The sequence below is a fragment of the Halichoerus grypus genome, chromosome 11, assembly GCF_964656455.1.
Source record: "Halichoerus grypus chromosome 11, mHalGry1.hap1.1, whole genome shotgun sequence".
NCBI lineage: Eukaryota > Metazoa > Chordata > Mammalia > Carnivora > Phocidae > Halichoerus > Halichoerus grypus.
The window spans coordinates 12,643,213-12,710,457 of NC_135722.1; the positions used below are offsets into that span (position 1 = coordinate 12,643,213).

Genomic DNA, 67,245 nt, shown 5'->3' on the forward strand with positions numbered 1-67,245 from the left:
TGGAGGAGCTTGGCTTTGGGGCAAAGCAGAGAAGCCCCTAATGGTTTGACTTAACCTCTAGGAAACACCAAATCATTCATATCCTGGCTCAAACTCCAGCAGTTCCAGGCCATGGTTTGGCCTCCAGAAGGGCCTCCCACTCCTCCTCAGCCTCTCCTATCCTGTCTATTAGTCCATCAGAGCCCAGTTGAAGCAACACCTCTTCCAGGAAGCCCTCTCTGCCTGCCCTCTGGTAGCACTGAAAATTTGTATCTTCCAGTTTGTATAAGGTCTGTCCTTCTGTGTCCACTCAACACAGTGCCTTGTTTTACTGATGAATAGGTTCATTCTGTTTGTCTAGCTGTCTTAGCTACATTAAGCTAGAGACTACCTCTGAGTATTTGGTGAATGGATGAATGAATGAATGAGCAAGTGAGTGAATGAACCAATAAATACATGAATGCCGCAGAACACAGAGGCTGGCTCGGGGTTGTGCCCATGGCAGGTAGGGCTCAGAACATTAATGGGTTTATACTCGGAGCAAAACTCAGCTGGAGTTTCTCCAGGTGTGAAGTTCAAGTTGATTAATTAATGCAACATATAATTGGAAAACTCCTTCTATGATCTGGGTAGAGTTCTAGGCAGTAAATGAGAAAGACAAAGTCCTTGTTCTCGTGGAACTTACTTCTTCCTGGGGGAGACAGACCATTGTCAAGAAACCAATATATAAGCAAGATCGTGTGATTTTGGTAAATGCTCGGATGGAAATACATGGAATGATATGGAACGAAGTAACTTGATGTGAGAGTGGGATGGGGGATGGTTTCTTTAGAAAGAGTTCTCGAGAAAGCTTCTCTGACGAGGTGAGCTTTGAGCTGAGACCTGATAGACGGAAGGAGCCAGTATGAAGGCTCGGCTTGGCCCATGAAGTGGAAACCAGCGTGAGAAGGATCCTTACACCACTGAGGCGGGGCAAGTAGACAAGAGCCAGACTACCACTTGCAGGCAGTGGGCATGAGTTTGGATCAGTTGTTAGTGCAGAAGGAAGACACTGAACGGGGAGCATGGGGACGACGGGCTCTGATGTATGTCATCAAGCATGGCGGCCTGGGCTAGGGAGGCGGCAGCAGACATGGAGAAAAGTGGGTGGACTGGGAGATACTGAAGGGTGGCGAGTGGGGTGGGGGAGCCACGGACTGCAAAGACTTAATGTCGCCTGCCCCGTGGCGAGGACTCAGTCTGCGAGAGGAGGTGCCAGGAGGTGATAGAGGGTAGTCCGAGTGGTGAATCTGGGAATGGGGACATCTGAGTCCAGTCTGGGGCACTCTCCATGGCTGAGATGTGGAGACTGGACTGGGGCCCTTTGGGCTCCAGCAGTCTTGGTCAGTGTCCATCCCTGGGGCGTCCAAACAGGGAAGTGTCAAAGCAGCTGCTGTTGAGGCTGATTTCACAGAGCAATGGCCTGGGTCCTTATCTCCCTGCGGCTCAGCCCTGGGATGATGTTGGGCCTTTCACCACCTCTTATCTTATCTGCCCCACAGGGATGTTGGCCAAGCCCAGTTTCCAGGCGGTTGGTCAGCCCCAGAGGTCCAGCTCCCGGAGGACATCACCGCTGTGGGGGCAGAGCTTGGAACTAGAAGGGACTTTCCAGCCTGTTATGGTCTAAGGGGGAGGGGGTGGGGGGAACCTCTGGCCTGGATCGAACCTCTCTTTCTCTGCCCGTATTTCCTGACCTGCTGACCCTGGATTCTTTTCCAGGAACTCCTCAAGCCCATTCCTTTGGGAAGCCCTGTGCCAACCCCCTCCGCCAACTGCACTAACTATAACTTTCATCCTGGGAAGGCCCTGGTCTTGACGTGCCACACCATCTTATTACTCTTCTATGCTGTATGACAAATTGACACAAATTTAGCAACATTTGTAGCTTGTGAGGCAGGGAGGGAATGTGTGGGTCAGAAGGCCCTAAGTGGGCCCCATGTGGGTTCAAGTCAACCTAAATTTATGTCACTGGCACCAGATGTAGACATCAGTCTCTTGAGAGTTGGATTAATGTGGGTCAGTCCCAAAGACCTGGATCACTTCTAGACCTATGAACACGAGTAGCTGTCATTTACTGAGCAGTGACTACATGCTAGTTCTAGTGTTAAATGCTGCCTCAGTCAGGGCCCTGTGGCAGGCAGACGAACCTCTCCCTCAGCGATCTGAGCAGAAAAATGAAATTTATTAAATGGAAAGGAGATAGTTCAGTAAAATTGCAGGAAGAGAACCAGGGGCCAAAACCAGGCTGTAGGATGGGTGTGGGGAGGCCCCAGCTGCTGCTGTGATTCAGACCCTGTGGCTGGCAGCGTAGGGCCTGGACCCCGGACTCCCCTCTAGCACTGCGGTCACTGCCACCCAGGAACTGGGTCTACACCCTTGCACCAGAAGGGAGAGGTCTTCTTGGCCCCCACTTCTTGATCACGAGCTCCAGATGCCAAGTCTTGACTGGATGCTCCTATTCGATAGAGCCCTAGTCATATGCCAGCACTGCAAGGGAGGCTGGGAATCTATTTGGCACTTTCTTTTCAAGAACAAGAGGCCTACTCCCCACCAAGATTCGCAGGAAGTGGGATTCCAGAAACCAGAAGGCAGTGAGGGGGCTGGGTGGCTCATGTCCGCTACCCACACACTGTCTCGTTTGTTCCTTCTGATGACCCAGTGAGGTAGGGATAGTTGTCCCCACTTTATCAACAATGATAATGAGGTACAGAGAGGTTAAGGAACGTGTCCAGGGTCACACAGCTTTGAAGTGGTAGACCCTAGATTCAGACTTGGACTGTCTGTCGGGAGAGGGTCCCGAACCCACACTCTCAGCCGCTGCTCTCACCCCCCAGTGGATGTTGACCAAATGGAATTTCTAGGGCCACTAAGCTGTGGATTTCACACCCTGGACTGTGTGGCTTAAAGGAGAGACTTCCCTCAGGGTTGGGGAGGCTGAGCAGCAACTGACCTCTGAGCATTGGCCCTACCCGGTCATTGTCTGACTGTAATAGCTTTGTCCAACAGGCAAAGTGGCCCTGCAGGGGGGCCTGGGGACGGGGGTGAGGCTGAATGCAGCTCAAAGCTCCTTGTCTTTGCTGTTTTTGAGTCATGTCCTTGGTTCCTGCATTCTGTCTCCTTAAGTCAGTGGACATGAGGGGAAGGATATCTCCATTCTTTGACTCAAGATGGGATGTCCTCGGGGCGCCTGGGTGGCTCAGTTGTTTGAGTGACCAGCTCTTGATTTCGGCTCCAGTCGTGATCTCTGGGTCATGGGATCGAGCCCCATGGCGGGCTCCATGCTCAGCGGGGAGTCTGCTTCTTCCCTCTCTTTCCCTCTCCTTCTGCCCCCGCTCTGCTCACTCTCTCTCTCTCTAAAATAAATAAATCTTAAAAAAAAAAAAAAAAAGATGGGATGTACTCTGTTTTCCCCACCTCTTTCCAATGTGTACTCTGTTAACTTTAGTTACACAAGAAAGGACACTGTCCTTTGCTAATGCCAAGGTCATTCCATCCTCACTACACCTTTGCTCATGCCCGGATCGCCCTGTTTCCCTCCCCTTTGTTTACCACCTATATCCATCCAGGGGTGAGTCAGCTCCTTGTTTTCATGGAGACTTTTGTTTTTACAAATGGGAAAGCAATACGCAACTTTGTAAAAGTGTTCTTACTTATAGGTGCTTTTATTTCCAAAGGATAGTCTCTGAAGAGTGAAATTGAGCAAGTGACACGCACACCTTTAATCTTAATAGATATTGACAGATTTATTTCCCCAATCCCTGTGGCAGTTCACGTTCCCATTAGTGAAGCAGAGGAGCTGTGTATTCTGGAAAAGCTCCCTGGGAGATTCTGAAGTGCAGCCCAGGATAAGAACCACCGGTTCAAGGCAGGCCCAGAACGGCCCCCAGGCTCCTAAAAGGGGTGGCAGGAGAGAATCTGGAAGCAGATGAGTGGGCTCTCCAGGGAAGTGAGGAAACACTTCTTATCAGACCTCCCATTTCCTTCAGGTTGGGGAAACCCTCCTTTCTCTGGGGAACTTCCTCCAAGACCCCTCTATAAAATGTCACTGCGGGATGGAGAGAAGGAGAGTCTGAGCTTTGTGAACTCCTCAGGAGCCAGGAAGACCTCTGGGCAAGTAAGCGCTTTCCCTGTCGTGGTGGAGCTGATTTCGGGTATGTGTTCACCCTCTGGGGGGGCGCCCAGCCCAGGCTGAGAAGTTCTGCAGGGCTGGCTGGGACTGTGTGTAGCGGCTTTCAGGGGTCGGCAGGGGCAAGACTCCTCTTCTCATCCTTGCCTTTCATACTCCTTCTGAGGCACGTGACAGCTCTCCTTGTCCGGGGAGGGAAGAGCGTGGAGGACATGGGAGTGTGTGTGGCTTTCAGAGCTTTGAGGCGGGGAAGCACTATCTAAGCATTGCTGGGAAGGCCGACAATCACTGGTTCTCGGTTCTCTCTTATTTCATAGACTCTGAGGGGTCCGTTCAGTACAAACCAATAAAGGTAATATTCCCTTCTTCACATGCACACCCGCAGGAAGGCCAGGCTTGGCTGCCTGTCGTGGTCTGGCCTCACTCCATTCAGACAGGTTCCCAGCATCCCGGAGTTTCAGGGACTTCTAGTCATGCCTTTTCTTTTTCCACTCCACTCCCAAGGGTTGTGCGTGTGTGTGTGCATGTGTGAGTGTGTGTGTGACTAACTGCGTTCTTCATTGCAGAACAAAAGCCAAGATGAAAGTCCCCCTACTTCTGGCTCTTCTATTTGGGGCAGTTTCAACTCTCCATCTGAGTAAGTCTCCTTGGACTTTAGTCTCTCTTTCTTCACTTTGCTCCTTTCTAGAGTAGATGGGGTCAGAGCTACAGAGCCGCCTCCTTCGGCAGCCCTCCCCTACATCAGGATCTTTGCACACCCAGAGGAGCAGAGAGGCTCTAGAACCAGGAGTTGAAGGGACTCCCCAGGGCAACTGTGTCTGCACTCTCGGTTCCACCGTGACATTCTCGATTTTGTCCTTTCTGCATAATACCAATGATGAATATAATAATAGCTTCCTTCTATTTTGAGCTCACTGAGTGTGTCATGCTAAACATTTCCTATGCATTATCTCTTTTAAACATCATAGCATCCCCATGAGGTATGTACTATCGTGTACCCATATCACAAATGAAAAAATAAAGCTAATAGGTGATGGAACTAGTACCCAAACCCACAGCTGCCTGAATCTAAGTCCTTGCTCTTAACAACATGGGCTCTTATGGGAGGTTAGGGGGTCTCCTCCTGTTGGCTCCATTCCAGGTTCCTCTCTTTTGTTTTGTCATTAACAATCTTTATTTACCCAGTGTCTAAACAATATCTTTTTGCTTATATAGTTGCTTAGATAGAGCCCACATTTTTTTTACTATGTTATGTTAGTCACCATACAGTACATCACTAGTTTTTGAGGTAGTGATGCACGACTCATTGTTTGGTATAACACCCAGTGCTCCATGCAGTACGTGCCCTCCTTAATACCCATCACCGGGCTAACCCATCTCCCCCACCCCCTCCCCTCTGAAACCCTCAGTTTGTTTCCCCGAGTCCAAAGTCTCTCATGGTTCACCTCCCCCTCCGATTTCCCCCCCTTCATTTTTCCCTGCCTTCTCCTAATGTCCTCCACGCTATTCCTTATGTTCCGCAAGTAAGTGAAACCATATGATAATTGACTTTCTCTGCTTGACTTATTTCACTTAGCATAATCTCCTCCAGTCCCATCCATGTTGATGTAAAAGTTGGGTATTCATCCTTTCTGATGGCTGAATAATATTCCATTGTATATATGGACCACATGTTCCTTATCCATTCATCTGTTGAAGGGCATCTCGGCTCTTTCCACAGTTTGGCTACTGCGGACTTTTATTATTACTGACATGAACATTGGGGTGCATATGGCCCTTCTTTTCACTACATCTGTGTCTTTGGGGTAAATACCGAGTAGTGCAATAGTAGCTCTATTTTTAATTTTTTGAGGAACCTCTCGGTTGCCCAAGTCAAGGTGGACGCTGTCCATGGTTCTGGGGAGAAACAGGGGTAGATGTGAAGAAGGGACGCTTGGCCTTTCTCCCTGCCAGGGACTGTAACGTCTAACTCTGAGAGATTCTTAGCAGATGAGGCTGTGCCTCAGGATGGGGAGATGCCAGAAAATGAGGCAAAGGAGGCCCCTACGGGGGAGCTGACGCTGCTGGAGGAAGAGGAGGAGGGGTACTCGGGAAGTGAAGATGCCCCTGAGGAGGAGAGGGCTGTAGACTCTGCCTCAGCCCTGGGTGAGGAGGACGAGGACTTTCAGTGCCCTAAAGAAGAGGACACAGTGAAACTGGAGAACAGCCCTGGGTGCAAGAACTGTCGCCGCTTCCTCGTAGTGAGGAGCGCCAGGAGTTTTTCTCAAGCTCAGGTCAGTGGTCTGGGGCTGAGGCTGAGGCCTGGGGTGGGGGTGGGGACAGATGTCTCCAGCCTCTGCATCACTATTTGCCTCACTGGAGAGCCTGGGGGTGTCAGCAGGGGCTGGGGCGCACCCAGGTGTCAGGGTCAGAAGGGAGTGGCATGTGGAAACAGATCTCCAGCCTTCAAATGGCTGTGGAGGTGGGCATGGGGGTGGAGAAGATGAAGTTTGGAGATTTAGAGACCCAAGACTAAGGTCACATGAATTCCTTTGAGGGGGGCACTCCATTCTTCCTCTCTTACCCTGCCCTGCAGTTGATTTGCCAGAGGTGCTACCGGGGCAACCTCATCTCCATCCACAGCTTCTACTTCAATCGCCGGATCCAGTGCTCAGTCAGCGGGCTCAACCAGGGCCAAGTCTGGATCGGAGGCAGCATCAGAGGCTGGGTAAGAGGGGTCCCAGCTCTAAGTGGAAAGCTCTCCTGGACCCCAGGCAGGGCTCACCTTGCTGCAGCTCTGTCTGTGCTTCCCCTCTGATCCTCCGAAGAACTGGGGACAGACGGACAACTGGGGCGAGATACCCAGGAGGCTGCCTAGGCACTGGGAGGAGCCAAGGATTCAGAGTGAGGAGGTTTGGGGCCAAGTTTTGCTCAGCTTCTGACTGTCTGTCTGTATGACTTGGGTGGGACCATGAGCCTGTTTCTGCATCTCTAGGACGGGGTTGCAACTCCTGCTTACCTCTTGTTCGGGCCAGAAGGATGAGCGTGTCACTGCCATGCACAGAATGTGATGGTGATGATCACTGTGGATCAGCACTGCAGTTGACCAGGACAGTGTCCATCACGACCCAGTGGTCAAGGGCAAATGCCGGGTGGGACAGTTCCAGCTCTGCCTTTCTGCTCTCCCTTCGCCCCCGCCCACCTCTTCTCCTCCTGCCTCCTCTAGGGACCCTGGAAACGCTTTCGCTGGGTTGACCGCAGTTCCTGGAACTTTACATACTGGGCTGCTGGCCAGCCCCAGGCCAGGGGTGGCAGCTGTGTGGCCCTGTGTACCCGAGGTGAGGTGGGAGTGGGGACGAGGGACGGGAAGACCGAGGGCGGGGTGGGGGGCGGTGGGGGGGTAGGAGGGGCTCACAGAAGAGGTGCTGGGAGGGGCCGTTGCCTCCAGGGGAGGGGCCCGTGCCTCCAGGGGAGGGGCCTGCTGAGTCTTGAGACTCCCTCTCCGTGGAGGCAGGGGTGGGGTGGGGTGGTGGGGGAGGCCCTGTTGGGGTTAAGTCCGGGGAAACCAGAGGCTGAAGGTCCCTTCCTGTTCTGCTTTCACAGGAGGTCGCTGGCGTCGAACTCGCTGCCGCAGGCGCCTCCCCTTCATCTGTTCCTACTGAGCTGGACCCAGCCAGGAGTCCAGAGCCGCCCCTCTGGGGTAGCTGCCTCTCCTCCCCTGCCTGCTGCCCCTGCTTCCAGCCCCCAGCAATAAAACTGCTTTCCTGAAACTGACTTCTTTTTCCTCTGGTCATTGATTCTCTCTGCTTAGCCCCACCCATGAACTTTCTGCCCAGCAATGACCGCCCCCTCCCCACGCCGCGGTCTCTCATAACAAGGAGGCTGGAGCACAGGGTGGGGTCCGTGGGGCCTTCCTGAAGATGGAAGAATGGGCTCAGGTAGCTCTTTTCACACGACACCCAGTTCCTGGCACCTGATTAGCAGGAGCTCTCAGGACCCCACCTGTTTCTTCATTCTGGGTGGGCTCTCGAAGTCCGGGGCTTGCATCTCCACACCCAAGGGCCTTTTCTCCTTCCCACAGAGTGTGGCCGCCTTAACTGCCAGGAAATTAACATGTCCCTGGGAACAGTCCACAACGCGGACCAGGAGTCTGAGTGCCCCGGTCCCTTGCCCTGCAAGTGGACTAATTCTAAGGCACGTATTGGGTACTGTTTCCCAGGGCTTCCCAGGGGGCTCAACTTCCAGGTATCCCCTGAGGCAGCTGGCTTTGCACCACACATGTTATTGGCTGTCTTCCGTTATCCATCTGAATTCTCCTCTTCCTTACAAGTGTCCCTGCACCTCCCAAATAAGCTACTTGCCCTCAAATCCTTGTCTCAGGGCCTGTTTCTGGGGAAACCCAATAGAAGACAGCATGTTCAACTCTCTGTAAGACCTGGGAATACAAGACCCAGCTTCTGGCCATTCGGGAACATACTGTTGTTTAAAATAGAAGCACAACAACATCTACTAATTGTTACTGCTTATTGCACACCCACAAAGTACCCCCAGCTGAGGCAGGCACCTTGCAAAGGTGACCTTGTGTGATCGATAATTATGACCTCATTGTACAAAACCAGGCTCAGAGAAGTTATGGCCCTTGCAAAGACTGGCCCAAGGCAGAACCTCTAAATGCGGCCAATGTTGTGACTCGGCCATCTGTTCCAGAGCGTCTTCTTTCAACCATTAGGGTCCTGTGGCTGGTAGCACTGACTGCTTCCAGGACAGGGTCACCTAGGGATGGAGCACTGTGGAGAGGCAGGACACATTCCTGACCCTTGGGTTCATCTTGGGACGTAGGACTCCAACCCAGTGGGACAGGAGGGAGTCCCAGTCAGAGGTGGGGAAGGAAGGCATTCCGAATCCTCACTCCACCAAGGAGGTGAGCAGAAAATAAGGTGTCAATGCCCTAAAGCGCCTTTTCCTCCTGGACTCCTCAAATACATAGGGCTCTAGAATCCCAGAGGAAAATTAAGAACCTGAATTTTTTGAGCATTGCCCAGACTGGGGAAGCCGCTTACTCAAAGCTGCACAGTTCAGATTGAAGCCCATTATAACTGCTGTTCTATGACAATCTGCTGACTTCAAAGACAGTGGAATTCTGGAACGTTCTTCCAGGTTCAGCCTTGGGCTGCGTGCTGGGGAGGATGCCGCTTAAGTAGAACTTTCACTCCTTGTCCTCATAGACTATATTCTGCTGTGGGAAGGCATGGCTTCCCTTTATTCCAATATACATAATAAAGAGTAACACTATTACCCATTGATTAAGCATTTACTAGGTGCCAGGCTTTATGCTAAGTGGTAAGTGGACTTGGTCTTGGTCCTCATTGATCTCTTCTGTTGGGGCTGTGTGTTGTGACAGAAGTGGGCCTTCCAGTCCATGGAGATCCCCTGTGGGGGATTCATGTCAAGGAGCCATGAAAGAGGCATTTGGGTGCCTGGAAACATTCTGGGTCTTAATCTGGGCATGGCTCCAAGGGTACATTCACTCTGTGAAAATTCCCTGAGCAGCCCACCCTCCAGTACACTTTATAGGATGCATGTTATATGTCCACAAGAAAAGTCATACAAAAGTAAAAAATGAAATAAGAGGACTGGCCTTGCATCCCCAAGTGTGTGGGTTTGTGTGTCATTTTTTCATCTCCAACAAAATGCTAACTAAGCTCTGTGAAGCTAACGTGCATTTTTGGGACAGAATCCCTGGAGTTCGTTACACTCTGCAAAGCACAGAGCAGGAGCTCAATCAACACACAGTGCTCATTTGTTGATTGGGGTCACAGTTCCAGGCCTGGCTTCCTGACAAGGGCCACCTCCCCACCCCATGAGTCAGGCACTGTTCTGGGAGTTTGGCGCATTATATGGAGGTCCCGCTATGAGCCTCTGCTTTTGGATGAGAAAACAGAGTGACAGACGGGCTGCTTTTGGACTCTTGATTCCAGGACATGTCACACTACACTGCCCCTCAAGACAGAGAGACCCACCCTCTGCACAGTGTGGGGCAGGGCTGAATCTTGAGATAAGAGGCAGTGTTTGAAACCCCTATGAATACAAATGCTAACAGTAAGCCAGAGGATGGGAGTCTCATGGATGCTGGACACGTTGGACAGAATGTCTGGGACTAACACAGTTGGGCCTATCAAAGAAAGCGAGGATGTGGGAGTCCGACAGATGAGGGTCACACGTGCCGCTTCTTAATAGTTGTGTCTACTTGGGCAAGTCATTTAACCTCTCTGAGCTCGAGCAGTAGATATGGAGGCTAGAGATGACAATACCTAATTTGCAGGATGATTGTAAAAATTAAGTACATAGGATCATGGAGATAAAAGCCTTAATGAGACATAGTGTTTGGTCTGTGGTGGACCTTCAAAAATATTATTTTGGAATCAGACAAGCTTCACTGTGGTCAGTGAGGAGGTCACTAAACTCAATGCACTGTCTTTACCCAGGGTTTGTGTGTAAAGAAAGTGGGGTGAATGCAGAGAGGGGCAAGTTGTAGAGAAGGGAAGTCCGTGAGAGGAGGCAGAGGGAAGGGAGGCGTGGGGTGGCTAAGAGGCTGGAAGGCCTGGGTTTAGGCCTGTCTCTGACTTGCTGTGTCTAAAGCTCTCTGAGATGCCATTCCCTCACCTATGAAATGGACTTTCCAATGAAAAGACACATGTAAAACTTATCATGGTGCTAGCTCACTTTACTGGTCACCCCAAACACTGATGAAATGATACCCCTGGCTGGGCCCCAGGATGGGTTAGAAAAATGGGGAAGCGGTCTAGCCTTCCCACTAGGGAGATCTCAAGTTCAAAATCTGGAGACTGGGTTTTAGGGGCCTGGAATTGGCCCAGCCCCCAGTCCCTGAATCAGGAAGAGAAGCTGAGAGTCAAGTCCGTTGGGCTGGGGAGATAAGGGGCAAGACTGTTACTCTGCAATCGGGCACAGAAATGAGCTCTCAGATACTTCTCCATTTGTAGATCCCCTGAGAGAGCAGAGGAGGGGAGGACCCAGGCCTTTTCACCTTCTGGGCTACCTGTCTGGTGCTCTGGGTACTGGAGGTCTGGACTGGAATCCAATAATCAAATATGCATTGCCCAGCTAGGAAGGCACAGAGTTGAGACACCCACCCCAACAAGTCCTCTAGCTCTTGGCGGGGATATCCAGCAAACTCAGGGCTCAGCACTTGCCAGCCTCTTCTTGGATTGCAGTGAATTTGGCCCGAGCTTGATTGATTAAAAGTTTGCTATTTTGTTCATCGTGGATTTTTTGCATGAATCTTGATTTTTAAGAAAGATCACATTAAGGGGCGCCTGGGTGGCTCAGTCGTTAAGCGTCTGCCTTCGGCTCAGGTCATGATCCCAGGGTCCTGGGATCGAGCCCCGCGTCGGGCTCCCTGCTCTGTGGGAAGCCTGCTTCTCCCTCTCCCACTCCCCCTGCTTGTGTTCCCTCTCTCACTGTGTCTCTCTCTGTCAAATAAATAAAATCTTTAAAAAAAAAAAAAAGAAAGATCACATTAAAATATTGTTTCTCTTGACTACTGAATTCTTTAGTGCCCTCTTAAATTTTGCAACGGAGGCAAGTGCCTTGCTCATGTCCCTCTAGTCCCGACCTTGGTGGCGATAGAGAGCTGGTGGGAGATGGGGAGTGGGGGTGGGGAGAAAGGTGGCCCAGAGTGTCTGAATGACTCTGTATGAAGTTTTCCATTGCAGCTGCTGCCTCCTGGCCAGAAGATATGGCTTGAGATTGGACAAAATGGCATGTTCTACATGTTCTAGATCAGTGATCCACAGCCAGGGCAATTTAGCTCCCCAGAGGACATTTGGGACTGTGGGGAGACATTTTTGATCATCATGACTGGGGGAGGTGCTACTGACATCTGGTGGGTAGAGGCCAGGGATGCTGCTAAACTTATTACAATGCACAGGACAGCCCCCACCCCCCAACAAGGAATGATTTCACCCCAAGGAGCAATAGCACGAAGGTTGAGAACCTTGATCTAGAGCCACATCATAAAAGAATGAGCATAAAAGTTTTCACATATTAAAGATGAGAAAGAGAGGGAGAAGGAGAGGAGAGGGAGAGAAAGGAGGAAAGTGAAGGAGAGAGAGGGACAGAGTCAGACAGAGACAAAGACAGAGACAAACACAGAGAGTCAGAGAGAGACAGAAGGGTTTCAAGCCAAAAAGACGTAGAAATCACAGTTCTCCTACTTCCTATGCAACCTTGGCAAGTTGCCTTCCCTCTCTGAATCTCATTTTTCACAACTGTGAAGTAAGGATAAGCAAACCTTCTCATGGGATGAGGTGAAGGTGAGGGTTCAGGGATGTGAAGCATGTAAAGGACCTGGTCTAGATAAGCGCTCAGGAAGGCTGAGGCTCCCGGGGCCTCCTACCTCCCCCCAGCATGGTCTCCCAGCTCCCTGGGATTCCCCACTTCATTAGCTGGGATACTGGCCAGAGGAAGGCTTCTCCTGGGGTTAAGGAGTGTTGTTCAGACTGGGGCACTTTAGGGCCAGTAATAATGCCTGGACAATAGTCAGCTGGGGTCTTCTTGAGCACACCAGGGCGTCTGGGTACCCACATGTGAAGGGGGCCCCGGGAGGTAGGCCTCTGCAGTCCCAGCAGACAGCAGGGCTCAAGGGTGAGAGGACTGAGCAAAACTCTTATCAGCTCCTCTGCTCTCCACCCCAGCTGGGGGCAATCATCCTGACCTCTTCCCACTTCCCCAGAAGCCCAGTATGAGAGCTGCCTCTGGGGCCCAACAGCCAGAAGCACTGAGAGTGGCAGCCTCAGACTCCCAGAGGCGAGTGCTTGACCCAACATGGCATGCACCTCTGAAGCCCGTCCTCAGGACTATTATGGCCACCATCCTTTCCCCTCATTCCCCAGGGTGAATGAACGTGGCCCTGACTCAGAGCAGGCCTGTTCCTGCAGGGGCAAGGGTCTGAGCTCAGGGCCGTCCCAGGGAGCAGGGATGGGGCTTTCAGGAAAAAGGGACTTTTGTACCTGAGCTGACATCCCACATCCTTTTCCTAATTCTCCAGTTCAGGGTCTGTTCACTGGGGAGGAAGGAGTGCTCTAACCAACACTTTGCCCCTTAATCAACTGGTTAAACAAGCATTTCGTCCCCTACGTGCCAGGGGTTGTGCAGGCACACAGGACACCCACATGGAGGGAAGGGGGAGCTGTGTCCCTGTCCCAAGCCTGAGTGGACATGAAAGGCCCCCTGCTCCTGTCGCTTCTGCTGGGGACAGTCGCTGCTCTCCATCTGGGTAAGCCTCGCCTTCCTGTCTCACCAAACTTTCTCTTTTCTCCTCTTTCCTGCAGCTTTTTTGCCTCATGGGGCCAGGGCCCCAGCTGCCCCCCTTCAGTTGACCCAGCCCATCTCTGTTTCGATTTCTCCTGGACTCGGAACTGTGACCCAAACTTTCTGTCAGGGCTACTTCACAGGAAAACCCACCCACCTGTGAAGATGAAGGGCTTCTCACAGGTGCTTCCTCCCACCTCCACAATACACACCTGCGGTGTCAGCCAGAAGTCAGGATCTCATCCATTTGTGCTTATAACCCAAGCGTTCTCACCTCACCCAATGCTAAGGAGATCCAGTATTGGCTCCAGACGGTGGCTCTAAGAAGGCCTGCACGGGCCTTCAGAGCTGTCTGTGGTCCTGGAACAAGTGAGACCCCCCCCCCCGACCTGATAGCAGGTTACCCCTTCTTCCCAGAGAATAATGGCCCCAGTCTGGACAGCCGAGAGACATGGGCAGACCTAAGTCAGAATCTGGAATGTTCAGGGGGGCAGGAGGGAGACTCGGCCCTGACCCAGGAGGTGATTTCAGTCTGAGGGAGAGGAGACCAAGCCTTCCGGATATCAGGACACATTTGAGGATGAGGAGGCCATGGATTCCGACCCAGCTGCCCTAGACAAGGACTTGCAGTGCCCCAAAGAAGAGGACACAGTTTAAATTCCGGGCAGTCCTGGGTGCAAGACTTGCCACTTCCTGTTGGTGCGGAACCTCGAGAAATTTGTAAACGCTCAGGTAAGTGGCAGGGAGGCTACTGTCGAGGACTGGAGGCGGGGAGGAGAAGAGACTGGACTCAACCTTCTCTTCCCTTTTATCTCCAAGCCTAGTGTGTGTCAGGATCTCCTAGAGGTCTTGTTAAAATACATTTCTGGCTTTGCAAATCTGGGGCGGGGCTTGAGAGTTTGCATTTATAACAATTCCCAGGTAATGATGGTGTTGTTGGTCTGGGGACTGCACTTTGAGAAACACTGTCTGGACGAAAGGCTTTGGTATTAGATATGCCCGTGTTCAATCTGGCTCTGCCTGTCATTGGCTGTGTTACTGGGCAAGTCAGCTCACCTTTTGAGATTTCAGAGTCTTCGCTTGTCAAATGGAGACATACAGTACCAACCTGTTAGGGCTGTGGTTGAGGATTAAATGAGACAACACATGGAAGTATTTGGAACAGTCCCTGGGTCACTAAAACTCTCAGCAAATGGTATGATTATTCCGAGTATTAGTTTTTGCAAAAAGTTCTGACCACAGAGAAGGGACACAAGATGGGATTGAGAGGGGCAAGTAGGTCACTGATTTCTGACCTGCAAAGGGATGAGAAGCTCTCTCCTGGAGGCTCAGAGACTTGAGAAAAACCAGCGAGTTCTCTACCCTACATTTTCTTCTTTCTGCCGGATGTCTGCAGAAGGTGCTGCAGGGGCCACCTTGTCTCCATATACAACTACAACTTAGATTATCGCATCCTGTGCATGGTCAGAGGGGTCGACGAAGGCCGGGTCTGGATCGGAGGCTTGCTCAAGGGCTGGGTAAGTGAGGCACCAACCTCCGCAGGGACAGGAAGTTCTCTCTGACTGCCTCCAGGGAGCCCCTGCTGGCCGTCTAGCCGCATCTCAGCAGCAGAGGAGGCCAGTCTCAAGCAGCAGGCAGGGCTGTGCTGGAGCTGGCTTGGACGGGGTCAGGAGGACCGATGATTCCGGGCATCTCATTCCAGCTCCATGCTCATGGACTTCATGCCTGTAGCTTGAAATCTGCCCCCCGTGGACATACGCACACCAAGGAAATGGGCAATTGTTGTAAATCAGGGTTCCTTCTGCCCTCTGTGTTCTCACCGTCCCCCAGAGCTGGCTGTCGAACATTTCCCGGAGCATCACTGGAGTCAGGAGATAGGCTCCATGGCCAGCTTAGTGACCTATGAGCTGGATGACTTCCTTGGAGTCTCAGTTTCTTCATCTCTAAAATGGACCACTTCTCTCAAGGCAGCTCTGGGATTGTGGATGAATAGGTGCCATTATATTTGCCTCTCAAGCGTGGTCCCTGGGCCAGCAGTATCGGCAAACCGGGTAGCTTGTTAGGAATGCCCCATCTTGGGCCCCACCCTCGAGCTCCTGAATCAGAACCTGCATTTTAACAAGGTCCTCAGGAGATCTGTGTGCACAGTAAAGATGGAGAAGCCTGCTCTGTGTGATGGCTGGGGGTACTGGAATTGCCTGCAAGCCCTCAGGCATGGGTCTCTAGTGACTCTGGCTCCTGGCTGGGTGGGCAGTGAGAGGGGAAAGGAACACTCAGTGAGTCTTCTCTGGGGCTCCTGGATCTGTCTCCCTGGACCTCAGCCCTCTGACCCAGCCTATCACTTCTTTAGTTCCTGTGCCGGAGATTTCAATAGACTGATGGGAGCTGCGGGAATTTTGGATACTGGGCCCCAGGGCAGCTTGCGAAATGGGGAAGGCAACTGTGTGGCCCTATGCACCAGAGGTGAGGGGGACTGGGACCAGGGCAAGGGGGGGGGCAAGGTAGACTCTTACACACTGTACCTTTGAGGTCCCTGAACACACCTCCCTAAACTCACACCTTCCCGCAACTGGAGAAGCCACGTCCTCTGTGAGGAGGGCTGAAATGTAGGGATTCCTCAAAGCAAAACCAGGCGATGGGGTGCCCTGTATGGGAGCTAGATGGGGGCTCTCCATCCTCACCGGCAGCGCTAGGCTCGGGGCCTGGGGGCTGCTTTCCTTCCTCTGATATGAGGGCCACGAGGAGTGACTGACGCGACAGATGAGAGGAGCAGATGTGAATGCAAGGTATGGACAAGCGACGAAGGCAAGATGTGGGAATCAGGGCTGGCTGACGGATAATTCACCAGTTTGAACAGCATGGAAGCCAGATGTGAGGGAGCTAGCACCGTGGCTAAGACCGTACGTGCTGGAGGAAGCCTGCCGCCATCCACATCCGGCTCTGCCTCTTGCAGGCTGAGACCCAGGCAGGTTATTACCCCCACTAAGCCTCACTTTCCCCATCTGTGAAATGGGGATGACGATAACATCTACCTGTTGGGGTCACTGTGAGGATCAAGTGCAATAGCCCACGGGCAGCACTTAGCACACTGCCTCCCTCCTCCCTCGGGAAGAGCCGGATGCACCTTAGCTGGAAGGGACACGTGGGGAACACAACTGGCAGTCCCGACCACGGCCAGCCGGAGGAGGGAAGGAGGGCCACACGCCACACAGGCGGCAGCTGACATCACCGTGCTCTCCACTGCTGGCGAGGCACTGACAGTGGACTTCATGCGAAAGGAGTCTGCCCTTCGTCTGCTCCTTCTAAGCCCAAGGCTCGAGGCGCGGAGCCCCTGCCTCGGAGCCCCCTCCCTTCACCACCCCCGGCAGCCCCCAGAACCCCCAGGCTGTCCCCCAGACTTTCCTGACTCTGTCTCATTATCGTGCACACTGGAGGACTGCCGGTGGAGCTGTGGATGGCTCCCTGCCGTGGGGCGGGCCGGGAAGCACAGCTGGAGCACCTGGGGCCCCGGGGGGCTGGTGGGCTCCCCATGGCTCTTCTCTGCCTGACCTGCTCCCCCAGGCACCGGGGGACCGCCTCATTTGTGCACCAGGCGAGACTGGCCCTCTTGCTTTTTTGGCCCCTGTAAGGGGTGCGGGGAGGGGGTGGGGAGTGGGACAGCTTTCCAATGTGGAGGGGATGTCACTCATTCAAGAATTGGGGTGCACATGGGGTGTAGTGAGATCCCACCTGGGGAACCACATGGGAGGGAGGAAGTCTCCTCTAGGGCAGCCGGCTCCTCTAGCCCTGGGTCTTCCTGGCCTCTCAGACACTGGCCCCTGTTTTCTATTCTCCCAGCCACCTGTGGCTGAGTTCCAAGTCCCCAGATCCTGAGATGTGTCCTCCACTCCTTTCCCAGGTGTGTCCCCCACCCCAATCCCTTCTCCCTCTCCCCCATCCCCAGCTGACCTCCCTAGAGAGAAGACATTCTCAGACGGGAGCTGCCTCCCACCCGGAGGGCCTTGGGGCAAAAGTTACAGCATCAGGTAGCAGTGTGGCTCCTGTCCCTATTCTAGAGCCCCAGGCCCCCCGCCGCTTTCCCTCAGCTCACTGTCTCAGACCCCGGGGACCCGGACAGACAGACGGAGGGAGAACACTGCTGCAGTTCTTTGTTCCAGGCAGGATGCTGGGGTTGATAGGCAGGAAGCTCGGACCTGAGACTGGGTATTAAGAGGGCAGAGAGCCCTAGGTTGTTGGGGTGGGGGGGGGATGCAGAGAGAGAGACTTTAAGGCACAGAGCTAGCTAGCTAGCTAGATGATATACTTACTTCTTGAGCGCGTAGTTCTACATGGGGTGCAGGGAGAGCTGTGAGTGCACACACACGTGTGTATATGTATCTTGGTGTGTACAAGAGTCAATCCTTGTATACCTGTGTCCATCTGTGTCCATGTGAATCTATATTTATAAACATGCACAAATCTGTATGAGCCAGTGTGTGTCTGTGTGTTGAGTGTGTGCGCATCTTCAACGCCTCTGTGTATTTATGGATACATCTGGATGTTGTGCACGTCTGTATAGCTCTGCCCCCTCACGTGCCTGGATCTGGGTGTGCTTGTATATGTGTGTACCAGCAGGTTTGTGAGTGCGCGTGTATGTGCGTGTGTGGCGTACGTATGTACGGGCCCACGTCTGTGTGTACATCTATCTGTCCAGGCACGCGATGGGATGCAGAGTTTCAGGAACAAGAAGAACAGTATTCTCAGATGGGCTTTGCTGCTAAAGCGGCGGGAGTTAATGGAACAGGTCAGGGATGGAGACCCCCAGGGGAAGGAGGTGGTGAAAAAGCAGGAGACGAGTCCCTTGAACATGAGCAGGCCCCTGGCAGCAGGACGACGGGCCTGGGCATTGCAATGAACGTCACCAATGCTGGGCCCAGGGACTGCCTCTAGTGGAGGCCTCTCCTCAGGAGAGGGGTCTGTCCATCTGCCCTGGATGGACACTGAGCCGGGAAGCTTCTAATCACAGCATGTTGGTCTTCCCAGGGGCAGAGAAAGGGGGCTCCCTGGGGGTCAGACCCTCCTCCCCCAGGTCCCTCCCTTGCATACTTTAACAAGCTGATTCTTGATGCTCTGCTTCTAAAAGGACAGTGGAATCCTGCTGGGGGTGGTGGGAGGATGCTCGGTAAGGGAAGATCTGCATAGGGAGCTCCGGGACTGGTATTTTCGCTTTTATCAGCCTCCACTTATCTCCTGGTTGGGGAATGAGCTGTAGCCAACACCAGTGGCCCAGTATCTTGCCAGCCAACACAAGAGATAGAGGCAGGGAGGGGAAGGGAGCGGGGCTCAGACCCCTCCAGACTGAGGCTCGCTTGAGGCAGGACAGGGAAGATAAGATATCTCTCAGATGTCCAGCACTGTCAGTTACTGGGCTTCAACTTCAACCATTATGCATTTATATCTTTGGCTGTTTAAGGCCTTTCAGTCTTGGATAGCCCTTGATTAAAAGGCGAATACTCTTGGGAGAAGAAACTCCTGAGGGTGTTATCTATTAAAACCTCTGAGAGGTTGATGGGTAACTTGTGGAGAACAAGGTTTTGCGAGAAGGAACAGAGGAGGGAAGGGTGTGTGTAACCGTCAGTGGCCGTGGGCTGGGGGGTTGTGGAGAAGAGGGGGATAATGCGGCGGAGGGTGCTGTGTGCACCGTTTCCTCCTCCTGAGGACCCAGGAGGACTGTTTCCCAGTCTTCCTTGTGGTGAAGTTGGGCTCTGCGGCCTGCCGCTGAGCCTGGCCTGTGCGGTGGGTTTGGAGGTGCTGTAAGCGTCTCTGGGGCCTGGCCTTTCCGGGGTCCGTGAGCCTCCTGTCCCCCCTTCCTGCCCCCGTGACTCGGCCTCCGTGTGTCTAGGATGGCACAGCCACCAGGCGGGGGAGGGGGCTGTCTGACCCACTGTGTGATATGGAAATTTGAGGTTCTGCTATTTCCTTGGTCCTGCAGCCTAGACACCTCGTTTAGCCCAGCACATACCGAAAGGAAGGGGCGCACGGATGTCCTGGTTTTTCTCAGACAGCTGTGGCACAGAAGTCAAGATCGCAGACTCCGGAGCCATAAAGCTCGGGGCTGGAGGCCCAGCTCTGCCGGCTCAGTCCCTTCCCCTTACTAAGCCTCAGTCCCCCTTCTGTAAAAGGAGGGTCACAGTTCACGACCCGCGTCGCGCACCCCGCCCATTGCTCAGCAGGGGTGAGTGATCTCTAAATGTTAGCTTTTATGCGGGGTAACTTCAGACACAACGGACTGCTAGGAGTGAGTATGGGCTCCAGTTCAAACTTCCACGGATTCCAGATTTCTTTTTCCATCCGGTGGGATGAGTGACAAGCCCCGGCAACCCCAGCAGGGTTGGCGCCTTGGGGACTGTGCCGAGTCCGCCACGATGCGGCAGGGCCCAGCCAGCCGCTGTCGCTACTACAGACAACAGCCGTCCATCCAGCGCCCAGAAGCCGTGGCTCAGCTCCGTGTGGCGCACACGGCAGGCTCGCCGCCCCGAGGTCACACACTTGCTGGCAGGCCCAGGAGCGGCTGCTGTGCCCGCGGGACGACCACCCCAGTCCGGAGGAAAGGGAGGACATGGTTGCTGCAGTCTCCTCTGCAGGGAACATCCCTGTGACCCCTGCCAGGGCTGCCTGTGGGTCTCCCGGATGCAGAACGCGGCCTCCGCTGATGTCTCTGCTCGTCAGATCTCTGGACACGGCCTGATGCCCGAGGCCACCCCTGGGGAGGTGTGATCCCACCAGCCTGAGGATGAGGTGGGGGTGAAGGCCGAGCAGGGGAAGGGGTGATGCGCCTCCTGCGACGGAATCTGACCCATTTTCCCCCAGAGCGGGGCATCACTGGGGTCAGGCCTTTGCAAGTGCCCACTGCTCCTAAACTAGTCCCTTCCAAATGACTCCCAAAGCTGCCCCCCCACACCCCACCATCTCCCTGCACCTGCTGTAGAGGGGCCAGCCCTCCATCTGCAGGCAAGCTCCTTGCAGCTCAGACCACATGGCCATGCCTACACTCCAACTTTTCCAGACACCTCCAGACAGTGGGGCTAATGAAACTCGTCCTTCAGGGCCACCCTCATGCATGAGCCCCTTCTAATACCTAATTTCGTATTATTTTGAAAAGATGCCCTAAATTGTACATGCTTTAGTCTTCTGAAGACCTGGGTCTGCTCCTGAGCTCTGCCCTGGGAGACTCCCGGGCCTCTCACCGGAAGAGAGTCCAGAAAGGGGAGGGGACGCCAGGCTGACAGAGGTGTGGGGGGACTAGATGCTCCCACAGCAGGCTTTCTGGCTCCTTGCTTTTGCCAGGACACCTGGGTTCTCGTTTGGCCACTAACTGTGTGACCCAAGTCATTTCCCCTCTCTGGCCTCAGTCTGCTCCTCTGTAAACAGGAGAGTGGGACAAGAGGGATTCTAGCACTTGAACACTGACCACCGATTAGGACCCCGTGGGGGGTGGCCTGGCTGACCACCTGCTCACAGTGCATCGGGCCTCACTGCAGCCTGTTCACCAGCGTCATAAAAGAGCATGGCCCGCTGAGAAAAGGGCCTGGGTCTGGGAATCACGCCCACCCTAGGGGTGGCCTAATTCCACTGCTGGAGTGGGGGGCCCAGAGAGAGAACAGAATGGCCCTTCCCTGGTTGGGGACAGAGCTAAGTCATGCCTCCTCTTTACTTCTGAATTGGGGATCCACCCAAGTCAGAGAGAGAGACCTGCATCACTATCTAACTGGTCTCCCCTAAAATGGGGCCTGAGTTCCTGTTGAAAGCCCGGGGCTTACTCTTTATTCAGCAGAACCTAATCCCGGTCCCTGTGGGGAAGGCTGAAGCTGCAGGGGCGGATGCCCCCTGGGAGTTCACTCTTCTCTTGTGGGTGTGGGTGATGGAGTTAGATCTGGGTTCAAATCGCAGCCCTCTTGCTTCTTGGCTGTGTGGCCTTGGGCAAACGACTTAGTCTCTCTGAGCCGCAGTTTATCTTCAAAACAGGGAAACTATTACCTACCTCATCGGATTATTCTAAGGGTTAAATGAGATAATGTGTGTGATGGCGCCTGGCACTCGGTAGTGCCTTGTGACCACTTGTTACTACTATTACGCTCTCTACTCTTCAGAAGGGGGAAAACTCAGGTGCTGCTGCCCTGGGGCTCCTGGGAAGCTGACAGGGGCAAGGCAAGGGGTGAAGGGGAGATGGAGGTCTTAGCAGGGGGAACTACCTGTCTGCCAGGGCACTGGGAGGCCCAGACACCTGGGTCTGGCGTGGCTTCGTGGGGTGAGCAGCGGAAATGAGAGCCCCGCCCCTTTCCATCCTCCCTCGCCCGGGTGGGATGCCCTATTGGGAGGCCTGGAGCCCAAGGGTGAGCCTGGGGCCCTGGAAGAGGCCTTAGTGGCCGATGGAGTAGGCCCCCGAATCCGTGGACTGCTTCTCCTCGGTGGTCTGGTCGCTGGGGCACACTGGGTGGGCCGAGGCAGTGACCTTCAACATTGTCTCGTCCACCTGCAAGCAGAAGGGCAGGCATTATCATCCTCTGAGCGTCATCGTGCTCATTATCAGGGAGCTCCAGCAAGTCTGTGTGACCCCAGCAGTCCTTCCATGAACCTCATGGGCCAACAGAAACCTGAGCTAACCCATAGCTGTCCCGCCCCAGAAATGAAGAGGGGACAGTGAGTGGATGGGGGTGTCGGCAGTGATGAGCCACAGAGCCCCCACAGAGCCCATTCTTGGCCGAATCCCTCTCTTCTGGACCCCCAATTTGCATTGAGGTCCCATGAACTCCCCTTAAGAAGCCCCGAAAAGGGGGAGCCACTGAGAGCCCCCTGGGGTCTAGTGTCCCTCCCTGCCCTATCCCTTTACCTCTTGTGCCCCACCCCAACCCTCCCCTCCAGCTCACCTCCTCAAACTTTTTGGCTTTGTACTGGTCGGCCCCCTTGAGGAAGTTGAGCAGGATGATGTCACAGAGGACAGTCCCCTGGAGGAGAAGAGGCAGAGCGGGCTCAGTGTGGCAGGAAGCAGCAGGCTCAGGTGGCTGTGGAGTGGCCCTGGCAGTGGGCAGGACCGCCCTCAGGCAGACAGCAGGCCAGGGGTTGGGGTGAGTCCTCCAAAGACACCTGACTGATGTTTCCACTTGGAAAAACATCCAGGGGCTTTGCAGAATGTCTTCATCACCCACCTCTCCAGCTCTTGGCAGTGACCGCAGACCAAAATGCAGAGAGAGGACTTAGTGGGAGAAGCACAGGGTGAGGGGGTAAAAGTCCCTGGGAGCAGGGCTCTGTTCCTTTGGTCTGTGGAACCCTGGAGTCTCCTCCCTCACTTTCATGGTGGGGGGCAGGAACTTTATACCAGGTGGAGCCTCCTGCAAATGGGGAGGCTGCTGTGGGAGGGCTTTGCAGAATGTCTTCATCACCCACCTCTCCAATGAGCTCTCCGTGACTAGAGACGTTCACTCAAGGACTGACCCAGCAGGGAGGCAGCGAGGGAGACTGAGGCACCTGGCCAGAGGTCAGGCTTTCCATTCTAGGCAGAAGCAGAGCTTACCTGGGCCACTCCCCATGCCCCCCCCAGCTGGGGCCCCACCTTGATTGGTCTCCTGTCTGAGCCTGGAGGGGCTGAACTCACCACTCCCACGGACGTGAAGGCTGCCACAGAGCTGATGATGGTGGGGATGATGTTGAACTTGCCAGCCTGCAAGCAGAAAGACCAAGGCAGGTGGGCAGAGGGTCCAGCACGAGGTCCTGAGGCTTGAGGCTGAATGTGGACTCCCAGCCCGAGAGACCGTGGAGTGGAGGGTTCTTGGTAGACCAGGAGGCCCCAGCCCTTGACCGCAGCGGTGAAGAGACTAGAGATGTGACTCACTAAGGCTCTCAGAGCTGGTCAGTGGCAGGAACTTGCCCCCCGGGAGGAGGCTCTTGAGGGCCCAAGACTGGTCTGGGTTTCCTCCCCTGTCCTCCCCCTGATCTGCCCGGCCCAAGGACTCACGTTCCCGTACACCAGCACGTCAAAGCGGATGCCAAAAGCCTTCAGGAGTGTGCGGTACTCACTGCCATTCTCCATCTTGTAGTACTTGGCAAACCTGGAAGCCAGAGGTGGAAGGTGGGTCCCACCGTGGGCTCCTACCTGAAGCTTCAAGGTCCTCTAGAGCCTACAACCCTCACTTACTGAGCAACTCTTACTGACGGTTTGCTGGACACCTGCCACAGTCCTCCCTGTGCGGTTAGCTGACCCTCTGTGCAGACATCATCCTGGGGGCTTGTTACCAAGGCAGATTCCCAGCCCCACCCTGAACCTGTGGAACCCGCATCTCTGTGGGTAGGGCCCAGGACTCTGCCTTTTAAGTAATTTCCCTAGATGATTCTGATGTGTGCAAAATCTGAGTCTTGCTGGACTCCAAGCTTCCTCGGTTTTATTTGTCTGGGTATCCCTGGGCCTGGCTCACTGCAGACGCTCCCCTCCCCTTGGCTTCTCAGCCTGCTTGGGTTCAAAGCCTGGCTCTGTCACTTACTAGCTGTGCAACCTTGGCCCAGTTACGTAACCTCTCTGAGATCCAATTGCCGCTTTTATTATTGGGAATAATATAGAAGTCCTGCTTCACAGTGGTGTTGTGAGCATTGAGTGAAAGCACACACACCAGTGATCTAGAGCAGTGCCTGGAACACAGTAAGCACCCAGGGAATGCGTGCTGGTATTGGCTGTTATTATTGCTGAAGAAATACATTCACATTTATAGAGCAGTTTTAAAAAGCCCTGCGGGATAGGGATGTGACTGCTCTGTTTTTCAAGTGAGGCTCTGAGGAGGTTAAGAGACTTGTCCAGGGTCGCCCAGCTGGCTGAGACTCAATGCTAGAGTTGCCCAAGACTGTATCTAAAGCCAGTGCATCACCCCTACGGCCCTGCCCATCGTAGGCAAAACTCTAGTATCAGCAAAGTGTAATTTCTTGGGGCTACCATGGACCCGCAGGGGTGACAGGATCCCAGGAGCATGCAAGGGTTAAGTGAGATGATGCGGAAAAGGGGCTCAGAAAGCTCCGTAACTCTGTGGGGTTGCCATGGATCTTATTTGGTGCTGGCTGTCTCCCCTTCAGTGTTTCCGATGATCCCCAGATCCCCAGGCCTCTCCCACAGAGATGGGAGTCTGGGGAACGCCTTCCCGGAAGGTGTCCAAGTGTTCTGTGACTGTGACGCCCCTCCCAGGGCTATTTGCATTTGAGCGCGCTCGGCAGGGAGAGGGCAATGCTCAGCCCAAGGGCACAGATAGCAGAGGGGAAGAGTCATCGAAACTCAGACGGTCAGCCATTGTCTGCTCTGGCTGTGTGAACGCTGGAGGCAGGCAGAAACGAGTCTAAATCCTGGCTCCACCCCTTGCTGGCAGTGGGGCCTTCTCTGTGACTCAGAACAGCCTCACGGCTCACGTCTCTGACCTGGGGGTGCTCATGCCTCCCCCCTGCTCCCCCGCCGCCGCGGGTCTGTTGGTGAGAGGGGTAAACACTGAGACCCACCCTTTGAGACGGGCCCTGTCGAGATCCCGGGGTTGGACCTTCTGCCTGTCCCTCCGCACCGGTTCTCTGCCCGCCCTTCTCCGCAGGGCCTGGGAGCCTGGTCTGCAGACCCTGCCTCCACCAAGCTCCCTGCCCTCTGGCTCCCTGTGGGCTCAGCAGTGGGAGGCATCCACGGGCCATCAGAGGGCGGGAATGGAAGAAGAGTTTAACTGGGTCAGGAAAGAGTCTGGGCTGCACGTTTTCATGCCTGCCCGTGGCCTTTGCAGCCAAAGGGGGAGGCAGGGGAGGCAGGATGATCTTGAGACTGAGACCCAGAGTAAAAATGGGAGTGGCCCCAGGAAGAAGACTGAAAGGAACCCAACTACCTATGCCAAAGAAGCAAAGACCTGGAGGACAAGGAGAGAGGGGAGGGGCTGGACCAGCTTTAAAGATGTAAGTTATGGTCTGGGTGGCGGCGGCAGAGGGTTTCACAGACCAAGGCAGAATGGAATGCGCCGGGCTGCACCAGCAGGGGGACCCATTTTACAGATGGGGAGACGGAGAAGAGGGTAACTTGCCCGAGCCGGGATTCCAGTCTCTGCTCTTAACCGTGAACCTGCTGTCTCTGGGCTCCAGGTGGCCGGTAAGGAGCCAGATCTCAAAGCCCTTCTGTATTCTGTGTTCTGTTCGCATCACTGGAGAACTCAGGTTCCCTGTCTGGGAGATGTGGTACCTGATGTCCTCGGGGACCGGGCAGGGGCGGGAAGGGGGGTCACAGATGTTTGGGGCAGGGCAGAGGCCAGGACTGTGCTCCTGAAGTCTGCATTCCGGCCCGAGGCTGCAGCCACGAAAAACGTTCTCACCTCGCCTCGGAGAACAAAAAGTCAGCATCCTGGGCACTGCGTTCAAAGCGAAAGCTGGCTAAATTTATCTCGGGAAGGAATGTGAAGGAACAGGGAGAAAAACCAAAGCGGACTTGGTTTTTCTCCAGCACCTGCCTTCCAAGAGGCAATAAGTATGATAAGATCATTATCTCACCAACCACCCACCCTCGGAGGAGGGTTGGCAGGGACTGGTTCTCTTCCTGGGAGGGAGGGAGGAGGCAGAACGGCGCCCGGGGAGGGAGGGCCCTGGCTGCAGGAGGGAAGGTCCTGGGAGTCCTGACTGCTGCGTTCAAGGGTGGCCCGTGAGGGTCACGGAGTCCGGGCCAACCCTGTGGCACTGGGGTTTGGGTTATCTTTTCTCTTGGCACACGGCTGGACTGTGCTGCCCACCCCCTTGCAGTGAGCTAGGTGGGGCCCTTGACTAGTAACGTGAATGGAAGTGAGGTCTGGCACCTGTAGGCTGAGGTGTCAGAGCTGTGTGCCTCGTTCACCCTCCCCGTCCTCATGGCCACTTGCTCAGGAGCTAGGGGTGAACTCAGGCCCTGGGGGAGCCTGATTCAATAGGTGACAGGAGCCCCTGAGCCGAGGGGGTTGTTTGTTATAGCAGCTAGCGATATTTACCCTGTTACAAACACCCCTGATTTTCTAGCTGAGGGAACCTGGGGTTCAGGGAGAAGTTCTCTACCAAAGGATGAAGAGAGTTAAAATTGGGGAGTTTTTCAAGATTAGCCCGCAAGAGGGCAATTCCCAATGATGACACATTCCTAGGCTTATTCCCTCTAAGAGTCTTGGAGGTCTGGGTGTGGTTCTGTTATCTTTAATTAGCTTTTCCACCCTGCACCAGTGAGGCCTCTCTGAGCTTTCTGCCTCAACTGAGCAGTGAGAATAGAAAGAGCCATGGGGAGGACGGATGAGACAATGTTAACATACAAGAAGTCCCTAAAGCTTGTCCCTTTTCTTTCTTTTCCTAGGATCACGATAAATGAAAGAATATCTACGTTCCCCTGGGCCACTAGTCTCCTGCATCCTCGAGAGAAGCCCATCAGCGGTAAGAAGAGCCAGCACACACCGACTGCTTACTCCGTGCCCAGCACTGCGCCACGTGCTTTACACTTTCTTTTAAGACCCAGCCCCATGGAATTGAGTTCTATTGTCCTTCCCATTCTACAGATGAGGAGCCAGGATCACACAGATTAAGCAATTTGTCTAAGGTCCCCAAACCCAGCAGTCAGTAACCGAGCCTGGGATTCAAACTCAGGCAGTTCCCGTGCCAGAGTTCACACTCTGAGCCAGTATTCTTTCTAGACTGTTCTTTTTGTTGCCTGATTTCTAGTAGGTCGCGGCTGATTTCTTTCAGTTCTCCAGCTGGGGGCCCTCTTGCATTGGCAAGGCAGGTCTCGACACCCAGCGTCATCGGCTGGAGTAGAACAGAAGAGCCATGGAGTGTGGGAAGAAGGATTCCCCAGCCTCCTCCACTGAAAAGGAGATGGACAGAGCGACACCCTGGCCATCCCTGATTTCTCCCAAATCCCCTGATTCCTACCTCTCCAGCTTTGGTTTTCTTGGCTGGCAAATGCAGTCGGCGAGAACACCACCACCAAGACCCTCCCGGCCCAGCACCTTCCTGACCTGTTGGAAGAAGCCCCTCCGTGCCATGCAGTTCCAGTGCCAGCCACACCACTCCGCCCACTTTCTTGTTTCCTGGACACATCCCACAGACGCAGACTTCTTGCCTGTGCCCATGCTGTTCCTCTCTCCTCCCCTTCCCACCTTGCAAACTCCTATTCAGCCACCAGGGCCCAGCAGGTATTTAGAGCACACCCACCCTATGCCAGGCACTGTGCTAGGCCCCGCTGACACCTTGGCAACAAGCTCTGCTCTCATCAGAGGGAGAGAAATATGAATAACCACACACTCCCATAAATAGCTAAAATCTGACGTAAGGGCTGGAGAAGAGAGAGCACCATTCGAAGAGCACATTTAGTGAAGACAATCTGACCTAGGCTGCGAGTCAAGGAAGGCTTCGTGTAAAGTGACGTTAGAGCTGAGGCCTGAGGGATGGAGGGTTGACAGGTGCGAAGGCCAGAGGTGGGGGCCGCGTTCCCGGCTGCGGGAGCCACGAGCCCTCTCCTGAGAAAGGACATAGTGTCTCTGAAGAAGCTTCAGGAGCGTGGTGGGCTGGAGACTGGGATGGGCGGAAACGGCTGGGTCCACGTGGTCCTGCCACTGTCCACATCTCTTCCCAGTTCCACATTCAGGGACTTCACACACAGCTTGAAATTGACAGGAGGGGTATATTTACACCAGGGAAATTGGCGACCACCATGAATCAGGTGTTTCCTTTGTCTGTTTCCTTTTTCTCCAGAGCCGGTTTATCAGTGTGCGGGGAAGCTGTTGTCAGGGCTGCTGGAGGAGGAGCTTTGGAATGAGACAGTCCTGGGCTTGAACCCTGGCTCCAGATTAGCTTACATAAGCCGAGGGAAAGTCCTTCGCCTCCCGGAGCCTCTGTCTCCCCAGATGTGAAATGGGGGTACTAGCAAGAGCAGCGGGCTTGTGCCGGAGGATTCCGTGAGCTGCTGGCTGTGAGGCTCCGAGCTTTCGGTGCATGCCGCCCGGTGCTCATCGGGCTGGAGAGAAGCCTGGCCGGTGGCTATAAAAGTTCCTGGGCCTGCCAGGGGCACAGCTGGGATCTGAACTCCAATGCCCATCCCCGCTGCTCCCCTGAGAGACGAGCCAGAAAGGGGACTTCGGGGCGGCCTCGGTGAGCAGGGACGTATGAAGCTGGTGCCTCCTGCGGAGAGGCCGCATGGCCCGGACGGTGGGGATGCACCGAGGAGGAGAGAAGGGCGCCCGCCGCCTGCAGCCACTGAGCCCAGGAGGGGCAGGGACCCCCCGGGGGGGGGGGTCGCAGGGCAGGCGCAGAGCTTCTCTGATAAGGCCAGCTGTGGGCAGCGGTGGAAGGAGGGCGGAGAGCCCCTGGCGTGCCCACCACTCTCCACTGCTGACCTCCACGGGCCGCCTGCCTGCCTCCCTTCCTCTCTGGTTAACGCGGGGCTTTGGGGAACGGGGACACTGGAGGGGCCAGAGGGTAGGCAGACGGCCGGTATATGGCCCACTGCTTTCCTGCGTGGCTGGGGCTCTCTCCGTGGTTGTGCTGCTCTATATGACTGTCGCTCGTGTCAGGGACCCCAGCTCTCGGCCGGGCTCCCGTTCCTCCCCGGGGCTGGGGCCTGGCGGTGGGAATGGCTTCCCACGCTGTTAGGCTCTGAGTGTCTGCGCTCCCGCGCTGGGTGAGTTTCTTCACAAACGCCGGCTGAGAGGGCTTTCCCACGAGGACCCTCCCGGGGACACCTGTGCTGTGACCGGACAGGACAAGCCCAACGCGGCACCGAATCCAACAAGCCGAGACCTGACAGGGCTGAGACACTTGTGTGTGTGTGTGTGTGTGTGTACACGTGATCCCTCGTGCCACGGGCAGCAGCAGATAAAGAATGAGTAAGTACAAACATCAGTTACCATAATAAATCATTTGTCAGATGTGCTTCAGCAGGGCAGCGTGGAAGCTACGTTCCAGTGTGACAGGTCTATAAATAATAGTGCACGCTTCAGCGGCCCGTTTCCAAAGCCTTCCCCAGACACCCACATGCACTCCTTCAGACTTTCAGAGCTTGAAGGGACCTGAGCACCTTGAAACAGCCCATTTCACAGAGGAGGAAACTGAGGCCCACGGAGGGGCCGAGACTTGCTGAAAATCACACTGAGCATTCATGGCGAGGCCTGTGGGCCTCCTGACGTGCAGCCTGGGCTCTCTCTGCTTCACCTTTGCTTCATCTTAAGATGAATAATTAATTATTCTCCGCTTGCTCCAGCACAAAATATTTTTCGTATAAATATTTTGTTACTTGGGTGCAGGTTTATCATTTCCACGTGATCATAGGAACTGGTCTCGTTCGTGTTTGTGCCTGCCAGAATCTGGCATAGGAGGAGATCTCCAGAGCCCTCCCCTCGTTAGCCGCGGAGGTGTGCTGCCGCTGCCTGGACCCCCCCAGAGAGAGGAAACTCGGAGCAGCCCAGTTGCAGCCTTGGGAGGCTCCGGCCTGCAGGAACGCTTCTCCACGCCAGGCTGACATTTGCCGTAGTCGGCAGTCCATAAACATCTGTTGAATGGAGAAGGGTTTGATCACAATGTACGAATCCCTTGGAAGCTCTCAGACATCTGTTTAGCAACGATCCCATAGAGTGATGGAAATTCCTTCCTAAAGCAGGGACACGTAACTGTTACAGGAAAAATAGCAACAAACTCGCGGGATCCAGGTTGGACTTGTGAGGGAAAACTTGGGCCTGGGATTTGAGTGTCTGAGTGAAGGAAGTGGTGTTCTCTGCGACGCTTTTGCCTGGTGAGAAGTGATTTTGCCAGCTGAAATACACTTTTACAGTTGATTTTATACTGACAGGAAAATATCTCCTGGCAGACTCATTGCGTGGGGGCGGGGCAACGTCCTTGGAGCAGGCTGGGACTCCTTCCCTTAGAGAAGACCCGGAGCCATGTTTACTTACGAATATTGTGGGAACCTAATCAGCTTCAGGGGCCGATTTAAGCAGTGGTTGGTTGTTGACCTTTTTAAACAGATTTCTGTTAGTTCATCTTGAATGAGGCAGGAAAAGATCAGTGGACATGGAGCTGGATGTACCTGACAGCCAGGTGGCTAGCTGTTTGTTCCTGGGAGTAGCCTTTTTGGCCTCAGTTTCCTTGTCTGTAAAGTGGGGGGTAACTATACCGGTCCTATAGGATACTCGTGGTCACCAGCATAGGTTCTAGAGGCTGCTGGAATTTGAAATCCAGGCCAGCACTATTTGCTGTGCGGCCTTGGGCAGATAACGAAACCTCTGAGTGTTAGGTTTCCAGCTATAAAATTCTCTCTTCAGAGTTGACAAGATAATCCACAAAGAGCACCTGCTAAGTCCCTGGCTCACTGGTAAGCGCTCGATGAGGGTTAGCCGCTGTTTTCTGCCAATAAAGTTGGTTGCTGTGAGGACAGGCTAGACATTAAAATTATAGAAGGCTGCATAAATTCAGGATCTCTCTAATGGTCTCTCCTTCCACTTGAACCTAAACAAAGGGGAAAATGGATCATGGCGAAGGCAAGCAAAATACACTCCCGTCAGCCGGGCCTTCAGGCGTCTCTGTGGAGATGATGGAAAATGGCTGCTTTTTAAACACATATTCTATGGTTTTTGGAAAGAGAAAAATCCAGATTGCAGAAAGAATGATCAAAGCCAAGGGCGCACTTTCGATTCCGTCTCTGTCAATTGGCCTAAGATCTTGCTGATCTGCACGTTTCTGCATGGGAAGCAGAGCAGGCGCCAAATTTCCGAGCTCCAGGAAAGCTGTTGTGGGTACATTTCCAACACGAAACCATCACTAGAAACACCTCCGGCATGAGGAACATCTAGCAGCTGAACAAGTGTTTTCTGTCCCAGACACCAAGACAGGAAATCCAAAACTGCCTTGCCTTTTCATAGCAAAGCTGCCTCGGGAGCGCTCAGAGGAGAAATACGAATCCGACGTTGCAAGACACACCGTTTTTGCTTCTGTCGCATCGTTCCCGCCTTCACTGCTGGGCCTGTCTCTCCCACTCGCTTCTTTGTGGCAAACGCTCTGACGATGTGATGGTGGAAGGTGTGCTAGAAGCAGCGGCTACAGATGGACCGGGTCCCCGGGTTTGAGTCCCGACGTCCTTCTTACTTAAGCTGTATAATCTTGGGCAAGTCTCGGTCTTTCCGAGCCTACTATGGGGGTGTGGGCGTGAGCCGTGAATCCTGTCAAAATAGGCGCGAAAAGGCTTTGCAAACTTAACCCTCGGGGCTCTCAATCTGAGGTCTGGGGATGGGCTTTTAAAGATCTTCAGAGTCCCAGAATTTTATGCCTCATAAACGCAGAGAAAAAGCACTAGAGGGAAGCCCGCCAAACTGTCCAAGATGTTAACTTCCTATAAGGGGAGAAAGGCTGGAGGAAGGAAAGGGAGTCTCCACATCATCACGCCTATGTATCAGGATCGCTTGGATTTATTACTCTGAGGATGTATTTATATCGTTTTTTGTAGAAATAAGATATATATATATATTTTTTTTTTACAAAGAAAATGCATGCAGAACTGCTCATGTGTATGAATATGTGCACTTACTGGGCATTTGGTCCATGAGTTCATCCGGGGGATATAAGGGTTAGAGACCTCCAAGAGTGCATGAAGGAAACCCCTGGTCCGCGCTCCTGCCTTCCCCACCGGGCCCTGGGCTGCCTCCCCTGGCGGCTCCTGTCCCCACAGTGGTATCTCCGGGTCCCACTAACTGCTTCCTGCCCTCGCCCCTTCAGACCAATGTCCCGTTGCTGGTCCCAGGCCCTGCGCTATCCTTCGTGGTTTCCCTACACCCTGCCCACACCTTTGAAACAGTCCCTTTATTAAACTCTCCTCACATCACCCAGTCTGCGTGTGCTGTTTCCTGCTGGGACCCTGACTGCTACGGTATTTTCAATCGGTCTTTGTACCATCTCTGCCCACATACTCACATGCACTCGCATACATTCACGCACATGCTCACACGCACACGCACACACACACACACAGGCCCCGCTCAGGCACAGTCACCCACGGATTCATGCTCATCCCCTAACAAACACACCCGCTCACTCAAAGACACAGTACTCACATCCCCCAGCACCTTGGGGGGTGTAGCTCCCTGGTTAAAATCCTGCGCCGGCGAACTGAGGGTCCCCCCCGCAATGCGAGAACTCGGCCCTTGTCTACACCCCCCTGCTGCTGGGGTCCCTGGTGACTCTTGCCAGTTCTTACTTTTTAGAAATGCTGTCCTTTGCCCACTACTAATCCGGATGGACCCACCAATGCCACATCTCAATGTACTTGGAAAGAGGCTTCATAAAAGTACCAAATTAAAGTGGCTTCTGGAGAGGTCAGCCATACAGAATAGATATAGGAGTGAAAACAAAATCTTTCCACCAAGTTTCAGGTAGGGACAGATGGCAACTTCAGGAGATCACACAAATAAAGATTAATTTAGGTGGACGGCACCAGGTAATTTGGATGGAAGTTGAAGGGAGACACATTCTGGCTCAATACAAGGTCACCTTTCCAATAATTGGAGCTGTCAATGAGGGACAGGCCATTTTGTGAAGCAGACCCATGTTTGGGGCCATGTCACAGCAAGACTGATGTAGCTAGAGCCGGGACAAATGACCTCGAAGGCTCCTTAGGATGTCTCTGTAACCTTGGACAAGTCACTTCCCCTCTGAAATTTCTGCTTCCTCATCGGTGAAATGGCCACCTCAGCCTAGGGGTATCCCAGGAGTCCTCGGTGGCTACAAATTCTCTAAATCTCTGATCCTACAGGCAAAGAGCTGCAAGAAGCGGGGTGTGGGGGGGCATTTGGAAAGGAGCTGCAGAAGTAATTAGTGATGGAAATGAGAATCTCTAGCTGCCTCTTGCCTGAGTGTGCAGATTAAAACAAGGCTGACTCTTGGCTGAATGTTTGCATTTCCTCCAGAGCAAATGGCAACAGTAGGACATTTAAAAAACTCTGGCCTCTGTTAGAGAAGGAGTAGCAGACAAATTTGTTTGGGACACAGAAGGCCAGACCCTGAATTGTGCCTCCAGCAGCCGCTGGTCCTTTAGCCTCTGTGGACCTCAGGTTCTTCGTTTTTAAGTGACGGAAGTATCAACCACATGGGCATGTTTTTTTGAGGATTCACAAATATGAATGTCCCCAGCCTTCCTGGCTGCGTGGAAATCATCCAAGAAAATGTGTTTGCGTCCAGGCTCCCACGCCTACTGGCTGTGTGACCTGGGGAAACTCGCTTCATTCCGCCAAGTCTTTGTTTTCTCATCTGTGAAGTGGGGGGATTGTGGCATCTACTTCACAGAGCGGGTAAGGAACAATGGGCCAAAGCACATGAAACACTCAGCACCCACGGTGGTGAGTATGGTGCCCACAGATCAGGAGGCTTGTGGGATCCGAAGGACTACCATTATCAGGAACAGCAGTGCCGACCCTGGCTGTGATCTTTATTCTCTGTGGCCTCTCCAACGTGGGCGCTTAGCTCAGCCTTGGGGGTCCATGTGGTGCCCAGTAGCTTGAAGGCAATATGAGGTGGTGGGTGGGCACCCAGGGGAGGGAACTGAGGGGGCTTGGGCGGAGCCCTCTGCTCGTCATGGCTGCCAGATGCCCCCCCATGCCATCGCTCTGGAAGTTCTTTTAAACTACAGGGGGGTCAAAATGAGCAGCTTTGTCCCTTCCTACTCTGGCCTGGGGGTCTTTGGTGAGGGGGTTAGTTATCTGGGTCCACACCTCTCATAGGTCCCTGGGGGTTAGGCTCAGGGATCCTCAGATCTGTCTGCCCAAATACAACCTAAGCTGATTTAGGACCAGGTCCACCTCACATTCTGCCGTGTGGGGTGGGGGTGAGGGGGGCCCGGGAAGGGGAGTCGGGGTGGAGGGGCAGCTGAAGCACAATGCACTGGAGATCGAGAACTCCACACCATTGCTTCTTTAGATCAAAGAGCTTGCTCTAAAACTGTGTGGCACCCATAGTAGGGGTCTTCATCATAGTTCACATTCTTCATAAGCTCTCCTGCCAAGTAAGTTATTTGGGAAATTGAAGAATTCCCACTGGCCACAGGGAAGTTATGAAGATGAAAACTTTGCATTTTAGATCCTGAGAATTTTATTAATATGTTGCTATTTTAAGCCACCATACAAATATCCTTTGTATTGATTTCTGTGTGATGTACCCACTGAATAAATATGCCAATTTCTGCCAGGGAGCCGAACAGTATTTTTAACCTACTTTAAAATATGTGTTGTTTCCTATGGTTTTTTAAAGTTTGGAGTTGATTATGAAAGCACTTTCAATTTTAAAAAATTCTTCTCTCCAGAGAATATACATATATATTTTAAACTATTAAATATAAAGTGTAATGGGACGTAGTTTCAGATGTAGTTTTAAAACTACAAATAAAGGTAAGAAAAAGGTGAAATGATTATTGTTTTGCTTATGTCTGCTATTATACTGGAAAACACCACCACCACAAAGAAAGTTCGAGTAACAATTCTTTGGATATATAACTGAAGTATATTCTTATGTGTACTTCTTTTTTTTTCCTGATCACTGCCTATTTAGCCAATGTTTCCTGTTTAGTGTATAGCACTGTTGTATGTAACCAGGGCCCCACCAGAAACTTCCGGGTCTTCAAAAATTAGGGGCAAAACAAAACAGAGAGCTGAAGCTTTTCACACCTTGGCCAATAGGATCCTCAAGATAATGGTACTATGGCCATTTCATAGACGGGGAAATTAGGATGGGAGAAGACCAAGGGCTTGCTCAGTTTCAGCTGGTTCCAGATAGTTAACCCCAGGTTCTTCTTTTTCCTTTTCTTCAAGATGGGGCTGATGGGAGGGGGCATCAGGGAGAGATTCCTTATGGCTCAAGGCCATTGGGGATATAAACTAGATGATATTTAGAGACTGGTTTGAGCTCTTGGTTGGAATAGCAAGGGATCACTAATGATCATTGTGGTTGTTATTTGTGACTCAGATGAAACTTCCTGGTTATGAACAGAAAGACAAACTTCCCATCTTGTAAACTGGCTTTGTGGATCGAGAAACCTTAGAAAATGCAGGCCCCGGAGAAGGGCTGCCTGGGCGTCCCTTAGGCTCAGGACAGCTCCAGAGCCAGAGCTAAGAAGGGCTCAGAATCACAGCACACGCATTCTGGGAGACCTTGGTCTCGTGCTCGCACCGCTGACATGCCTGTCCATCTCCTGGGGACGGCGACAGTTAGCCCTTCCTGGCTTTGAGCCAACACCTGATGGGGGTGCATGGGGTCTTTTCTTCCCGACATGCATGGCTGCTGGAGGTGTGACTCTTTAGAACAGCCCCTGCTTCCTCCTCCCGAAGTCCCAGGAGACCGGGGATTACCTGAAGTTGTAGCCTGGGGAGACGCTGCTCTTCTCCGAGACGCTGTCGAGCCGGGTGAAGGAGTATTTGGGGATGCACTGGTCCCAGGCCCTGTCCAGGTCACACACCCAGCCGATCTTAATGCCTAGGACTCCACCCTGTGCAAAGGGGCCACATATGAGGAGGAAGGGCTGTCTCCGCCGCCTGCCAGGGTGGGGGCTGGGGGTCGTGACACACAGACACGTGATTCTTCCTATTGGCACACGTCGCTTAGTAAACAAAGTACTGCAGTCAGGGGCATGGACCTTTGGGTCTCTAGATCCTGCTTTTGTCTTGCGTCTCTTAGCAGCAATCCAGGATCCACTTTCCCGTTGTGTGGGCTTTTTCAGAGCTCTAAGGTCAAGTGTGAAGGCGGGAATGGGAGACCGAGGCTTGGCGGGAAGGGTGAGGGAGGCACGGCCCCTCAGGACGCGGGAGGGAGCCCGCGGTGAGGCACAGAGCCCGTTGCAGGCCTGGCGTGCTTCCACTAGGTGGCGCTGCTGCCTCGCCGCTGCTCCGCCTTCCCGGTATTTCCACCCTGCGCCTGCCAAGGGGCCCCGGGTGTTTCGTTAGGTCCTCACCGTGCTGGCCAGCTTGGCAAAATCCTGCCCTGCAAACTTGACCACATCCCCCACCCGCAAGATGGGGCAGAAGGGGGCCTTGTCAGGGTGGAAGCGGCACGTCTTCATGTCGGCGGCTGTCAGGCTGGGAAGGAGGTTTCCCCTGCGGAGGAGGAGAGGAGAGAAGCAAGGCCCAGGGCTGGTGTGAAGACAGGCATGCTCAAACGTCTCCGGCCTTCTCCAGCCCAGGCAGGAGGATCCGGGACCTGATGTCTTGGATACTCGCGGGCTCCGTGTCCTCCGTTCCTGCATCTTCCCTGCAACTCCTATCCCCCTCTCTCTCTATCAGGGTTGAGTGTGTTCGTGTCCAATATCCCCCAGCTCCCAGGCTGGGGGTCCCAGGGGGTAGGAGTCAGGCCTGAGTTCTCTCAGCACCTCCGTGGTGCTTGGCATTGTGCTTTGTACATGCCTGATGCCCACTGAGGACCTGCCGAGTGAAGGAGTCAATGAACTCCTAACTAACTAGTCAAAAAGTAGTTGACTTGGGCTTGACGTGGGAGGAAAGAAGTGGGATGGGCCCCTTGGGCCCTGACCTTTGGAGGTATCTGGATTCCAGGCTCAGGCTGAACTTATCCCTCATCTGCCTCAAGCAGAACTCCCATCTGGGTTCCGAGCCCTAAGGCGGGAGGCTGGCAAAGAGATTGGCTCCAGAGCCCACCTAATGCTTGCTGGTCAAGGCCAGCTGGGAGATTGGGGCTAGGAGTCCCAGGGAGATGGGCAGAGGATGAGAAAGTGTGGAGAACCATGTGGATGGGATTCTCCACCCCCCTGAAAATGAGCTGGCAGGGTGGGGTGGGTGCCCTGCTTTCTGTTTTAGGGAGGGAGCTGGGACTCACTTCTCAAAGTTGAAGAGGGGGAAACGGATGCTGTTCTTGATGAAAATAGTAAAGTTCTCGGCTTCCATCATGACAGGCCTGTGGGTGAGAACAAGGGGGCCTTAGCTTCTTGGGAAGAGGAAGAGGAAACACGGGGCTTTTGCCCCAGGGACCACTTTTCTCGGTGGATGTTTCCCACGGGGCACCTGGTCATGGCCTCTCTGGGGCTCTAGGGACAGAGGGAGGGGGGTGGCAGGTGAGGCGGGGGAAAGGTGCCATCCTGAGGCCACTTCCCCCCCAGAAGTGGATACTACTAGGGGAACCCAGGAGACCCTCTGCAGGCTCGGAGATGCAGAGCTCCCGCTATTGGCAAAGGAGAGCTGGGGCGGGGTCCTCACATTTCCACTGTGTCCACCTCCGTGGGGCACCAGCCCTGGATCTCACAGGTCCGGAGCACAGAGCTGTAGTTCACGCAGCGGCCGGTGAGGATCCCTGCCAGGGGGAGCCACACATGCTGGGTGCCTGCCTGGCACCCCCACCCCACCTCTCATCAGGGACCACCCCCCATTCAGGGACGCGCAGGGGAGGGGACGAACAGGCAGGGCAGGGGAGGTGGAGCCGGGGTATAGGAGCCCTGCCGAGCTCTCGCCCTCGGCTCCTCCTGAGCCCTAGATCAAGCTAAGGGAAGGTGACAGCCTTCCTCTGACACGTTCTGGGCCTAGCCACCCTGAGGGCCCTGTTCTCTTTGTTCCCAGGGCACACCGTGCTCTTCCTTGCCTCTGAGTCTTTGCTGTAGCTGTTCCTTCGGCCTAGAATGTTCTTTTAAACCCCTTCTATCCTGCCAACTCCTTCCCATCTTTCAGGGCCCATCTAAAATGTCCCTGCCTCTAGGAAGCCATGGGGGGCCCCCTACCTGGAACAGATCCCTCTCCCTTCCCCAGCGCCCACTGCCCCCCCTTGACAGCACTTGCTGCCTCATGCAGGCCTGCTCCCTGGGCTGCAAGCTCCTCCGGGGGCGGCCCCCACCGGGTCTGACACCAGCCAGCATCTTAAGTGCTGGCAGAATGGCGAGGAACAGGCCAATTCCCACTCTCTCCGCCATGGGGGCTATGCTGTCTTCCAGGGTCCCACGAACACCCTGGGGTTGTAAGGGGGTGGGGAAGGGCTGCACTCACCCCCACCCGGGAAGCGCTGAGGCCCGCACTGGCTGTCTGATACACAGCGGTACTTCTCCTCGCTCTGTGGGGAGACACGTCTGCAGGTGGGTGTAGGACCCTGCGCTGGCCCTGGATGAGCCCTTTGGCTCCCAATGCTTCCCCCTAACCAGGGGCCTTGGGAAGGCGGAGGTCTTGAGACATAGCTCCAAGGCTGGAGCTCGACCTCTGCATATACCCACGCCCCTCCCTGCCACCGCTCCCCACCCCCCAACGTTTTCTTCCTTGACCTGCTTCATCCAACCTCCCTCCCTCCCCTCACCTCTGGGCAGAATCCTTGCATCTGGTTTTCAGTGACTATCATCTTGGTGATGATGACAAAGACAGAGGTGCCCTTGGTAGGAGAAGGGAGAGAAAAAAAAATGCACCAGTACCAATCCCCATTCTACAGGTGGGGAAACTAAGGTGTGGGCTAAGAGATCTGGCCGAGGTCACAGGGCTAATAAAGGGCAGAGGTGGGTCCAAGTCAAGTCCAACCACCCACCTAGCTTCTCTTGCTCCCTCTGTGTGTTGTGTTGATCACAGGATGAGTGTGGCAGAGCCTACCCTACTGTCCTGATGCCTAGTGCTGCACTCTGGAGGGCACCCCACCCCCCTCCCTGGCACCTCCCAACTGCTGGGGAGGGGTTTCTCTGATCACTAATGCCACACATGCTGGTTTGGGGATCAGATCCCATCGGCACCCTCCTTGCCTTGCCCAGCATCTGGGCATCTACACGTGGCCCTGGGGTAGGGGAACCATACCTGGGGTGGGGTCACATAATCAGACACGTCCATGACTCTGTTGGCATAGCGTCCAAAGCCCTTCACCTTGGTGACGACCGAGGACTCAATGGCTGTGTCCCGCACCTGGTAAGCCTTCTCGTGCAAGAAAACCCACCTGGGCAGGAGAGCAGGGATGGAGAGCAAGAGAGGAGGGTCTAGGCCCATCAGAGAGAGGCCGGGAGAAGTTTCCTTCCCCAACACTAGACCGCATGGAGTGTCCGGTCAGGGGAAGGCCTGTGCTGGAGGGGAGGGACCTTGCCCTGGGTTGGCTTAGAGTGGTTTTTTTCCACCTTTCCCATTTCCCGCTTCAGAACCATTTGTAGACTTTTCCCCCTAACCGCCCCCCCCAATCATGAAATTTTAAAAGTATAGATATTAACTTATGTGCTGTATGTATATTTGTGTTTTACACATAAGAGTGAGATTTTTTTTTAATCCCTCAAGAACAAATTTTCACCCCCTTGAGGGTGACATCGCCCCTTTGCCAGTGCGAAGTCATTCCCGCTGACCAGGAGGCCACCTCTTTGACAGGCAACTGGAAAGAGGAGGGACAAAGCATCCTAAGCCTCTGACCCTGAGCATCCCAGGCTTTGCTCATGGGTGTATTCTAAGTGCCGGCACATAGTAGGTGTTCAGTAAACAAGTCAGTGAAGACATTTGGGAGCTGGGTGCTTGGAGCAGTCTCCATCTGTGCAGGCGCCAGATGAGAAGGGCAGAGGAGGAAGGTTGGGGCAGCAGCTGAGCCCTTCCCTGGCAGGTAGGAGTTGGATTAAGCAGGGAGAGGCCGCAAATCTTATTCCTTGGATTGTGCTGCCACCCAGTGGACATTTACCTGTACTGCCTTCTTCCCGCGGCCAGGATCAGGGAGGGCCCCCTTCTCCTTCCACCCCGACGTCCCTCCCCGGACTCTGGCAGCTTTTCCCAGCAGCAAGAAGAGGCTGCAGGCAACTCTTCTCTCTGCAGTTCTGTGAGGTGCCCGCCTTTCTCATCACAGCCCTCAAGGCTCGACCCACTCTCCGCCTCGATAGCAGGCTTCCAGCCTGCGGCCCGTCCGATCTGTGCCCGACAGCACACTGGCAGGCAGATGCTGTCACTGTCCCCATTGCACGGATGAGAAAAGGTCATCAAATGCATTTGGAAAATGCCACACACACTCTTATTTTTGGAGAAACGCTGGTGACATCTTGTAGAATGGGGAGTGCGCTTTTGGAAATGCTGGATTAGGGTCATTTTCTGCCGGCTAACCAGGGAGGCACAAGGTTGAGGATGAGCGGGAGGAAGGGACTGGAGACGGTGTAGTGCAGAGAACACAAAGCTGGGGGCGCGCTAGGCTGGGAAGCTGACCTGACGACTTTATAAGGCGGGAGTTGGGACTTCAAGCCTGGGAGCTTTCCAACCCCAGAAAGTTGTCCAAGAGCGGACTGCTGTGGGAGGTGGTGAGTTCCACATGCCTGGGAAGACTTAAGGAGATGCGTTCAGGTGGGGGGTGGTTGGATTGGATGACCTCTGGGGTCCCCATGGAGGGGAACAGCTCCCGGGGCATGCTGGGGGGTCACAGTCACCTGTGGGATGGGCACCTGCCCGTCAGGTTTGTGCTCACACAGGCTGACATTTGCAAGAGACTCTTTGCTCAGTTTTCAGGGAGGGGGCTGGGAGTTATCCCCATCGTGGGGCTTCCCTCATGCGCTTGAATTCCGAATGTGAATGCTCTCTCGAGTGGGACGGGAAGGGTGGAGCGCTGGTGGACGGCTCCTAACCTGTCCCCGGTTTTATTGTTGCTGCTGGATAGCCCGCGGTGTCCTGAGGAATGCACCATTAGGAGGGGTCACAGGTTTGTAGAAGGCTCTTACGAACACCTGGCCTGTGTGGACGTTTGTGGTGCTATGTGCTTTCCTTTCCTAGCACCTCTCTTCTTCTTTTTTTTTTTTTGGAAGGGGAGGGGTTTCATCAAGTCTCATAAGGAAGTATGGGTCTCACAGAAATGTCATCCACCACCTTATGTCCAAATGAGTATTATCAGCTCACGGGTGGGGGCCCCGCGCAGTGGAGGGAGTGAGGCCGAGGGCCCAGATCTCCCTGCTCCCAACTGAGTGCACCTCTGTCCCGAGTAGAAGCCACAGTTGCAATACGCCCTCTAGAGCCTCAGTGTGCCCGGCCACGGAATGGACACATCTCTGAGTGGTGATCTAATGACATGGTTTCCTAAGGCCCCCTACCCTGTTCTTAAAGTCCAGGAACATTTGCAGATGAGAAGCGGGGTTCAGATTATTATTATCTAACCAACACAGCACGCTGAGTGCTCTATGTGGTAAGGGTGCATGGAGTCCTTACCACGACCCTGTGAGAACCCTTTATCGCTCTCCTTATGTTACAGATAAGGAAACAGAGGCACAGAGTGCTGTGCTAACTCGCCAAGCCAGTAGGTGCGTTCCAACCCGGGCAGACTGCTCAGAACCAATTTACACCCTGAACGGGATCCTGGTCCCGGTGCTGCTGGTCCTGCCGGTCACTAGGGGAACATCTGCAGCCTTGGGAAAGTCTCAGGGGGAAGGGCCCTAGGGCTTGGAAGAACAATTAACCTATCTCTCTCCTCACCTTTCTCCTCCTTCAAGGCTCCTTCTTGTGCCCAGTGGGTAGGAGAGGCCACATCAGAATTCTCTCTCTGAGTTAAATAATAAGCGGAAGAATTTCAGTGGCCCCTTGGGGCCCAAGGACGTCATCAGGGCAGCTCAAAATAAGGGGATGCTTCATTTCCAGAACAGAGGGGCTGAGTCTGTCTCTAGAGGCCAGGGCTGAGGAGATGGGGCAGGACTAAGCCTTCAATTCTTGGCATTTACTCTGCTGCTCTGACTTATTTTTTTCCTCGTGTTCCTGGTTTATTATTTATAGAGTGGAAGGCGGGCGGCAGCTCCTTGGCAGGTGGGATGTACAGGAAGGAGGCCAGAGCAGGGTCCCGGCACCCTTCTGTCCACCCCCAAGGAGTCAGGGAGGAGGCTGGGGAGTGGGCGTGGGGAGTGTGTGCTCTGTGCGCCAGGAGGAGAGGGGTCTCTGAGGAAGGTGTGAACTGGATGGCGGGGAAGGGGGAGGTGTGTTGGGGGATCTAGGAAGTGACAATTGTTGCCCCCTATTAGTGGGTCTCCCGTTTCAGGCAAGGCACTTGACATGATAGTTCTCCTTGCTGTAACTCCCTGGGGTAGGCATTCCTAAACTCATTTCCCAGATACAAGGACTGAGACTTAGAGACGTAAGGTGACCTGTCCAAGCCCCACTCCTAGTTGGTGTCACAGTGAGGCTTCTAACAAGGGGGTCCTCGTTCCACGGTCTCCCCATCATGGAGCTGCAGACAGGGGTGGGGGAGACAAGAGTGATCTGTAAGGTGGGTTCCAACAGGTCTTCCACCATACTTGTCACCTAGTGTCCCACAGGATGCCTCAGGGGGGATGCCTCAGGGTGCTATCCTAGGCTGAAATGATGGGGTGGTGGGTCAAGAAGGTGGAATTCCAGGCCCTTCTCTTTAAACTAAAACAGCTCCCCTGTTTAACCACTTTATGTATTGAGCTTCTTCATGAGATTCAAAGTGAGGCTTGGGGCACCTGGGTGGCTCAGTTGGTTGGGCATCCGACTGTAGATTTTGGCTCAAGTCGTGATCTCAGGGTCGTGGGATCGAGCCCCACATCAGGCTCCATGCTCAGTGTGGAATCTGCTTGTCCCTCTCCCTCTGCTGCTCCCCCTGCTCTCTCTCTCCCTCTCCCTCTCAAGTAAATAAGTAAGTAAATAAATAAATAAGATCTTTTAAAAAAAGATTCAAAACGAGGCTGAATATTATGAACCAAATGGGACACCTGTGCAAATAGTGAGTCTGTGGATCAGGCTTTGCAGGGGGAGGAAGGGATGGGGAGAGCAGGGCTGTGAGGGGTCCAAGGCACCACCAGCCACCACAGGTCCTTCTGATGATGGAGCATCAGATGGCCGGGAGTGCCCCTCTTCTGGTTTGCAGGGAGGTAGCTGCCTTCCAGGAGGCTCTGCAAATTAGCTGAGGCTGTGGAACAGCCAGCACTTCTGGAAACTCAGTCCCCAGGGATCTCCTGTGTCTTCCGCAGCCATAGGATTCCAAAAAGAGATTGGCTCTTAGGAAGTCCCACCCCGCAGAGGAGACTGGGGATTGTCACCTGGGCCCTGGGAAAGCCATGTGAGAAACATCACAGGTGTCTCTATGCACCTGGGTGGGTAACGGACACCAGGGATGAAGTGGTGTCAACTCCAGACAAGCAGCTGAGGCTGGAGCAGGGGTGAGAGCACATGTGGAGACAATTAGCTGGCATGCTGCAGTAAATGCATAAGAGAAACGGTTGGCTCATGTTACACGTGTCCTAGTAAGACCGTGCATCTGGTCTACCTCGCAGGGATACTATGGAAGAGATTCAAGTGCTAGTTAGATGTTAATATTAAAGTGTTAAAAATCCTTTCAAATTCTACTGAGTCTAGGCCACCATCATCTCTCTCAATATACTGCACTGCCCTCTCCAATCACTGCATCCACTCCTACCCACTCCAATCCCTTGGTGAATTAGCCAGAGTGATCTTCCCAGCTCAGATCTCATTGTCTGTCTCCCCCCGCCCCTGCCCCCAGACACACACACAGACACACACACACACATACATAGAATTCCCATCCATTGCCCCTGTGTAAAAAACGAAAGCTCTGAGGGTGTCTGAGGTCTGGCTGGGTGTGATCCCACCCCCATCTTACAACCACCCTCACCTTTGCTCCCTCTGCTCTAGCCATAGAGACCTTCTTTTCTTCTCCTCATTTGCCTGGCTCTTTCCCTTCGCAGAGCTGGGTTTCTCTGCCTTGAACCCTCTTTCTTCCCTTTTTTCTCCTGGATTGTTCTTACTCATCCTTCAGATCTTGGCTTGGGCATCACATCTCCAGAAAACCTTCTCCTAGCTCCCCGACCAGGTCAAATGCCTCCATACTAGCAGCTCTCCTAGCACTGTACACCTCTTATTCAAATCTTGAGCCGCAGTTGCAATTTTACATTTGTTTGTGGAGATTGTTTGATTAATGTGCATCTCTTGTATCGTAACCTCCATGAGGGTGAGGGCCCTGTCTGCTTTTGCCCATGTTCTATGCTTGGTGCACAATGCCTGGCATGAAGAAATGCTTGATAAATTTCTGCTAAATTAAAGACAATGGATTCATGAAGTCCTGATGGTGCCTGGGCTCATGTGCACAGAGATGGGGCTCAGGCCAGGGGGCTGGGCTACCGACTAGACAGATGTAACTGGAAGGAGCAGCTCCGTGGGGAGCTGTCAGGCTGGGAGATGGATGGGGTTGGATATCAAGACGCCAAAGAGCCTCTCATGCTTGTTTCTGCAGGCCGGGCTCCAGCACTGAGGATCAGAGCATCAGATCATATCACAATGAAGGAGAGACAGGGGCAGCGGGAGAGCAGAGCAGGCTGGTCCGGGAGCCGCTGTCTGCCCTCCATCAACCTTCCGCCTGGAGCCAACAGAGCCAGGGATGTGCTGAGGCAGCTTTTGGACTCACCTGGACCGCCATACCGTTTCGTGGGTATAAACAGTGAGAGCATTGCATGTACATGTGAACATGGAACATTTACGAACCAACTTTGAGCCAGCCTCTGGAGGTGCAGACACGGAACATTTGCAAACACCATACCTCACAAAACCTCGAAGTTGGAAGTAAGCTTCGAGGCCATTTTCCTACCCCAAAGCTTGAATCCCTTCTCTGATATCCCTGAGAGGAGTACTGGAAGTATAGCCTTGCCTACAGCAGCCACAGAAATGAGTCCTACTGGCTCCCACAAAGCATGCAAAGCAAAAAAAAAATCCCTTAATCCACGCCTGCCCAATTTTCCATGCACACGCTCACACACTATCCCGACCTTTCAGGCAAGGAGGCCCACGCACATGCAGCTCCAGCCCACACGCACACTGGATGTCTCTTTGACTGACTTGAATTAACTCATGACAGTTGTCCGTGGCTTGTCGTTTCTCATACACGGAGCTATTGTCTCAGGCAACAGTGTGAGACTAGAGACCCGCACACCAGGAAAGAAAACTCTAGAGGTTTCTGCCTGTCATTTCTGGTGCCCACCAGTGGGTGCAAATGACCACAACAAGGACGGAACCATTGTCTGCTCCATGGCCCTTGGTGCATATGTGTGTGTGTGTGGTGGGGGGGGTGGATGCTTCTAAAGGTGGGAGCCGAGAGGCGGTGTTCGGATCACTGGCTCTTAATCAACTCCTGGGATGGGTTATATGGTACAAAGTCAGTAGCAGTAGAGAATTTATGCTTTCTGGCAAAGCGGTGTGTTTCTGGATTCACGAGGAGGGCCCCTGGATCATGTGCAGAAAAGCCACCTTTCCCCTGAGCAACTCTTCCATTGAGTTATTTGTGCCCGTGTCTCTCCCCCTCCCCAAGGCGCAGACACCCTGCTTTGTCCTACCCTCCAAGAACAAGGGCTTCTCCCCTTGCCCTGTTCTTTCACCGTCTCCTCAAGCCAGGAGGGGAATCCCTCCTTCCAAAGCGGTCCAGTTCTCTCCTTCCCACCCCACCATCGACCTGATCGACCCATCACTGTCTCCCTCATGTCAGTGCCGTCCCTTCCCGTTTCCTGTGCTCCCTCATCTTTGTGAGACCCCAAAGCACTGGCTGAGGAGAATGGGAAGATGTGAGGGTGGTCTGTTCTCTGGTGGGAGCAGGAAAGAAGGGAGAGGGGAGATGGTCACTTGGGACCTCTCCTGGTGGAGGGTGGCACCAGGGCAAGAACTCCACTTCTTGGGGTGTGTGCGTAGAAAGCACTCTCTGACTACAGAGCATTTACTGGGGAAAAGAACTAATCTGGGGACCAGATCCCTGATGGGGGTGGCAGAGTCCAGTCCTTGGACTCCAGAGTAGAGACTGTTTCCTCCAAGAGAGGAGCAGGTCAGGCAGCTGGACAGCAACACTGAGGGGACACCAGGCAGCCCTCCCCTGCTATGACCCGAAGGGCCACAGGACTCACCCCACGAAGTAGGAGATGATCAGAAGCTGGACTGCCCGGTTGATGACCCCAATGGTCCAGCTCTTCACAACCACCGACTTGGTGGTCTCGTAGGTGAAGAAATCTGACACGCAGTTCATGCTGAGAGAGCATTCAGGGGCCACTCAGAAGGGACCCAGTGGTGGCCTCAGGGGGGAGAGGTCCTTGGGACAGGGAGAAAGAGATCAAAGCCTGGAGGGGACAGCTTGGAGGGGCTTGAGGAATGGGGAGCCTGTTCCTTTAAGTCAGGCAACCCTAGCTCAGTGCCCAGGCTCCCTCTGCCCTTGACACTCTGGGCTGCCAAGAGTCCAAGGCCAGGGCGGGGGACCCCCTTTTTGTTCGTCTCCACCCCACTCCCCTGTGATGTCACGGCAGGGGTGGGGTCTCCAATCCCCGGCTCCTGATTGCCTGGGATGCAGCTGGCTAGGGCCCTCTGGGACTAATGTTTTATCTGCACTCTGTCTACCCTTTCTGTTCCGTTCTCTTGTGCTGCATCTTCTTCCCTGCTCACCAGCTGCTTCATGCTCTCCTTAAAGCCCCTTGCAACGCCCCAGCCCCAGCCACCTAATAGCCTTCCCAGGACTGGGTGCCCCCTTCATTCGTGAATGCCTTCCCAAAGCCACTCAGTTCGGCTACCGTCCGCTCCCTTCCTGAGTTGCCTCCAATAGCATATGGGTCACGGGGAAGGGTCTCTTGAATATTTCTCTTGATCTCCCGGGGGGGCGGGGGCACATACAGGGTCATATAGTTCACGTCCCTAACTCAAGTCAGCAGTGGCCGAAGCTCGACCTGCAGCACAGCATTATCCCATTGGGGCGTTTTGTTTTATTTTGCTTTGTTGTACTGTTGAGTTTACTTATCTGAATCTTTTGTTTGATAACATGCTCCTGGAAGGCTGGGGCTGTTTCCATCTTGTTTACTAGTTTCCTCAAATCCTAGAACTCAGTGGGAGCTCAGTCCGTACTTACTGAATCCAGCTGAATGTATGTTGCTAGACAGTGCTGGAATAGCCGTTTCCGAGTTAAAGTCACGAGTTCAGGGAGCCACAGAGCATTCCTGCTGTCTCTTATCCCAGGACTGCGTTAGCAAGCTGGCGTAACTAAGATTGTCAGGGAAGTCTTGAATTTAAATATTCTGTCCTAGGGGCGCCTGGGTGGCTCTGTCAGTTAAGCATTTGCCTTTGGCTGGGGTCATGATCCCAGGGTCCTGGGATGGAGCCCTGCATAGGGCTCCCCGCTCTGTGGGAAGCCTGCTTCCCCCTCTGCCTCTGCTTGCAGGAGGCTCCCCCTGCTTGTGGTCTCTCTGTCAAACAAATAAATAAATAAAATCTTAAAAAGAAATTCTGTCCTAGTGCCTTCATGCAGGACAGGTACCATCAATCGTTCCGGATGTAGAGGGGAACTAGAGGGGGGTAAGGAGATTTGGGGCCCTGGGCAAATCCTCGTTGGGCCTCGGCCTTCCCATCTGCAAAGGAAGGCTGGGGCGGACAAACTCGAACATCTCTCCCAGGCCTGGCCTCCCCGCGGCGGCAGGAGCGGCGCACGGCTGCTGCCATCCCGCGCTGACGCGGTTTCGAGTCAGGGCCGGCTCTGAGGTGACCGACCCGCGCGCTCGAACTTGATGCCGCCGTTCGCGAGCCTCTTGCAGGCCTCCCCGACACCGCGGTTTCAGAAGTGAAGTTTTTGGGTGCGGACTGAGAACTCCTTTCAAGCCACGTGACCGGGGAGAGCAGGACAGTCACCGTGACGCCGACACCCCGGGTGCGGGCGGGTCATTTCCCTCCGCAACTCGAAATGTTTGTCTCTTGCCTCACAGGCTCCTTTCTACTCCTCACAGAAGCCACTCCTGTGCAGGACGGACGGAAAGACACACACACGCGTCTGTGGGAAGTCTGACAGGAGAAAACTACAGAATTTCTCTCCAGAACCTAGTCCTCCACTGAAGAGGTGTAATTTTTAAAGGAGCCCTACACCCTTCCTTCTGCGATGCGACTTGAATTGCAGCTCCCCTTCCCGCAGGTCCTCCAGAGCGGTTGACGCTCTAGGAGGCCGCCTCGTAGGCGGGCCGGGCTCGCGTCTCTCTAGCCAGCGCACCCTCTCTATGGTCCATGCACGGCTTCCGGTGGCGGGACGCGGGGCCGCGCACGCGGGAAAAGCTTCCCCAGCGTCCCCCCCAATCCCCCTTGTCCCCGCCCCCCCCTCCCGCGTCCCCCAGCGCGCCCACCGCCCGCACCTGGGCCGTCGCGAGGCTGCAGCTTGAGGAGGTGGGTGGTCGCCGGCCCCGTGCCCTGGGAGGGCGCGGGCCCTGCTTCCCCCCGCGGGACGCTCAAGATGGACCGTTCCGCGTTCGAATCCACGGGCAGCGGGCGAATCCATTTTAGGGGGCGGGGGAGCCGCGGGTCCAGGGCCGTGGCGCGGTGGGAGCGCTGGGAGGGAAACCTTGCACTGGGAGCTAGGTCGGGGCGCGGCTGAGGTGCCGGCCCCGGGCAGGTCCCGGGGTTCTGCTGCTCGTTGCCATGGCGCCCGGTGGAGCGCCCCGAGCGGGTGTCTGGTCCGGCTGTAAGCGCTACTCCAGGCCGGGTCGTCCAGCCCCGGCTGGGCCTGACTCCTTGAGGTCTGCAGGGCCTGCCGTAGGTTCCCAGGCAGAGGAGATTCTGAGACTTCCCAGGCTCAGCCAGGGGTTGCCACCTGGCTCCATCCATGGGCCGAGTGAGGTGTTGCCTTTGATGTTTGTCTAGCTCCCTCTTGAATTCAGATTCCTAACCTGCTGAGTGTCTGCACACCCACCCAGGAGTTGGGGCCCAGCTCCCAGTTGAGGCCAACAGGGGCAGATCAGTATGGCGGAAACACTGGAGTTCAACGACGTCTATCAGGAGGTGAAAGGCTCCATGGTAAGAAGGACCTGGGCTTTTAGTATAGGCCGAGAGAGGGAAGGAGGAGTAGACTTTTTGTCCATCAGTAAGAGCTTACTTTGATGACGTTGCTATTTTAGAAAAGGAGCCCGAGGATAATGTGTAGTTGGTGTTTCCCCAACAAAAGGCAATGCATACAGATCTTGCTCCCCTTCCAATGGTGTTACATCGCCAGAAGCTCATTGTGAATTGAAAATATTGTTTAAGTTGAAAATGCGTTTAATACATCTAACCTGATGAGCATCGTAGGTTAGCTTAGCCTTAAACAGGTTCAGAATGTTTTCATTGGTGTACAGTTGGGCAAAACCATCAAACACAAAGTCTACTCTATAATAAAGTTTGAACACCTCGTGTAATTTATTAAATTGTGTCCTGAAAGTGAAACAGAACGGGTAGAGAATGGTTGTATGCATATTGGTTGTTGACCCTGGTGATCAGCCCTGGTGATAATGTGGCTGGCTGGGAGCTGCCACTGCCCAGCATCATGAGAGGATTGTGCCACCTGTTGCTAGCTTGGGAAAACATATTCAAAATTCAAATTGTGGTTTCTGTTCAATGCGTATCATTTTCACACCATCATAAAGTTGAAAAATTCTAAGTTGAGCCATTGTAATTCAAAAAGCGTCTGTATAGGAGTTCTAGGGTCACAGTTTGAAAGGGACCGTTCATGCTGCTCCATCCCAGTGCAGACTAAGGACCTGCAGGGGATTTGGATGCCAGGGTTTGGTTTTAGGATCCAGATCTCCTGGTTATTTGTCTCTTCTTTCTGACCCTCACCCCTGCAGCTGTTGGTCCAGCATCTGTGTCTGGCCAGCCCAGTGTAGGTTTTGGGTGGGATTGTCTGTTCCCCGTACACAGTGTGTATTGTACCCTTGCATTTGGGCCTGTTTTTCCAACAGAATGATGGTCGGCTGAGGTTGAGCCGCCAGGGTATCATCTTCAAGAATAGTAAGACGGGCAAAGTGGACAACATCCAGGCTGGGGAGTTGACGGAAGGCATCTGGCGCCGTGTTGCCCTGGGCCACGGACTTAAATTGCTTACAAAGAATGGCCATGTCTACAAGTATGACGGCTTCCGAGAATCGGTGAGGTGTCTTGTGGCCACCTTGTTTATTTTTAATCTTCTAGGAAGAGTTGGGGCTCCTTTGATAACCATGTAATTGCTAGTTTTGGCTTCTCAGAGCAGGGCCATTGCGGCCATTAAGCAGTGTTCAGCTTTGGGTGTCTTGTGCTTTGACTCCAGATTTTCTACCATAGTGATTTTTTTTTTTTTTTAAGATTTTATTTATTTATTTGAGAGAGAATGAGATAGAGAGAGAGCATGAGGGGGGGAGGGTCAGAGGGAGAAGCAGACTCCCTGCTGAGCAGGGAGCCCGATGTGGGACTTGATCCTGGGACTCCAAGATCATGACCTGAGCCGAAGGCAGTCGCTTAGCCAACTGAGCCACCCAGGTGCCCCTACCATAGTGATTTTTTCGGTGGTTTCTGCTCATGGCCTTTATCCAGATTCAGAGTCTTAGTGCTTTAGTTTGAGGTTTGTTTTTCTGTTTTGAACTGAGTTAAAGACTTTACTGCATTTTAATTTCACTTTCATCAAAGCACTGCCTATCCAAAGTCAGAGAGCATTGTGAGGCCCGTGATCAGGAATGTCATTTCCATACTTTACTCCTCCCCTACTCTGAGACCCAGTCCCCGGCAACAGCTTCTGGGTTTCTGATAGAAGGTAGATGGGGGCAGTTTCTCAGAATCCCAGAAGGTTTGTGTTAAGGCCACCAGGGTTTACAGGGACTGCTCTCTCCGCTCTGCCCACAGGAGTTTGAGAAACTCTCGGATTTCTTCAAAACTCACTATCGCCTTGAGCTCATGGAGAAGGACCTCTGTGTGAAGGGTTGGAACTGGGGAACAGTGAAGTTTGGTGGTGAGTCCTGGGGAAGACTGAGGTTTGGAGAAGGTAGGATGAAGGGTTTCAGCCTTTACCTTGTTTTGCTCTTTTTCTGCTACAGTTTCAGATTTCCTGTCAGTTTGTAATTCATCGTAAATTTATTGAGGACCAGTAGTGTATGAGGCACTGTGCCTGGTCTTGCGGGCACAGTGTGACCAAATAGCCCAGTGCCCTGTCCTTGGGATCGACAGTCTGGTGGGAATGTCGTTTATGCAGACTTGAGGGGAGGAGCTTGTGGTTGATAAGCCCTTTCCCCGCAGGGCAGCTGCTTTCCTTCGACATTGGCGACCAGCCGGTCTTTGAGATACCCCTCAGCAATGTGTCCCAGTGTACCACTGGCAAGAATGAGGTGACACTGGAATTCCACCAGAACGATGACGCAGAGGTGTCCCTCATGGAGGTGCGCTTCTATGTGCCTCCCACTCAGGAGGATGGCGTGGACCCAGTTGAGGTGAGGCCTCCCCTGGTCGCCTGGAGAGCAGATGGTGCTGAGCAGGCCCAGGCCGGCCTGGGAGCAGGAGCCCCGCTGCCTGACTACCAGTGTGTACTTTTGCAGGCCTTTGCCCAGAATGTGCTGTCTAAGGCGGATGTGATCCAGGCCACCGGAGACGCCATCTGCATCTTCCGGGAGCTGCAGTGTCTGACGCCCCGAGGCCGTTACGACATTCGGATCTACCCCACCTTTCTGCACCTTCACGGCAAGACCTTCGACTACAAGATCCCCTATACCACGGTGCTGCGTCTCTTTTTGCTGCCCCACAAAGACCAGCGCCAGATGTTCTTTGTGGTAAGCAGAAACCATGGGGGCTGGATCTCGTCCTGGTTTTTGCCCAGTAGATCGGTCTTGCTGGTGTTTAGTTAATGAGCAATTCTTGTGGAACACTGATTGGTGTGAAACCTTGTCGGCTCTTCCTTACCAGATCAGTCTAGATCCCCCCATCAAGCAGGGCCAAACGCGTTACCACTTCCTGATCCTCCTCTTCTCCAAGGATGAGGACATCTCCTTGACTCTCAACATGAATGAGTGAGTGTGTCCCTGAACTCCTGTCCTTCCACTGTCCAGGCAGGAGACTGGTGTGCCATTAGAAGGCAGCAATGCTTGTGACCTCGCCTTCCTCTCTTTGTAGGGAAGAGGTGGAGAAGCGCTTTGAGGGGCGACTCACTAAGAACATGTCGGGATCCCTGTACGAGATGGTCAGCCGGGTCATGAAAGCGCTGGTCAACCGCAAGATCACAGTGCCAGGCAACTTCCAAGGGTGAGAGTGCCGGCCTGGGGTCCTGGCCTGACTGGGGGGCACTGTGCTGTGTCTTCTTGGTAAATCCCTCCTGGGCTGGGAACGCAATCTCCTAGAGGTCTGGTTGGGTCAGAGCATGATGGGTGTCAGTTGTCTCCATTAGAGCAGCGTAGTGGGGTTTACTCACTCGAGGGCCTGAGCACATGTGTGTCGCTGCTGAGAGATGCGCCTTTGGCTCTGTGCCACCTGCCCCTGAGGGAGGCACTGACTAGGCTCCCGGCCTCCTCCACAGGCACTCAGGGGCCCAGTGCATCACCTGCTCCTACAAGGCGAGCTCAGGACTGCTCTACCCCCTGGAGCGGGGCTTCATCTATGTCCACAAGCCACCTGTGCACATCCGCTTTGATGAGATCTCCTTTGTCAACTTTGCTCGTGGTACCACCACCACTCGTTCCTTTGACTTTGAAATTGAGACCAAGCAGGGCACCCAGTACACCTTCAGTAGCATTGAGAGGTGAGAGCTTCTGCCAGTCACTTCCTGGGCATCCTGGTCTGGACCGAGCCTCTACCGGGAAGCCTGGCATAGCATGGGGCCCTCTCTGGGCCTGTGACTCTTCCCCAACTTTTCAAGCCTTGAGCAGAATTTTTCTTTTGCTTCCTTGGGATTTGGTCCTTCTTGGAGTGCTCAGCCTTTGAAAGCCTCTCCCTGGCTTTCTTTCTGTACTTAAATTGTTTCCCATATTATGTGTTCAGTACTAGCCCTTCTCCACTCCCCCCATGATGGAAATGCTATCTCTCCCTTTCCTGGAATGAGCTCTGTGCCCGAGAAAACAGCAGCTAATGTTTATTGAGTGCTCACTGTGGGCTAAACGTCTTCCAGACATCTTCCCGCTTCATCCTCACGACAGTCCTGTGAAGTACGAATTTCAGACTAGCACAAAGGTGAAAATGTCCCTTTCTCTGACGTTTTCCCCCTGCTGTGGGCATGTCTGGTGAATAGGTACACACCATCCCCACCTTTTCTTTCCCAGACGCTTGAGACTCTGCAGGTTCCTTTCGAGACTAGTGTCTGACTCTTCCTTACCACCATCCTCTGGGGCTCTCCGAGCTGTTAGCTTGGGTAATGTGGTCAGTAGCTCTAGGCCCCACAGCCTGTCCCGGCCTGTGGGTGTCAGAATAGCGTGCAGCCCACCCTGGGCATGGGCCCCACCTGTCTAGTAACCTGGTGCATCTCACCTCACAGGGAGGAGTATGGGAAGCTGTTTGATTTTGTCAATGCCAAAAAACTCAACATCAAAAACCGAGGACTAAAAGAGGTACCTGTGTGTGAGGGAAGGATGACCCTCTTCTGATCTGTTGGGGGTGTGGAGAGAGCAGGGATTCTTCTGCCTTCTTTTTCACTCTCTCTTTTCTTCTTACCCTTATAGAAAAAAGAGGTGCGTGTGACCCTCCCCCCTTCCCGGTGCAGGTTTCCTCAGCATGACCTTAGATCAGTCTCGGCTGCCTCAGGAGCCCCCAGTGGGGCTGGGAGAGGGAGGGGCTTGGACTAACCCGGTTGGCAGGAGGTCCTCGGGCACAGGCCCTGCACGTCGCTGTGTGTGGACAGTCCAGCCCCAGGGTCTTCTGGGAGCTGATCTTACTCACAGGCATGGGGGGCGTGCTTTTGAGTGTGCAGGGTTCTGGCACCAGGGTGAGTTGGCCCTCACTCACCTCTCTTCCCTGGCTAGGGCATGAACCCAAGCTACGATGAATACGCCGACTCTGATGAGGACCAGCACGATGCTTACTTGGAGCGGATGAAGGAGGAGGGCAAGATCCGGGAAGAGAATGCCAACGACAGCAGCGATGACTCAGGAGAAGAAACCGGTGGGCTAGCCTCAGCAGCGCCGGGGCATGAGGACGCTCAGGCTCTTAGGCTCTTGCCTGGGGCCAGAGCCGGGCGTCTGGGGAAGAGGGCAGGATCTCCATTTGGGGCAAAGCTGATGCATCGTGCTCTTTTTCAGATGAGTCATTCAACCCAGGTGAAGAGGAGGAAGACGTGGCAGAGGAGTGAGTTTTGGTTCCACTCCCAGGGGGGGAGGTGGAGGCCTATAAACTTAAGGGACCAGAAGATACCTGGACATTTTTCATGTCTTCACATTAGCTACTGACCCAGGTGGCAAAGGGACCTCCACCGAGGTATTGCACGGAAATGCTCTGGAAATTGTCGAGGGCTCTGCAAGGGCAAGGCACAGGGTAAAGCCAAAAAAAAGAGTGGGGAGATAATAGGAATAAGAACCAACGCCTGCCCACTTCCTTGCTGGGATTTTTGGGGTGAGTTGTTGAATCTCTGTATCCTCACCTAGAACCTCATGGTGGTCCCCCCGTGCTGTACTGTGACTCAAACTGATTTTAGCATAAAAGGGAGTTTCGTAAGTTCGCGTAATGGAGAGTCCAGGGATATAATTGGCTTCAGGTACCTGGATCCAGATGCTCAAAAGTTTGTGGGGAATCTGTTTTATTTTTTCTGATTTTCTTATTTTTAGATAGGTTTGGCCCATGCAGTGTCACATGACCCTCAGAAGCTCTGGGCAGGCTTAATCCAATTGGTTTAACACCCAGAAGTGCCTCTTCTCTCAGGGCAGTAGTGAACAGCATGGTCACTGCCCTTTCCTGAGGTACCAGGATGTGTGCTGATGTGCTAGAAGCAGGCATGTACCCACCCTTAAAGCCTGGGGGTGGAGCGAGCCCTTACTGAATGGGGGCAAGGTGGTTCCCACAGAAAATTAGGAAGAATTTCTTTATCCAGAAGAATTGGAAATGAATGTTGGGCAGCCAAAAAACCCAACCTCCCCCCCAACCCCAAATAGATTATATATAGAGAGAGACGTAGATGTACGTATGTGTGTATACACATAGCATATGTATATAGGAGTCTGCTAGTTCTGCTGGCCACGTACTTATGAAGGTCAGTGAGCAGATGATTGCAAAAATCCCTTGAAAATCGGCACCACACGGGTGTAGTGTCTGTCTTCTGAGGAGTTCCATGCGTATTGGATAGAACTTAATTATATGGTTATGGACGTACTTGGATAGACGTCAGTTTCCCCTTTTATATATGTATTTTTAAAGTAATCTCTCTACCCAACGTGAGGCTTGAACTCAACCCTGAGGTCAAGAGCCGCATGCTCTTCCGACTGCCGGTCAGGTGCCCCTGGATTTTATTTTGTTATATTTATTTATCTTTAAAAAATGTTCCCTTTTCTGTAGTAATTATCTCTTTATCAGAAAAGACTCTAGGGTGGATTAAGACAACTAACTCAAAGGAAGTGGTGAAGAGTGTTTGGGGCGTGTTCCAGGAAGTGTCTGTCCCCAAGAGTATGGGGATGGAGTATTCCGGGCAAGATAAGACCAAGTGTCTGTCCCCAAGAGTATGGGGATGGAGTAGGACGTGGGTCAGGCCATGAGCAAAGACAGCAGCTGAAGCCCACTCGTTATTTTGTGTTTCATTGGTTGACTGATGCCACGGCTGGGTGTTCAGAAAGGGCCGGGTGTGGGGAGGGGACCGCTGAAGCCACTTCAGCTGCGAGGAGGAAGCAGGGTGGGGACTGGTGGACGGGAGACTGTCCTGTGGCCCCACCTCCCCCCTTTTTGGGCAGGTAGCTTTAGACTTGTTTCCCTCCTGTCCTGAGGCCATGGGGTGCTCTCCTTCCCGGGCCTAAGCCCCCCTCTCCTTGGCAGGTTTGACAGCAACGCCTCAGCCAGCTCTTCTAGTAATGAGGGTGACAGTGACCGGGATGAAAAGAAACGGAAGCAGCTTAAAAAGGCCAAGGTGGCTAAGGACCGCAAAAGCCGCAAGAAGCCTGTGGAGGTGCACACTCAGAATGGGAGAGTGTTGGGGAGCCATTCCCTTTACCTTCTCCTGTCCACCACCAGTAGGGCCTGTCAGGTGGTCCTTCTGGGGCTTACTTGGCCTTGACGAGTATCTTCTTGGAAATTTTTTCTCTCTGGCCTTTGGGCTAATTAGCTTCTGGGAGATCTGAATTAGGAGACCAGCTTCTATCCCAGGAGCCTGAGGCAAGGGGTCCCTAATGAGTGAGGTGGTGGGTGCAGGGGGAGGAAGACAGGGTTCCTGGCCTTGGGAGCTCTCAGTCTAGCTCTATGCCTATTTAGTCCTCTCATTTTTTTCCCCCCGAGCACGTGATCTAAATAATTTGTTTTGGAGAAGTTGGGGGTCTATGAGAAATAGATGGCTGGAAGGCATTTGGGTTTTTATGTAGGTGAAGAAGGGCAAAGACCCCAATGCCCCCAAGAGGCCGATGTCTGCCTACATGCTGTGGCTCAATGCCAGCCGAGAGAAGATCAAGTCAGACCATCCCGGCATCAGTATCACGGATCTTTCCAAGAAGGCAGGCGAGATCTGGAAGGGAATGTCCAAAGAGAAGAAAGAGGTGAATGGCAGCAGAGATGAGGGGTGGGACTTAGTCGCTGATAGCGGGGGCAGGGATGGGCCATCAGTGCACCTTTTCTGTACAGATTTTGCTTGCATCAGGGAAGAGGCCTCATTCTTCTCTCTCTCTCTCTCTTTTTTGTGCGTGTGTATGTGTGTGTGTGTGTGTATGTGCGAGAGACAGGAGTGGGATCGGAAGGCTGAGGATGCCAGGAGGGAATATGAAAAAGCCATGAAAGAATATGAAGGGGGCCGGGGTGAGTCTTCCAAGAGGTGAGTGTTGGGAAAAAAATGGCCCAGTAAGTGCTTTTTTGGCATCTATTTTTGTGGGTCTAGATTGAGAATTGGGGTGTTAAAGATAATAGATACGCTCTGACTGCAGTAGGGCAGTGCTTTTCAAGTCTGGGTAGGCAATTGCCCAAGTATGGGTAATGTGCTAGGGAATTCCTGGGGTCACTGGATAAATGGGGCCCTTTCCTAGAGATTTAGTTTTATTTGAAGGTGTGAAGGAATTAACAAAAAATTATGACAGAACATAATTCACACGAATTTTTAGAGATAAATAAAGCAAGAGATGTCAAACAAGTTGTGTATGTGAGACTGCTTCAAGCTATGGCCCCTGATTCTTCTGGTTATTTACTTAGCAGGCTTTCCCTTGGGGCACCTGGGGCTCACCTGGCTGGCTGTTTGCATTTATAGTGAGATGGGCAGTGTGGGCGGGAGTGAGAAAAGCCCTGTTAAAGTTTGGGGTGGATTGGATTTGATGGGTGAACCTGAAGGCCCAGGCCCTGTTCCCTCTTGCTGCTGTAGGGACAAGTCAAAGAAGAAGAAGAAAGTAAAGGTGAAGATGGAAAAGAAATCAACACCCTCGAGGGGCTCATCATCCAAGTCCTCATCAAGGCAGCTAAGTGAAAGCTTCAAGAGCAAAGAGTTTGTGTCCAGTGATGAGAGCTCTTCCGGAGAGAACAAGAGCAAAAAGAAGAGAAGGCGGAGTGAGGTGCGGCAAGAGTTTGGGGGTGAGGGGCACCTGAGGCGGAGGGGTGAATGTCTAGGGTCCGGTTGTGGTAGGTAGGTCTGTAAGAGTAATGAGGTGGAATGGAAGGGTGCAGATCAGAGGTTCTGAAGGCCAGTGTTACATTTGGAGGGCGGGCGGGTATGGAATTAGGGGTCCTTCACCACTGAAAAGTAGCTTGCTGGGAGGGCAACCAGGACTCTAAACCTTTCCTCTTAAGAGACCTTTGATTTTCAGGACTCTGAAGAAGAAGAGCTGGCCAGTACTCCCCCCAGCTCAGAAGACTCGGCATCAGGATCTGATGAGTAGAGAGGAGGAAAATTCTCTCTCCTTGGGCTTGCCCTGTCACACCTGCGGTCTCCCCACCCATGTTTTGGTACCAGTTTCTCATATGAAATGTAGTCCCTGGGTTTTGTGCCATCTTGACAAGCTCTCCTGGTGGAATGCACTGCACTGAGGCAGCAGGGGAGGCGTCTCCCTCTGCTTCCCAAGGATGGCTCTTTATCATTTGGGGAGAGATTGGGTGGGGCAGTGCAGTGCAGGGTGGAATCCTGGGCCTGCTCTCCCGACCTTAGGGCTGCGGCTTCTGTTCACGGTTGCCGCAGCAGGGGTCATGTGAGGTCGAGGCCTATAGCTCCTAACGGGGGCCTATTTCTACTTTTATTTTGTATTTCTGGTCTGTGAAAAATCAACATTTAATAAAGGGAACTGACTTTGGAAACCATGTCCTAATGCCTTCTCTTTAGCCCCGTTGTATTGCACCCATTTTTGGGGGGTGGTGTTTACCATACTGTTGTGACTGGGCAGGGCCCTGCCGGCCAGCCGGGAAGCAAGCCTCCAGGTACATCCTGTTCTGTTCCCGGTTGGACAAGCATTGGTTTTCACAGTCTTCTGCCGGGATGGGCCACCTGAGAGTCTAGAAATGAGAGCTGATCTGATTAGGAAGTCACTCTCACAATTCCACTCCATTAGCCAAGCTGAGGGGAGGCAGCTTCTGGCTCAGTCCTTAATCACCTATGAGTCAAGGGTCTTCCACGCGTTTAGATAATGGAATCAGGATTGACCAGCCTCCTCGCCGCGCGGGGCAACGGAAACCCGAGCCTGGAGAGATGTGGACGACGAGTGGTGTGGGGGGTGGGTAGGGGTGCAGGAAAGGTGTGGAGTATGGACGAAGCTTTTGTTTTGGGGGATTGGGAGGAATTTACGTCTGGGAAGGGGACATAAGAGCAGGGAAGTGAGGACCAGCTAGGGAACCAGAGCTTCCAGTCGTCCTCACGGTGGCTCCACGTCTGAATTGATACACGTGGAGCGGCCACGTTGCGTGCGTTCTCAGGTGTTTCCCACAGGAAGCCTCTCCAGTCCGCCAACGGTGACCTTCTTTCTCGCCGTGACTCTATGGTGCTGCAATCAGTGCCGGCCGCCGGGCCCGAGCGGGCCGTCCTCAGGCAGCCTCTCTAGGCAGTCGTCTCGGTGGCCATCTTGCCTGAACGTTCCTAGCCTCCGAGTTGCGTCAGTTTCGCGGGGGTCCGAGCCTGGGACAGGCCCCTTATTTGCAAGACTTATAAATAATTGAGTACCGGGGCTGCGCCTATTTGCATACGACTCGGCGTGTTCTGCCCGGGCTTCCTACTCCCGGTTTCCACCGGCTCATGGATATTCATGAGGCGCTCTGGGGGCGTGGTCCTGGGCGGAGTTAGGGGCGGGGCCCCGCCGGGGCTCGCACTGGCTTGGTCCCGCGGTGACGGCGGCGGCAGCGGCAGGGACTGGCGTCGGGTCGCAGAGCCCGAGCCGAGCGGAGCCGGATCCCGGGGGAGCGCGTGAGTGCGCGGGGGCGGTCAGGAGGGCGAAGGAGGGGGCGGGGTCCGGGATGGGGGCGGGGGAGAGGCATGGAAGGAGTGGGCGCTTTCCTGCCGGGACCTCGGGTTGGGGTGGAGAGGGGGTCACCAGGAAAGTTTGCAGGGCCCGGGGGCGCGGAGGAAGCGGGGGTCGCGGGGGAGCTGGCGCGTGTGCGCGGGGGCGGAGGGTGCACGGTTTGGAGCTCGTGCCGGCCGAGCTAGAAGAAAGGGGGGAGGGGGCGAGGGCTTGAGGCGGGGCCGGGGGCGGGCGGAGCTGCTGGAGGGACCCCCGCCTCCCCCTCCCCGGGCCCGCGCTCGCCCCCACCCCCGGCTCCCTCGGCACGCCCCCAGCCACCCCAGTCCGCCCCCACCCGGTCCGCGTCCCCAGTCCCTCGTCTGTTCGCCGGCTGCTTCACAGCCAGCGCACGGGTCCTCCGCTTCTGCCGCCGCCGCCCCCTCCTCCTCCTCCTCCACCCTCTTCTCCTCCTCCTCTTCGGCTGCCGGCGTCCCCTCTGTGTCCAGAGCTCCCCACTGGGCCCCTCCAGACGGCCCCTCGCCCCGGGCTGTTCCGTCTTCCCGTTGGCCCTCCCTCCTCCAGCAGTTTACGTGCTGTCCCTGCCGACCTCTCTGGCCCCGGATCCGGCCCGAGATCCCAGGGTCCATAGGGGCGACCCCGCTTGCGCCGATGGCGCTCTGGGCCCCTGCCCCCCGGGGCTGCAGCTGCCCGGCCTCTCCCCAGCCCCTCTGGCGGCCTTTGCTCCCGGGGGTCAGCTAGTCTCTCCCTGACTGTTGGGGGGTCAGGGGTGCTCCGTGCTGCTGCGATTCTACCGCTTTTTGGCTATACGGCCTTGGTCACCTGGGTTTCCCGGCTGGGGCCTCTGAGCTTCTGTGGCCCCTCTCAACTGGGGAAGCCAAGCCCCCCACTTCATTGCTGCAGCCCCTCATACTGCAGTGCCCATCAGGCCCCCAGGTGAAAGGGTTTTACGGTCCTGGGCCAATTTGTCCCCATTTCTAACCACCCACACCATGTCCCTTGAAATAAATGTTCAAGGACAAGGAAGTAATCTTGTGTTTTTTAATTTTTTTTCATGGCGTGTGCCCCTCCCCCATGCACGCTCGGACTGGCTCTGCACAGTTATCACCCACCCACAGCGTGCAGTCCTCCCTTGTAGTTGGCTGACCAAGGGATTGACGGTCCTGGGTTTCTCTTTATCCTCTTGGTGTTTTCTCTCATTTTAGAAGCAAGCTGGGGCAGGGTCAAATGTGAGGGGTGTGTGGGTTTTCCAAAGGCTGGGCCCCAGGGGTCCCTTCTCAGGATTTGGCGCTGTCTCCCCAGGCCAGCTGGAGTGGGTGCTGAGGAAGGCAGTGCCCCTTGCAGGTGGGAGAGGGTTGGGTTGTCGTCAGGGCTGTGTGCATACCAGGTGATGGGAAACCTCCTCCTGCCTTTCGAATGAGAGGGGCAGGGCTCTGGAGCCTGGGGGGTGGGGGTCTTGTGGGTGGGATGGAGTCAGAATGGGAACTGAGGAGGTGGTGGAGTATCTGAGGAGCAGGTGACAAGACTGGGGCCGCAGGAGTGAAGGAATGGTCTGGAATGCCAGCAGCCTGTGGAGAGGAGGAGGTAGTTAGTTACCAAGGTCTTAGCTCATTGGTGACACTGAATGGAATCATACGAATACTGGCCGACATTTACTGGCTACTTTTTACGGGTTGGGCGTTGTGCTAAGTTTGCATGCACCATCTCACATAGGTCTCCCACCAGCCTCAGGTACACCGTTTTTCACATAGGAAAATAGGCTTAGAGAAGTAAGCAATGTGCCTAAGGTCACATAGCTGGAAAGTGGTAGAGCCACTCAGCATTTGAATCCTGGCATATCAGACCCCAGAGCTCCTGCTACATACAGGTTTAGAGGAGGGGCACCATTTGGTCCCTGCCATAGGGCTGTGTTGCTTGGTTTAAAATTTATTCTGTCCCCCTCAAAATCCCTCAGGCCAACCCTGGGGGCAAGTGATGCCCAGTATCCCCATTTCATAGGCTGTGGCTATCCCACCCTGACTGCCTAGAAGGGGGAACCCCAGGGAGTTTTTCCCCCAAGCCACCCCACCCCCCGGATGTTCTCAAGTCCTGTCCCATTCTCCCAGCCCAGGCCTGGGCCGGCTCCTCCTTCCTCTTGGCGAGGCTCTGGAAATCCAGTGGGAGGCCATTGCTATGGCAACAGGACTAGGCCCTGGCTTTACCTCATCAAATTCCAAGCTGAAGCCAAAGCGATTGAGAAATTAAAGAAAAAAAAATGTATTCCAGATGTTTACTTTTTATTCCTTATTTTTCCGTGTTTGGATGAGACAGCTCAGAGGGAGGCGGGAGTGGGGCAGGGATGTGGAAGGAGGAGGGGGAAGGGGGGAGAGGGAACCACTCCCAGCTGCAGGAGGGGGGAAGGAGGGTGAGCGGGAAGGGGGAGGCAGGCGCTGGGGCGGAGCCCCAGGTTGGGGAGGAGCGGGTTTTTCCCGTCTCCCATGAGGTGATTCACGGAGAGACCTCAGACTTCACGGCCCTCTTGCTCTGCCCCTGAGTAGGTATCTCGGGCAGGGCTGCCGGCCCCAAGGGGTGCCTTGGGAACGGTAAGTGGGGTGTTTTGGAGAGCTTGCCAGAGGGAGCAGCGGGCGGGTCCCTGAAGCTCCAGGACTTTGGGGTTAGGAGCCTGGAGTTTAGAGACTAGTCTGGGAAGAGTGGAGGATACAGCCGCTGGGGACGTCCCTTGACCTCTTCCAAGCCCCTCTGAAGTTCCTGCTTCCTGTCCCATACTCTGTCTCTGCTAGTTGTAGGAGACTTCTTTCAGCTAAGTCTACTGCCAGTGCCCAGCCCCTTTGCCTTCTCAGTCTCTCTCTCTCTCTTTTCCTGGGTCTCCAGCCACCCAGCTCACAGCCCCTCTGCCCCCCAATTCTCACGCAGGTTCTGCCGCATGTGATGAAAGTGTCGGCTCTCAGGGAAGGCACAGCCATGGCTTCCCCACCGCCCCGGGAGATGGAGGAGGAGCTGGTATCTGCTGGCTCCGAGCCAGGTACCTATGGGTGCAGGGTGGAGCAGGGTGGCTGGGAGGAGGGGGGAGGGGCAGCAGCTGAACCCCAGCTCTGCCTGGGAGGGGGTGGGGCAGTGAGGGCAGGAGGCATAATGGGGCTATGCAGGGTGAGTTCTAAAGGCTGTCCGCTCCTGTTGAGACCTTTCAGAAGCGTTTGAGACCCTAGATCCCCAGCACATGAGAGCAGACTGACCCTCGAGGGCAAGCAGATTAAACTGTGTGTTTTGCAGGGGAGGACACTGAGGTCTAGGGGAGAAACGGCATGCACCTAGGGTAGGGTTTGAATCCAGGCCTCCTGGCTCTGTCTAGACTCCTTTCTTGGGCTGAGCCCAATGAGTGGGTGATACAGGATTCTATGGGAAGGGCCGTGGCCATGAGTAATTCCAAGTCTTTTATTTGGCATTGGAATGCCTTATGTAGAAGGTAGGTTTCTGGTCTTGTTTTTTTTCCTGTAGCAGATTTACTTCTGTTTGGCTTAGGTCAATAGTAAGTTTGCATTCCTGATCACACACCAGATGACCCAGGTGGCCTGGGTGTGCACTCAGTGGGGGGGTGGGGGGGGCAGTGGGGAGACAGGGGAAGCTGAGCTACGTTTACTGTGGGTGGTGGCATAGTAGAGTGTCATGTTGGAGGAAAGGACTGGATTAGGGACATGGTGGCCTGGCTGCTTGATGTGGGCAGGCTGGCATCTGTTTATTGGCTCTTGTTCATTCATTTGTTTGTTCATTTGAGAAGAACGTGTGCTAGGGTGCAAAATGGGGTACAAGGAGAAATAAGGTGCCAGCTGGGCCCTTAAGTGGCTTTAGCTTGTGAGGGAGTTGACTAACATTTTTGAAATTTGGAGTTGGGAGAAGATGCTTCTGAGATGTGTATGGAAAATCAAGGAAGGCTTCCTGGAAGCGGTGACATTTGACTTGGACCTAAAAGGATGTGAACATTCTGAGTTTTTAGGGTGGGCGATGAAGTTCTGTTTTCTGGTTCTTCTGACAGTTCCCCAACCAATCCTTTCCTTTTGGTAGGTGACCCTCGGGCCAAACCTCCCGTCAAGCCCAAACCCCGGGCCCTGCCTGCAAAGCCAGCCCTGCCTGCCAAGCCAAGTCTGCTGGTGCCTGTTGGGCCTCGGCCCCCTCGGGGTCCCCTGGCTGAGCTGCCTTCTGCCCGGAAGATGAACATGCTGGCAGGACCCCAGCCCTATGGTGGCAGCAAGCGTCCCCTTCCCTTTGCACCAAGGCCTACGACCGAGGCCTCTACTGGAGGAGAAGCCCCTCGAGAGACTGGGAAAGAGGAGGCTGGGAAAGAAGAGATACCCCCTTTGACACCCCCAGCCCGATGTGCTGCCCCAGGAGGTGTGCGGAAGGCCCCTGCCCCCTTCCGTCCAGCCTCAGAGCGCTTTGCAGCCACCACGGTGGAAGAGATCCTGGCCAAGATGGAGCAGCCTCGGAAGGAGGTCCCTGCCAGCCCTGATCGCCTCTGGGGCTCCCGCCTCACCTTTAACCATGATGGCAGCTCGAGATATGGCCCCAGGACCTATGGTGTGGCCACAGGTCCCAGGGATGAGGACGGTGGGACCCTCTCCAGGGGATGGTCCCAGGAGGGGCCAGCAAAGTCTCCCAGCAAGTGCCAGGAAGAGCACAGCAAGACCCCTAAGGAGAGGTGAGGGGGGGGAGGCAGCTTGGAGGACACATGGGTGGCCTTATCTGGCACTGTGACCTTCACGTTTAGGTTAGTTTAGTTTAGTGTGCTCTGAGTGCAGGCAGACCCTTGTCTAAGTCACAAAACATTTCCCCTGTAGACAGCGTCATCGTAACGATGTTCTTTTTATAATTGTAATGCTGTTTACAGAGTGGATGGATGTTCACAGTGGAGTTCAAATGTACCACAGGGAAGTTTATTTTTAGGTTTTTTTATACTGAGAGTTGAATTTTGCCTCATTTAATTGACAGCCATGCTATTTAGTGAAGAGAATATTAGACCTGTTCTAGAGATCTGGAAACTGAGTCTCGTAAGTGACTTTTGTGGCTCCTCAGCACGTAAGAGACAGAACTGGGATTTGAATTCAGGTCTCTTTGAGGCCAAAGCACGTTCTCTTAAGTGTAGCTTGCACTGTGGGTGGAACGATGTGAAGGTGCTGGTGTGTGTGCGGGGGGGAGCAGGGGGCAGGATGAGTAGGGTGCCCATGAGGAGGAGTCTGATAGAACAGGTAAGACGTGAGCACACCTTGATGCCCGGGCAGCTCGCGTCAGTGCACGGGGGTTACAGCCAGGTTGGAGACTGTTGCGTAGGCTTCACTTCCATGGAGTTGGTGCCAGTGTAGACGGAAGGCTGGCCGGGAGGTGCCCCTTGGGGTGGTGGGCACTGGGCGTTGGAGGGAGAGGCTCCCCTCCCCCTCCTGCTGCTCTGCAGGGCTGCTGTGGTGTGGGCTGAGCCCCAACCTGAGGGCCCCCCCCCCCCTTCCCTGCCCTCCAGCCTTGCCTTTCTCACACCTGAACCTGCCTGGAGGGTAGGGGCCCCAGTTCACCCGTCTTTGTTCCCAGCCTCTGGGAGGTCACACCCTGCCCCAGTCTGCTCTCTGGCTTCCTCCCCTTCCTTGCTCTAAGCAGAGCTTAAGAGAACAACTTCAACTTTGGAAAATCACTCTTTCCCCTCATCCTCCCCCTGAAATCCTTCAAGAAGTATTGGCAGGGCAGCTGGGACCAGCTGCACTCTCCCTGGCTGGAGGAGAACATTAACCCCTTAGGGGCTAGGGGAAGGAAGACTTATCTTTTGGGGAACCACTGAGGGGTCTGGGCACGCAGGGTGCTTCTCCTTCAGGGTGCGTCTCCTGAAGGAGCGGGTTGTGTGGGGGGGCATTTAACCCTTGATGTGCAGGAAGGGAATGGGGACCTTCTCCCTGGGCACTTTCTCTACGGAAACTGTACAGCATCTCTGTCCTCAGTGATTCCAGGGGGGGTTCAGGAATAGATGGCCTGGGGCAGAGGGGGGTTAACTTTGGGTGCTAGTGAAGTTCCTTACGCAGACTCTCGATCCACTCTCCCCTTGTCCATCAGTGAGGGGCTGCTCTATTCTTTGCCTCCATTTCCTGTCTTGTTCTTTCACAGGAACACCGCCCCTTTGGACCTGGCCTTCAACGGGGACCTGGCTCTGCCAGCCGGCTCGGACCCACCCGCTGATGTGAGTTAGCCTCCTATTACGAATCAGAATCCTAGTATTTTAGAGCTGGAAGGGTCACCTGAGATCATCTGTGTTACCTCCTTGTAGTTCAGATGGGGACACTGAGGCCTGTGGAGGAGGTGGTTTGCCCCAGGTCTGGCCCCAGGACTCAGATTTCTTGACTCCCAGGCCAGCGTTCTCGACCACCCAGGCGGTTAAGTGTGGTTCAGGCCGTGAGACAGGTCGTTATGAAGAATAATTACAGTGTCTATAACAACTAGCACTGATCAGGTACCTACCTGGGCATGTCCCAGGAACAGTGACTAACTTAGTCGTTGTGATAACTCTGGCTAGTGGATGCTCCTGGTCCCATGTGAGGCGTGTGAATGCCACAGCTCACAGAGGTTAGGTACGCAGGGGCTGAAGCCTGGTTCCACTGTTCTCCCTGGCTGAGCTGCCTTCTTGGGGTTTAGAAGAGGAGGGTTTCCTGTTTCATTCCCACTGTTCCACACAGCGTGCTCAGAGGGTGGCCAGGCTCAGCCTGCTTTTCTTTCTTTTTTTTCTTTTCTTTAAAAGATTTTATTTATTTGTTTGAGTGCGGGGCAGGAAGAGATCGGACAGGAGTGGGGGAGGGGCAGAGGGAGAGGGAGAAACAGACTCTCCCCTGAGCAGGGAGCCAGATGTGGGGCTTGATCCCAGGACCTTGGGATCACAACCTGAGCCGAAGGCAGACGCTTAACTGACTGAGCCACCCAGGCGCCCCCCAGCCTGCTTTCCTAAGTAACTGATATTCCTTCTTGCTCACAGAGCCCTTGCTAGCCAAAGGCTGTCCCATCTCCCCGACAGTGGAGACCTGACCACATTTCCTTGTCCATCCAACAAATGTTTACTGAGCACCTACCGTGAGCTGGGTGCCGGGGACACAGCAAAGAACAAAGCTCACACTGTCCTGCTCTCAGGGAGCTCACCTTCTAGTGTGGGGAGGCAGACACGAGCACAGGCCTCCCTGTGAACCTGCAGACTGTAGCGGGTCAGACAAGTGTGGGAGACCTGGAGAGGCAGAGAGCTCTGGGCTGCGGGTAATTGGGGAGGCCTTGCTGTGAAGGTAAGGGAGTGAGCTGCATAGATGTTTGGGGAGCAGCGTGTTGGGCAGAGGGAACTGCAAGTACAAGGGACTTGGTACCTTGCTGGCTAGGAAGCCAGGATGCCTGGATTGCAGCGAGGGGGGGTGTCGCGTGCTGGGGAGGTGTGACAGGTGGTGGGTCAGGGTGCTTGGAGCCTCACAGGACACCAGAAGGACTTGGGCTCCCTGAGAGGAAGAAGCCGTTGAGGGGTGTGGGGGAGGGCGGTGACGTGTTGCTG

General features: G+C 54.2%; 5 protein-coding genes across 13 annotated transcripts in view; 4 read left to right on the forward strand and 1 right to left on the reverse strand.

Annotated features, from left to right (window-relative positions):
* Positions 1-3,791: 3,791 nt before the first annotated feature.
* Positions 3,792-7,897, forward strand: PRG2 (proteoglycan 2, pro eosinophil major basic protein). 7 transcript variants are annotated; one of them, XM_078057999.1, is made up of 7 exons: positions 3,792-3,883; positions 4,005-4,169; positions 4,711-4,781; positions 6,098-6,417; positions 6,720-6,851; positions 7,350-7,461; positions 7,727-7,897. In XM_078057999.1, exons 3-7 carry the CDS (start codon positions 4,724-4,726, stop codon positions 7,783-7,785), a joined length of 681 nt encoding a protein of 226 aa, XP_077914125.1. In that variant the 5' UTR covers positions 3,792-3,883; positions 4,005-4,169; positions 4,711-4,723; the 3' UTR covers positions 7,786-7,897. The 7 variants fall into 7 exon arrangements, with proteins under 7 accessions (XP_077914125.1, XP_077914126.1, XP_077914124.1 ...); XM_078058000.1 differs by having other exon boundaries at positions 3,835-4,132; XM_078057998.1 differs by having other exon boundaries at positions 3,839-4,169.
* Positions 7,898-13,360: 5,463 nt separating this feature from the next.
* PRG3 (proteoglycan 3, pro eosinophil major basic protein 2) lies at positions 13,361-16,759 on the forward strand. Its single transcript, XM_036076588.2, is given in 7 exon segments — positions 13,361-13,418; positions 13,871-13,980; positions 13,982-14,184; positions 14,838-14,970; positions 15,804-15,878; positions 15,880-15,934; positions 16,716-16,759. Coding segments are annotated over 7 exon segments (678 nt in total).
* A 2,913-nt stretch (positions 16,760-19,672) lies between these two features.
* Positions 19,673-48,350, reverse strand: P2RX3 (purinergic receptor P2X 3). The gene is made up of 12 exons (XM_036076582.2): positions 46,278-48,350; positions 39,226-39,361; positions 38,744-38,815; positions 38,443-38,506; positions 37,666-37,759; positions 37,289-37,366; positions 36,414-36,555; positions 35,815-35,951; positions 23,445-23,538; positions 23,085-23,150; positions 22,360-22,437; positions 19,673-21,965 (listed from the first exon to the last, which is right to left on the reverse strand). The coding sequence occupies exons 1-12, from the start codon at positions 46,394-46,396 to the stop codon at positions 21,852-21,854; spliced, it is 1,194 nt and encodes a 397-aa protein (XP_035932475.1). The 5' UTR covers positions 46,397-48,350; the 3' UTR covers positions 19,673-21,851.
* A 51-nt stretch (positions 48,351-48,401) lies between these two features.
* Positions 48,402-58,545, forward strand: SSRP1 (structure specific recognition protein 1). 2 transcript variants are annotated; one of them, XM_036076580.2, is made up of 17 exons: positions 48,402-48,558; positions 49,050-49,185; positions 50,106-50,291; positions 51,019-51,124; positions 51,409-51,599; positions 51,705-51,935; positions 52,069-52,172; positions 52,276-52,404; positions 52,676-52,897; positions 53,627-53,699; positions 54,111-54,249; positions 54,387-54,432; positions 56,104-56,233; positions 56,643-56,813; positions 56,997-57,085; positions 57,623-57,809; positions 58,062-58,545. In XM_036076580.2, the coding sequence occupies exons 2-17, from the start codon at positions 49,132-49,134 to the stop codon at positions 58,131-58,133; spliced, it is 2,130 nt and encodes a 709-aa protein (XP_035932473.1). In that variant the 5' UTR covers positions 48,402-48,558; positions 49,050-49,131; the 3' UTR covers positions 58,134-58,545. The 2 variants fall into 2 exon arrangements, with proteins under 2 accessions (XP_035932473.1, XP_077914128.1); XM_078058002.1 differs by having other exon boundaries at positions 48,409-48,558; positions 49,086-49,185.
* A 946-nt stretch (positions 58,546-59,491) lies between these two features.
* TNKS1BP1 (tankyrase 1 binding protein 1) overlaps positions 59,492-67,245 on the forward strand; it is a 24,519-nt gene continuing 16,765 nt past the window's right edge. The window contains exons 1-4 of one of the 2 annotated variants that reach the window (XM_036076589.2): positions 59,492-59,641; positions 62,607-62,715; positions 63,753-64,386; positions 65,832-65,904. In XM_036076589.2, coding sequence (XP_035932482.2) covers positions 62,622-62,715; positions 63,753-64,386; positions 65,832-65,904 — 801 coding nt within the window. In that variant the 5' untranslated portion in view covers positions 59,492-59,641; positions 62,607-62,621. Of the gene's footprint in view, positions 59,642-62,135; positions 62,276-62,606; positions 62,716-63,752; positions 64,387-65,831; positions 65,905-67,245 lie in introns of those variants that run through there. The other variant, XM_036076590.2, reaches the window with a different exon arrangement.

Bases quoted from the DNA above. Each gene is read 5' to 3' on its own strand.
- PRG2 (XM_078057999.1), top strand. From the start codon at position 4,724: ATGAAAGTCCCCCTACTTCTGGCTCTTCTATTTGGGGCAGTTTCAACT. The intron at 6,418-6,719 runs GTCAGTGGTCTG...CCTGCCCTGCAG, and splicing joins GGAGTTTTTCTCAAGCTCAG to TTGATTTGCCAGAGGTGCTA. The intron at 6,852-7,349 runs GTAAGAGGGGTC...TGCCTCCTCTAG, and splicing joins GAGGCAGCATCAGAGGCTGG to GGACCCTGGAAACGCTTTCG.
- P2RX3 (XM_036076582.2), bottom strand. From the start codon at position 46,396: ATGAACTGCGTGTCAGATTTCTTCACCTACGAGACCACCAAGTCGGTG. The intron at 36,556-37,288 runs GTGAGTCCCAGC...CCTCCTCCGCAG, and splicing joins CCCCTCTTCAACTTTGAGAA to GGGAAACCTCCTTCCCAGCC. The intron at 22,438-23,084 runs GTGAGTTCAGCC...CTTCTCCTCCAG, and splicing joins CCTTCACGTCCGTGGGAGTG to GGGACTGTCCTCTGTGACAT.
- SSRP1 (XM_036076580.2), top strand. From the start codon at position 49,132: ATGGCGGAAACACTGGAGTTCAACGACGTCTATCAGGAGGTGAAAGGC. The intron at 52,173-52,275 runs GTGAGTGTGTCC...CTCTCTTTGTAG, and splicing joins TTGACTCTCAACATGAATGA to GGAAGAGGTGGAGAAGCGCT. The intron at 56,234-56,642 runs GTGCACACTCAG...GTTTTTATGTAG, and splicing joins GCCGCAAGAAGCCTGTGGAG to GTGAAGAAGGGCAAAGACCC.